The sequence below is a fragment of the Centruroides sculpturatus genome, unplaced genomic scaffold (assembly GCF_000671375.1).
Source record: "Centruroides sculpturatus isolate CEXI.00-Female unplaced genomic scaffold, Cexi_2.0 scaffold1742, whole genome shotgun sequence".
NCBI classification, from domain to species: domain Eukaryota; kingdom Metazoa; phylum Arthropoda; class Arachnida; order Scorpiones; family Buthidae; genus Centruroides; species Centruroides sculpturatus.
In genome coordinates, this window is record NW_019385947.1 from 1 (window position 1) to 72,089 (window position 72,089).

At 30.1% G+C, this 72,089-nt stretch overlaps 2 protein-coding genes across 3 annotated transcripts in view; one reads left to right on the forward strand and one right to left on the reverse strand.

The window, feature by feature from the left end:
* Positions 1–5,881: 5,881 nt before the first annotated feature.
* LOC111612747 (RILP-like protein homolog) lies at positions 5,882–40,825 on the forward strand. Of its 2 annotated transcripts, none has more exons than XM_023353994.1 (9): positions 5,882–6,355; positions 6,437–6,511; positions 14,212–14,644; positions 26,746–26,884; positions 30,723–30,844; positions 31,181–31,384; positions 33,618–33,790; positions 33,857–33,970; positions 40,310–40,825. In XM_023353994.1, exons 3-9 carry the CDS (start codon positions 14,378–14,380, stop codon positions 40,326–40,328), a joined length of 1,038 nt encoding a protein of 345 aa, XP_023209762.1. In that variant the 5' UTR covers positions 5,882–6,355; positions 6,437–6,511; positions 14,212–14,377; the 3' UTR covers positions 40,329–40,825. The 2 variants fall into 2 exon arrangements, with proteins under 2 accessions (XP_023209762.1, XP_023209761.1); XM_023353993.1 differs by having other exon boundaries at positions 5,884–6,355; positions 40,360–40,825.
* Positions 40,826–48,214: 7,389 nt separating this feature from the next.
* The window catches only part of LOC111612748 (protein strawberry notch homolog 1-like), a 65,886-nt gene continuing 42,011 nt past the window's right edge, over positions 48,215–72,089 (reverse strand). The window contains exons 18-31 of the mRNA XM_023353995.1: positions 72,045–72,089; positions 67,569–67,658; positions 67,326–67,486; positions 65,723–65,854; positions 65,294–65,429; positions 63,990–64,102; positions 60,676–60,747; positions 60,398–60,497; positions 55,713–55,787; positions 53,655–53,695; positions 53,150–53,311; positions 52,818–52,894; positions 50,447–50,643; positions 48,215–49,608 (exon numbers count right to left, since the gene is read on the reverse strand). The exon at positions 72,045–72,089 is cut by the window's right edge and continues 177 nt beyond it. Coding sequence (XP_023209763.1) covers positions 49,523–49,608; positions 50,447–50,643; positions 52,818–52,894; positions 53,150–53,311; positions 53,655–53,695; positions 55,713–55,787; positions 60,398–60,497; positions 60,676–60,747; positions 63,990–64,102; positions 65,294–65,429; positions 65,723–65,854; positions 67,326–67,486; positions 67,569–67,658; positions 72,045–72,089 — 1,487 coding nt within the window. The 3' untranslated portion in view covers positions 48,215–49,522. The remainder of the gene's footprint in view (positions 49,609–50,446; positions 50,644–52,817; positions 52,895–53,149; positions 53,312–53,654; positions 53,696–55,712; positions 55,788–60,397; positions 60,498–60,675; positions 60,748–63,989; positions 64,103–65,293; positions 65,430–65,722; positions 65,855–67,325; positions 67,487–67,568; positions 67,659–72,044) is intronic.

Sequence of the window (72,089 nt, forward strand, 5' to 3'; positions counted from 1 at the left end):
ATTAGGAACATTTAGATTACTAGTTACCAGTACTTTTCGCACAAAAAATGTGGGTGTAGATATGATACCTTGTTTGCAATTCACTAAAATGTAATTGGGGTTCCATAATACCACCTTCTCCTCTATCGTTTTATATTTAAATATTTATTAATTTACCATATATCAAAAATACTTGCAAATAAACATATATGCCTACTTGAAAATTATTTTTGAAATTAGTATAGAGTGTTTTAAACTTTTATAATTTAATTAAGAAATTCAGTAAAAATTGTGCTGTCGGTCAATCGGAAACTTGGTCGGAAAATACCGGACGAAGGAGAGGGAGGATTTCTTCTAGTTTTGGGGGTGGCAAAGTAAAGATGACGTTCGATTTTAGAAAATGTCGCTTCTAACCCCTTGTGAAGAATGGAAACCGAAGGCGGAGGGCGGTAGGGAGAGTCTCGATCACAATCCCTCGTCACTCGGGGGATAGAAACGTGAAAAATGCAGATATTTAGCCTTAAAATTAAGGCATCAGCCTCCTATTCTAGAGATCCGGGATCGATCCGGGCGGTGGAAAGGAGTAAAAAAAACTTCTCTCTTCGTCCCGTCACCACCAAGGAAACCTTTTTAGACCCTATTAGGTTGAGCCAGGTCTACGATGGATCGACTGAATAATATGGGACGGGATCTGACATCACTGGGACGGACCACTCCCGAAAAATTTCTAGGGGTTTTTGACCCGTCCGAACTCTATCCCGGATTTCCCAGGGTATTAGGCTAACTCCTTACTGCCTTGTCCATCCAACCGGCTAAGAAGACAGGTTTGAAAAATTTTCATATATGATTGATGTATATGATGTGTCGTGTCGAAGTATACAATAATATACAGAACGGTAAACACCGCGTGTCGCTCGTATACAAGAATGCATGAATTATTATACCCAAAGTCGTCAAGATGTAAATAGTTGGGGTTTTTCCTTTGGTCCGGAGAAAACTAGGGAAGCGTATTGGTTTATACCTCTATAAATTAATGTTATTTTTACTAATAAAAATCTTCAAATTTTTATTAATAAAGAAGCATTCTACGTGTTTTATTATTCAGTTTAATTTAGATATTGTACTATATAAATCAACAGGTTTATAGTATAAAAACTAATTTAACGTATAGTATTAATTTACATACAATAGAATGCATTTTCTTTAATGCAAATTGGTTAGATGCTTGAGATTCGGGTTCGATTTCTATCCCATATTCATAATTATTCTGTAAAGTTCGTTAAGTTTTTAATTCGATCAATTAAAATACGATTAGATATATTTTATTAATCGATAAGATTTGTTTAACGGAAATGCCAATACTTTTGACCAAAGATTTATTTATGTTATGGTTCAAAGTTCTGTTATGATGATAAAAAGTCGTTTGACTATATATTTACAAATATTAGGTATTTAATATAAACAGTACTTTCATCCTTCTTGTTTAAAATATAAATTTCTTAGACCTCTTGGAAACTTTATTAATTAATTAACTAGCAAACAAAAGGTTATTATTGACAGCCATGATAAAATCACATGAAAAATTCAATGAGATACGCCAATATGCCCAACGCCAGTGTGAAAATGATGTTTTGTGATAATTAAATACCGATTTATCTTATTATCACCATTTGATATATAGATTATTGTATTTTATTTTTTCAATGTCGATACTTTTAGTAGCACTTGTTACGAAATTATTACATAATTAATCAAGAGGTGGGCTTATCTATGCTCCATTCGCTAATCTATATATATATAAATGAATGTATGTGTGTGTGTGTGTCTGTCCTTCATGCATTACCACACCGTTTATCCGATTGCCGTGAAACTTTGGGAAGTTGTTTAATATACTCCGGCGAAGGTTTGTGGCATAGTACGATTGAAATGAAACTTTGGAAAGTTTTTTTAATTTTTTAATACACTCCCGCGAAGTACATTTATCCTACGATAGATGGCGCGCGTTTACACGAGCATTCGCGTGTAGTGTGTTCGATCGATTTCAAATTGTTAAGAACATTTTCCCCCTTCAAAAAATATCTCTATATATGCATTTGTGAACTGTTATTTACGATATTTATAATAAGTTCTGTTTAATCACTTTATTTCAACTTTTTTTTGCTAATTATGTATTCGCTCGAGCTTCGTTAAAACCTTAACTGTACCCCGAACAACAACCGAAGTTGTAGGAAGAAATTCGCGTATTTTACCGATCTAGGTATCCCCCTTTTTCCAAATTTTAATATCGACTCAAAATAATTTAAAAAGACAAATTACAATAAAACGGTTTATTATCCAACTATCAGAAATTTCACAACATGCCAAGGAAGAGAGGAAGGAGCAATTAAATAATTAAAATTATAAAGGATTTAAAAATATATATAAAAATGGGGAATATCGCACTTCTGACAATCGCAGCGAGTGTGTGGGCTAAATTTGGAGAATCCGTGCTTCTCGCATGGACAACTGTATGTGGCCGGCTCACGCGTCGAAAAACCTTCCGATTTATTCGTGTACGCACCAGACGGAAAAACAAAAAATATCGTGTATCCACAAACACTCCAATAAATAAATAGAATTGAAACGACACTTTGAAATGTTTTCCCGATGAAAATGAATAATAATAATAAGTTTCAATAAAAATAATAAAATGTAAATTGAATTTTATCATAACGAGTTTGCTTGAATTTCGTTTCTTCTGAGATCGCAGCAATGCGCGACGTGTAAGCTAGTATTAAATAAAATAAAGCTTCATACATGTATTATATAATCAAACATTTAATGTATTATTCTTTCATTTTACACTTGAATTTAAACATTTAATAACTTATGGGTACAAAATTTACTTAAAAGGCCACGTAGTTTCCAGTTATTAATATGATTATATAAGGGACGTCTATTTATTACGTGTAAAGTTTTTGATCACCTTTCTGTTGTTTACAATGGCGTATTTTTTTAAAACTCTCGTTTAATTAATTATATGTACTAGACTCCCGACATTGAAGAAATGACTTAAAAAGTCCTGCAAATATTTTCTGATAGTTTATTTACAGAATAGTAAATAGTAAGAGGGTCGTTTCATTTTACGAATATAATATCGGTGCTATGCGATGGGCCTTAAAGCTATCAATGGTTTCTTGCAATAATCGCGACGATGGATCAATGTATTTTTTAAAACTATTTCCGCCTTGTGTGCACTAAGATGGCCTTATTTAGCAAACCCATTATGAATTACAGTCTCGGCCAGGCCCACAATTGGGCGGCGGGATTGTGAGGGACGGGCTACCCGCGAAAAGTTTCTGGGGATTTTTCCACCCGTTCGGATTCGATCCTGGATCCAGCAGAGCGGTAGGCTGTTACCATAGCCTCTCGGCTATCCGGCTGTCGAATGAATCGATGATTATGTTGGCTATAGTCTAGACTTTACACTCTTTCCGCTGTGCGGGCACTAAGAATGTATATACAGTACATACATTTAAATGTCAAACATGTTCGACCAGATCCCAATGGAGGCAATCGGATGATGAAGGATGGGCCCGACTTATCCGGAACAAAACACCCATTAAAAAGGGCCGGATGGCTTGCTAAAAGAGGCCGTCTTAGTGCACACAAGGCGGAAAGAGTTAAAAGACCAAACTAGCATCTATTGAAATCGCAATATTGTTTCGTCATATTTTTCGACTATTTTATTTATTAGCTTTATATATAAGTTTAATTTATATGTAAAACGTTAATATTATTTGCAAAAACTAATAAATTATAATTATTATATATGTGGATAGAGTCGGGAAGCAAGGCAAAACACGGGTTGCGCCAACGCTACTAGGTGGTGTTAGTCGAGTTATCGAAGGCTAACAGGGACGAAGTTTCTAATAATTATTAATAATAATATGTTATATTTATTACTATATTTAATGCTTTAAGTGTTTTTTTAAGAATACTTCAACAAAGATAATTGCATAAAACGTTTTTGGTATATTTTTTAAAAAATATTCATAAATATCTAAATATTTAGTAATTAAACTTAATCATACCATCATTAGGAAAGAAATATTTCTTATAAAGAGACGTTAAAAGGCACAAAATGGCAAAAGAAAGATGCGATGGTCAGGAATCTTCGCCTTGAGGGGAATTTTGCGCAGAAGCGATATCGTTACTAATGAAGTTGGAACTGAAGTGCGATATACGCTATGCGTGGCTAATCTCATCAATGGTGATGATTAGCGGCATCGTTGATCCCTCAAACTTTAAAAACTCGTAAAATTATATTTCAACCGGCAATTAATTATTGTCGGTTGAAATATAATTTTACGTCCATCAATTTCCTGACCATTGCATCTCTCTTTTCCCATTTTTGAATCCTCCTTCTTTTAACGTCTCTTTATAAGAAATATTTCTTTCCTAATGATGGTGTGATTAAGTTTAATTACTAAATATTTAGATATTTATGAATATTTTTTAAAAAATATACCAAAAAAGTTTTATGCAATTATCTTTATTGAAATATTCTTAGAAAAACATTTAAAGCATTAAATATGTTAATAAATATAATGCTTGTACTGTATAAAAATCATCGAAATATAAATAAGATGTAAATTTAATAAATAAATTAATATATTTTTGTATGATTTTCGTAGAAATCGGCTAAAAATACAACTTTTAAAAGAAAGAGGTCTTAATTCATAACCTGGCTACTTGTTTAGCTTATGTATTAATCCGTCTTCACTCAAACATTATAAAAAATGTCTGTCGAATAAACTTGTTCGCATACCTTAAAGTTTTAAACAAATATAAATGCAATTAACATAATTAGGCTACGTAAGAATAATAAAAAAAATAAGAATAAAAGGTCGTCCTGCAAAAGAAAACAGTTTAAGTTCCTGGTGATTGGACAGGACGGATACGAAGACGTTTTAGTTTCTTTTGTATTTTATACTTTGTGAATAAGAGTATATCGTCTATCTTTTTAATTAAAATTAAAAAATAAGACGTTTAAATTCGATTAAATTACTTTATTTATAAAGATATACCGTAGTAACGATAAAGTACACCCCCCTACAACACTGTTGATTATTCCGTTTTATATGAATTCCATGTTGTACGAGTCACTTAGATTTTACAAATACGTGAGCCGTTCACAACCCGGCACACGTATTTGTAAAATCTAAGTGACTCATACAACATGGAATTCATATAAAACGGAATAATCAACAGTGTTATAGGGGGGGTCAACTGTAAACTATACAAAATCTACTTCTGGCGGTTTCATATTAAAAATTTATACAGAAAATTTTATATTTTAGAAATTCTACCCCTTAGATCCTTAACATAGTAAAATTTTTCTACAGTTAAACGAGTGTTTCCACATTAATTTAAGAAAAGATACCATTTGACATTTTGTTACGTGCAAAAATAATTTTACAAAAGTTAAATCGAAGGAAAAATAGCGAAAATAATATCATAACAAGTTAAAATTTGGTATTTATATGCATCGAATTATCTTTGTCGATCGCGAATGCGATCAACTGTAAGCATTTAAACAGTAGATCTATGTATTCGAACATTTATAGTTACTGTGCATTCTAAGAATTCTATATTTTATCTCGATTCAAAATTTTCCTTTAGATATTAATTTCTAGTATATTAACATCCCCTTTTATTTTATTTTTATTTGTCTTCGAATGATAGATTCAAGAGACGAATTGTAATAAGAAAAAAAAAACCAGATTCTTTTAAAAATTTACATATAAGTCTACGTGTCTCGTCTACATTAATTTTTTATATTTATGTTTTTGTGTTCTTTCGTGAACGTCAAAATTCCCAATTAGCATTCGAGAATTTCGAACATCAAAGGATGATGACCGATCGCTAATCTAGTAAAATGAAAGCTGTCAAGCATTAAACCTCAATTTTAATTGAACTTTTTTTGTATGCCTACTGTATTGTATTGTAGCTCTTTAATTTTATAGAATTGTTTAAATTTCTCGAGATCAATACCGATTTAAAATGACAATTATATAAGTGGAGATCAAAACTGTTAATTATTCAGTGGTTAATTATCTCGAATTTCGGATCAAAGTTTTTCTCGCCGACTAATTTGCATAGCGAAATAAATGCATGAATAAAACGGTTTCTAACCTGCACTCGATATTATTTTTGGCCCAGTTTCGAACAATTCTCGTCCTACTTTTTGTTTTTAATCTAGTAAGTCCTTTATAAAGTAATATTATTCGAAGTTTGGTCGAAATCGGATCATTTCTATCGTTCGTAGCTTCGAGCCATTACTCTATTTTATGCCTCTATTTTGAACGACAAAATGCAATTTATTATCTATCGGGTAAGTTCTTGACCTACATAAAACCTCATATTAAAGGTTTCGTTGACTTCTACATTTTACGAGTCAATTTTCTCACTTCAGCTTACGGTTAGTAAAAGATACAGCATGCTTAACGAATGAAGATAAGAAGATTTCAGTGTAAAGTAGCCTAATCAGGTAATTTTGACGGTTTATATCAATTATTTTAAAATACAAATTGTTTTATTTTATTAATTATTATAAATTATTTATAGAACTAAATACAATTTCTTAAAATACAGTAATAATATCGACCCCCCTATAACACGTATTTGTAAAATCTAAGTGAATCGTACAACATGGAATTCATATAAAACGGAATTATCAACAGTGTTATAGGGGTGGTCTACTTGTAATTTGTAATACAAGGAATTGTGGTTTTCCTGGAATAAAAATACAAAAAAGTATGCTTTTGTACTTTCGTCTTGGAATAAAAGACAAGAAATTTTTATTATTTTATGATTTAAAAAAAAAAGAAAATTAAAGTGTACCAAAAACAATTTAAAAATTTGTATTTGCCAATTTCGTATCATAGTTTAAAACTTAAAATATTTTACTTTTTTTCTGCAATTCTTTTACACGTTCAGATTTGTAAAGTGAAGAGTTATATATATTACATCAGTATATTATATTTATATAACGTGTATAAAGTTATCAGGAAGTTAAAACGTCGAGGAAGTCGATTGTCGATACGATAATTCCTTTATACTTTTGGAAAAAGTCCGCTTTGATAAAATAGTTTTCGATGGAGCATCCGAGTGGAACGGAATTATGTCGGACTAGTTTCGATGCATTGTCCCCTGTGGTACTGCAATTTGTCGCATTCGTTGTTCTAAACAATATTCGCTTTGTTTCAAATTATATTTGGTATTGAAAAATTACTCGAGTAAACAATTTAAATTTTCTTTTTTCTTTTTATTTCCAACTCGCGTATTCCGGGCGTGAAGTTTTAAAATCTCGTTTCCTGTGTGAAATTCTTCACTCTACTCGGATTGCTCCGAATGTTCCCAGCTTTTAAAGTAATATCTCGAATGGTAAAATTAATTTATTTCATTTTTTTGTATTTAGCAATTTAATTTTCAATTTAATTATTTGTTAAACAATTAATTATTCTGTTTTTTAAATTTTAATTAATCAATGTTAAGATGTTTGCGTATAGATTTAATTACATTTAATTGGGAAATAAGAATTAAATTATTTACTTGAGCATTGTATTACAGTATATTGTTTTTAATTATCTTTTTCAAAGAATTCTCGTTTATTATTTTCTTAAATTTTTTAAAATTTAATATTCTCAATTGAAGAATTTAAGCTATTTATTTTATTTATTACTCATAAATTTTGTATACTTTAATAGAATGATTCCATTACTTATCCATTGACTCAGATATGTTTTTAAGATGGGATCGAAGATAACTCAATGAATCTTAAAGACAATTAAAAGTCGAAAAACAAATTTTTCATGTAAATTAATTACAATATCTCCATTATAAAAGTATTTAATTATAAATAGATTCATATTTTAATCATTTATTTGAATTAAAGAAAAGTTTTTTAATTATCATCGAAGACTCTTCGAATCCTAATAAAAGTAGCATTATCGTCTACCAACTTATGTTTTTGCCTAACGTTTTTGAATACACACAAATATTAAGACAAGGTGCCAAAACATTACAGGTTACATGGAAGATTCGTTACTGTACACTTAGACCATTACTGACAGACTCTACCTCAATGGATTCGCTCAACAAATGTAAGGAATATGAACCGATGCTCCGATCCGTACTGCATTTGATAAATTACGAACGAATGATCGGGTTTCACTTGGCAAAAGTAAACTTTGAACGAATTCTATAGATTAAAGGTGCATTTTATGAGTTTCTATGACGATATTTACAACAAATAATTCTAACAATCCGATTCCTTCTATAGGCCTACACACCATTCTCGTTTGTCGTTAATTTAAGTATAAGGTATAAGAAATAGGTTTTTTTTTTTTTTTTTTTTTTTTTTTTCAAAGAAACAACCCTTGGATTATGCACTCAAAACTCATATTAAATTGTTCTGAATCTGACTTTTCATTTCCCTTCTAAGCAATTTGCTATTCGTCTTGTTTAGAGGAAAACATTTATCATCGATATTTTATCGTTATAAAAATAGAATTGAGTGATTACGTTTCCAAAATAAAATTATTTTTAAAAATTTTCTATAAAAGTGTTTGCTTATATATATATATAATTTTGCCTATAGGCATTATGTATTGAAATATATTTCAAGCTAAAAATAATACATACATTTTAATACACGAATGAATTCTTATAGCAGTACTAATCAAAATACAATTAAAGTTATTTCCCTTTAGTGATGGATTATTTTACAAACTTTAAAAAAAATTTAAAACTTTGTCCCTAAATGTTATAAATGGATAGAAAATTAAAAGAAACAGTTCCATAAAAAGAAAAACAAGGAAATATATGTACAACGAAACGAAAATCGGTTATACTAACAATATTTTGATTTAACTTTAGAGACGTTTGATGTATTTATCTCTCTTCGAGCAAGTAAACAAACGGTAGCTTCCTTAATTCTCGGATTACCAGGAAAATATTCGATGAAAAAACTATAAATTTCCTTTATTTTAGAACTTGAGAATACTATAAATTCGTTTCGTGTAACAACTGTTAATATATAACAAAATCTGAATCGGAGTAAGCATACATAATGGTTTAACGTGAAACGATCAAGTTAGTATTATGACTTATATAAACTAAAACTTTGTGTTAAAAATATAACATTTATTCTAGATTTGTTCTATATTATACTATAGTTTTTATTTATTTATTTATTTTTCTATCGAGAAGAGATTATTCTTAATTTATTATTTTTTATTATAATATGGAAGTGTTTTCGCGCGTATCAGATAAAGTTACGCAATTTCCTTTACATTGTTATTTTACCTGTTTTATCCGCCAATTGTTCCAGTAAGAAATTTCAAAATGCTATTTTTCTGCATATTTCTATATTCGCTACTTAAAATAATATTACAAGAAAACTAAATTATTGTAATCACTTGCCATTTCATTATTGTAATATTTTTCTTCCTTTATTGCTAAATTTTCCAGTTATATCTCTATTTTCTTGTCGACAATCGTTCTTGACGTCGTAAGATGATATTATTAGAGAGGTTGCGGCCGAAATTTTTATCTGTAAAACGTGAACGTCGAACGTCGAGCGCCGCTATATTGTAAGCGGCGCTCGACGTTCGACGTTCACGTTTTAAAGATGAAAACTTCGGCCGCAACCTCTCTATTTATATTGTTTCCTTCTATTTTAAAATTAGAAAAGTAGTAATAACGTTTTCGTTTTGTTTAAATTCGAACATTTAGTCGACTCAGTCTTGATTTAAAATAGCCTAAATTAATTATGTAGATCTGTATGTACAATTTTAATTGTATATATTTATAAATTTACAACTTTGTAAAAAGAAGTCATAAATTTTAAGTAGGAGTAGGTTTTTCTGTTTATTATATTTACATATATTATTATGACACTACATTATCAATGACAGATAGCATTTGTTATCTAATTGTAGAGGTTAAAAAGAATGCGACTACATTTAATATCATTTTTCATATAATTTTTAAAGTTTTTACTAGCTTATTTTATACGAATTGTATTGTTTAAATTAAATATTTTGACAATATTTATTTTGCTGTTCCATTTAGAAACGGGATTATAAATTATCAATAGGTCACAATGGTTTAATATCTGGTCACTCGTTCATAAATCTGATTTTAATAATCAAGTTAATTAATTAATTTACATTTATATTATTTAATAATTTGGACCGTTTCCTTGACCTTTCCTTTATTTCACTACAAAATCATTCCAAAAAAGGACATCTGGAAAGTTTCTAAAAGACAAAAGACATTGAAAGTTTTAACGATTAAATAAGAATTCTTGAATAATAAAATGGACTCGTTTCTTCTCGCTATGACATTACTAATAGTTAATTGGTCGGAAGTAATTTTAAATTTGTTGCAAAATATAAAAATGTATAAATAATATATATTCATTTAAACAATATAAATTCCTTGGCTCTTTTTTTTTTTAATTAGTATTGGAATTTCGGAGAGAGGGGAAAAAGAAAGAAATCGGAAATGCCAATCGGAGAAAACAATATGGGAACTAATATGGGTCGTAGTCAATGGTATTGTTTCTTATTTGTGTTAAATTTTAAACAGAAAACTAAACTAGAAAAACAATGAGAATAATTATAATTAGGTTTCAAACGATTAGAGCCAAAGGATCCTAATAATGTCAAAATATTATTAATGTATCGCTCCTATTAATCTTTTGTTGTTTGTTAAATACAACAAACCAGTTGCGAACTTACCTAAATTCCTATGTCACGATTGAAACGGAGATTAAAATTAATTCCAAATCATTAATGAATTTTCTTACTTCATTTGCTCTCCAGTCACGAAGACATTTATTGTATTGTTTGTTAAAGGAATGAATGTTGTATTATTAACGATAACACAAAAAACGTTAGACTTACGCGTCAAAGAAAACAAAGTTTTACTTATAATAAACATTAAACAGACCAGTGATTGAAATTCTTCACAAAAAAAGAGAATTAATAAATCATTTCAAGCTTCAAATATGGTCTACAATAGCTTGTACATCGCAGTATGCCTAGAAGAATTGGATATGTTACTCGGTACAGAATATTTTTCCCAATCGTTTCTGCGATATTTAGCTTTATATATATATATAATTTTGCCTATAGGCATTATGTATTGAAATATATTTCAAGCTAAAAATAATACATACATTTTAATACACGAATGAATTCTTATAGCAGTACTAATCAAAATACAATTAAAGTTATTTCCCTTTAGTGATGGATTATTTTACAAACTTTAAAAAAAATTTAAAACTTTGTCCCTAAATGTTATAAATGGATAGAAAATTAAAAGAAACAGTTCCATAAAAAGAAAAACAAGGAAATATATGTACAACGAAACGAAAATCGGTTATACTAACAATATTTTGATTTAACTTTAGAGACGTTTGATGTATTTATCTCTCTTCGAGCAAGTAAACAAACGGTAGCTTCCTTAATTCTCGGATTACCAGGAAAATATTCGATGAAAAAACTATAAATTTCCTTTATTTTAGAACTTGAGAATACTATAAATTCGTTTCGTGTAACAACTGTTAATATATAACAAAATCTGAATCGGAGTAAGCATACATAATGGTTTAACGTGAAACGATCAAGTTAGTATTATGACTTATATAAACTAAAACTTTGTGTTAAAAATATAACATTTATTCTAGATTTGTTCTATATTATACTATAGTTTTTATTTATTTATTTATTTTTCTATCGAGAAGAGATTATTCTTAATTTATTATTTTTTATTATAATATGGAAGTGTTTTCGCGCGTATCAGATAAAGTTACGCAATTTCCTTTACATTGTTATTTTACCTGTTTTATCCGCCAATTGTTCCAGTAAGAAATTTCAAAATGCTATTTTTCTGCATATTTCTATATTCGCTACTTAAAATAATATTACAAGAAAACTAAATTATTGTAATCACTTGCCATTTCATTATTGTAATATTTTTCTTCCTTTATTGCTAAATTTTCCAGTTATATCTCTGTTTTCTTGTCGACAATCGTTCTTGACGTCGTAAGATGATATTATTAGAGAGGTTGCGGCCGAAATTTTTATCTGTAAAACGTGAACGTCGAACGTCGAGCGCCGCTATATTGTAAGCGGCGCTCGACGTTCGACGTTCACGTTTTAAAGATGAAAACTTCGGCCGCAACCTCTCTATTTATATTGTTTCCTTCTATTTTAAAATTAGAAAAGTAGTAATAACGTTTTCGTTTTGTTTAAATTCGAACATTTAGTCGACTCAGTCTTGATTTAAAATAGCCTAAATTAATTATGTAGATCTGTATGTACAATTTTAATTGTATATATTTATAAATTTACAACTTTGTAAAAAGAAGTCATAAATTTTAAGTAGGAGTAGGTTTTTCTGTTTATTATATTTACATATATTATTATGACACTACATTATCAATGACAGATAGCATTTGTTATCTAATTGTAGAGGTTAAAAAGAATGCGACTACATTTAATATCATTTTTCATATAATTTTTAAAGTTTTTACTAGCTTATTTTATACGAATTGTATTGTTTAAATTAAATATTTTGACAATATTTATTTTGCTGTTCCATTTAGAAACGGGATTATAAATTATCAATAGGTCACAATGGTTTAATATCTGGTCACTCGTTCATAAATCTGATTTTAATAATCAAGTTAATTAATTAATTTACATTTATATTATTTAATAATTTGGACCGTTTCCTTGACCTTTCCTTTATTTCACTACAAAATCATTCCAAAAAAGGACATCTGGAAAGTTTCTAAAAGACAAAAGACATTGAAAGTTTTAACGATTCAATTATCTATTCAAAATGTTTCCTATTGTACATTGTACTTCTTCTATTATATATTATATATTAACTCTTCAACTATGTTATAATAATAACAATATGACGTTACGATTATGGAATAAGCTATATCACTATTAAAAATGACACCGGACGTTATGTGACGTCTTAACTGATTTTAAATATTTCTTAGACATATTCGATAGGTTAATATATTTTAAATTTATTTCTTGTTAATTAATTTATTGGCATTTGAGAAATTTCTATTATTGACAATTGTGGGAGTATCGGTATATCAGATCAAGGTCACCTACATTCTGAATTCTTATCACGTTGTATGTGGGGTGTGTAAGTTTCTTAATAACTATTAAGACATATATATATTAGGCTTTTCGTTTAATAATAAAGAATGGTATTTTAATTTAAAAAAATATTAAAGGAATAATTCTCGGTTGCTCATTATACGATTGTGAATTATTCTTGCATATAACGTTATACTTTATTGATTTAATTATTATTATTTTTTTTTAAAAATACAGTATTAATCAGATAATATGCGGAAATATGGTTTATATTTTAAATTAAAATCATTTTTTAACCATTTTCCTTTTTTTTTTCTTTGTTAAAAAATTGTGTAATTTCGTAATTACTCTTCGGAAGCGTTACGAAACTTCATACAGGTTTTATATTTTAAGTAGCATTTACTTTGATATATTCACCTCTAAAACTTTTTAAAAATATATAGCTTATTTATATATATTTTTTTGTGTATTTAATTTTAATTTTTCAGTAAATTCTTATTCGTTTCTTAAATAAATGCGCTATTTTTCATGTTTATTTCGTTATTAATTTATAAAATTTTTGATATATTATACAATACATTCATTATAAATTCATTTTGCCGTTTCTTTAATTTTTAAAAATTTAAAAATGATTCATTTTCTAAACTGGAATCTGTCCGCCATTTTGAGTCTTCTTCTCCATGATGATCTGCGGGATTTCACGTTTCCTGCCGAGACGTTATAAATTAATTTCCTCTTACGTAAAATTTTGTTTTATTAAAATATTTTGTGACGAATTATATGTTAAAAAATTCAAAATTTAATTGATTTAAATGTTAAATAAATAATGATTTATTAATTTTAAAATAAATAGAAAAATATAGAATTAATTAAATCACAACTTTGACCAATTATCGAATAGTTTATATATACGTCGAACCGTTTTTTTTTTTTTTTGAGTAAATCGATAATTGAATATACATTTTTTTAAAAAAATTTTAAACTATTTTATTATTAAGCTATTTTTTATTTATAAAAATAATCTCACTAACAATAAAATTTTCATTAAATTTAGAAATTATTCGTAGGATTTAACAGCGATGATTCATCGGCCGCTACGAAATAATTGCGTGTACGGGAAGCGATGATTGGACGTCGGTCCGATGACGTCACTAACCCGTAAGCAAACAACATGTCTTCCGGACGAAATTAAGGCAGCGAAGAACGATTCCGATTAAATTATGGAAAAAACTATAGATTTTAACGTCGAAGACGTTTACGACTTGGCAGCGGATATCGGGAAGGAATTCGAAATTATTATCGACGGTTACGGAGTCGATTTAGTTACAAATTTAATGACAAAAGTCATTTATGCGCTGGAACATTTGGAGACGAGTACGTTAGTTAAAGAGAAGTTAGAAAGCGATTTAAATGATTTAAGGACGACAGTTGCACAATTAGAATACGAAAAACTGGAAAAAGCCGAATTCAGGCATAAATTTGATCAGGTAGGTCCATTTAAATACCAAATATTAATCATGACAGTGCCGAAATATGTTATTGGAATTCGTTTAGATATAAAATGACACTCTTCCGGGAAAAATCTATCGTATTTATCGTCTGCAAGTGTTCATTTAATTAACGACACGAAAGTAAATTTATTGCTTTATTCCAGTTTATTTTATTCGCTTCTTAAATTGCATAAATATACAACAATTCTGTACTTTACTTTCTATGAATACACAGTGTACTTTCAAACACTATCCAGATTCGTAGGAAATTGAATATGAGACATTCTGTACTTTAAAATAGTTAGTCTCGGGAGTTTGGACTCGAAAAACAAAATGACATTTTAAATGTTTAAATTGATGGGCGTTAACTTGCATGCATTGAGATATTCTACATAAAATTATAGATTAGAAGTCTCTAATCTATAATTTTATGTTTAACGAAAAGAAAAATATCATTTTCGAACCTTCATTTTTTATCCAAAATACATGAAATAAATTATTCTTTGTAAATACCTTCACTGAAGCGTTAAATTTACCAGGGCTGTGGAGTCGCGTAAAAATGTTCCGACTCCGACTTTTCCTTACCAATCCGACTCCGACTCCGGCTAAAACACCAAAACTCCACGACTCCGACTCCACTGTCCTGCCAGGGATGTGGAGTGGCATAAAAATCTACCGACTCCTCCGACTCCGACTTTTCCTTACCATCCGAATCCGACTCTGGCTAAAACACCAAAACTCCATGACTCCAACTCCAAGCCCTGAAATTTACTAAACACTTTATTCTATATGTCTCTGGATTTTTGCAAAATGCACAAACAAAATTAGAGATTAATTTTTAAAAATTAATTTATAATTAGAAAAACTATGATTTATTCGACTTTAGCATTTGAAATAAAATTTAAATATTGTCAACGTTACTGAATTAAGTTATGTAGTTTTTTGTTTAATTAATTGTACTTCATTACTACTGTCATTAAGGTATTAATAATAAATTTCTAATTATTAAATAGTAGTTTTTATAAAATATTTTTCTTCAATAAATTTTACATTTTCTCAAAAATTAAATGAGCAATTATTTATTGTGACGTCGTCATGATGCCGGGTTGCAATTTTTAATTGTGCTTTTGATTTATTTAACTTAAAATGTATGCTCTCTGCCTCAAATTAATATTGTAGTGTCTTGCATCTATATATTGTACTTTTCTGTTAGCTGATTTGCTAATGGTAGTGCCGGTCGTCTAACTAACTCCTTTTGGGGAAAATTTTCAAATTGAATTAACGTGACTTCCAGTTTACGTTGGAAGTTCGTATATAGTTAGTCGGCAATCTTGCCCCTGAGCTTTCTGTATCTGGTCTACAGTTTCATTTATGTAATGCTGTTCTTGAGATTAAGAAAAGATGGACAGATGACGGTGGAAATTTATAGATCTACAATTTTTTCAAATTGCAGCCCAATTACTAAATTACTAATTATTTGTAAATTTTGAAAAGTAATTTTAACCAAGAATTATTATGATTGATACCTAATTTTTGCACATAAACATATTGTAGAAACGTGCTTTGTATTGAAGTGAATTATAAAGATAATAATTTAATCAAGCTAAAATTGCAACATTTGTTTACAAGTTGCTTATTTATATATATTGTATATTGCTAAGAAAAGTTTAGGAACAAAACTCTTCCTAGATTTCTTGGTGAATTTTAATGATTTGGATGTCAATAGAGTTAGGTCTGCAGATTTGCAACAAACTTTGTTTTCAGATCTGAGGTTCTGTTCTGGAGATAGGTTCCAAAATTTCTGAAAATTTTCCAAATATCATTTTGTATAGGGAGTGGATAAGAAACTTTTACATTGAACTGTTACAAAATCTCAACAATGTGAGATTCACTGAATTGTTTGCAAGTAGGACTAGGGCAGAGAAAGTTTTGTTATATTGGATTTGCCACCTTAAATGTGATAGACAAAGAAGTTTTATAATTGGTTTTTGCAGATGGTGTTGAGAGCATGAATACATTTGACATAGTCCATACTAAAGTAGCTTTTGATAGACATTAAATTTCTGGTTTTAAATGATCATTTTAGGCTAACAAATTTTGGTAAACTGGTTTAAAATTATTAAAAAGTAATGAGCAATTACTTATTGTGATATTATCACAATGCTGGGCTGCAATTTTTAAATTAAATCATGTGACTTCTACTCCAGACCAGAAGTTTGTATATAGTTAATTGGGAACTATTCAACATCTAGATCTTGATTTTTATTTATCTAATTCCATTTTCAAGATTAACCATTTACAGACAAATGACAGTGGAAAGCTATAGGTCTGCAATTTGAAAATAGCAGCCCAATTACATACTGCTTGCAAATACATAATTATTTATTTTACTAATATTTTTTATTTATCTTCAAGTACAGAAGATCATAATTTCAATATAGTCTGTGTGTAGTTTTAGGCTAAATGTATCATGGAAAAAACACTCCTACAACAAAACAGTTTTCTTTTAAATATTACTATTCAAAAATTTTAGATTCATTGGATTATTATAGATCTGTGGGAAAATTATAAATAATAAATAACTACATTTGTATGAAATTAAAGTTTTAATTATTTTATAATTTGTATATACATTTATGTCATCAAATAGTATGTAGATAACACTACAATAGGGCTATCAGATATTTGAGTAGAAATTGTTCATTTTTTTCAAATAGACAATTTTATTTTTATTTTTGTATATATGATTCTGAAAGATGGTATTAACTTTCTTTTGGCAGAATTTTACACTTTAATCATGTCACCTCTGTTTATTGTAATTGTTTTCAAACAATGTATCATATGAAAACAAATTTTGTTTTCTAAAATTTTTGACTTTGATGGTCAATTTTCAGGAATCTTATAAAAAGTAATCTGTACAGATGTAAGGTCATAGTTTAAACTTTAATGACAAATTTAAAGATGTTGGATTTCTTGATGCTAAATAGATACACCCAAAATGAAGAAAATGCTGTATTTTACATCTATAATGATGTAAAATATAGATGATGCGAGAACTTAAAATGATTTAGATTTGTGTATAGATTAATTCACTCTGTGAATAAAAATATTAAAGGCAATTACACTTTTAGTGATTTTCCTTTGGTATATTTGTAGATATTAGAGTTTAAATTTGTGAATGAATTTTTACATCACAAGATATTTGAATATTTAAATGTATTAATGAAATCAGTTTAACTACTTGTATATTTGCTTCATACGTTATCAATAATATGAATAAAAATATAAAATTAACTGTACATATCGTTAGGGAATAATTTATTTTACATTTATTGCACTTATATTCTAAAAATATTTATAAATTACTTTTATCTATACTAATATTATAAAGAGGTAATGTTTGTATGTATGTATGTAAGTTTCTTTGCAGCAGGTAATCTCCGAAACTACTCATCCGATTTCAAAAATTCTTTCACCAATATTTAAAATGGAATCTCAGGGTGGACATAGGCTGTATANAAAAATTTTGATTGGTTAGCTGCTGAATAACAAAAATAATTCAGCTTCAATGAGCAGTCATTTATTGTGACATTGTCATGATGCTGGGCTGCAATTTTTAATTTATTTCATTTAAAATATATGCTTTCCATCTCAAATTAGTAGTGTCTCGCCCATGTATATCATACTTTTTCCATTATCAATGGAGTGGTGCCAGTCATCTATTAACTGCTTTCAGGGGAAAGTTTTGAATTGAAATAATGTGACTTCTGGTTTGCATTAGAAGTTTGTACATAGTTAACTGGGGGCTTCCTGCCTCTAAGGTTTTCGTATCTGGTCTTGTCTTTTGTCTATCTAACTCTGTTTGTGAGATTAAGAAAAGACAGACGGGCGACAGTGGGAATTTATAGGTGTACATTTTATTCAAATTGCAATCTTTGATGATCCAATGTCAAAGACACAGTATTAAAAATTTTTCTGAAACATCACTCAGGTAATTACAGTAGAGCATTGATTATCCAAATCAATTGGGGACTGGGGTTGGTCAGATAACTGAAAAAACGGATAACCGAAAAATATGAAAAAATACATTACTAGTATAGTATATTAGTATATTCCATGTAATTAGTATATTAGTATATCGCTATTAACCAACTTCGCGTTGAATTTTCATCGATGTTAAGCCTAACAAAAATTTTTTAAAATAATAATTGTCGCTATTGTATCGTTAAAAATTAGAAAATTAAACCTCGTTTAAATACTGGCTCCCTTTAATGGTCGAGCCAGTGTTGCCAGCTAAAACACGTAAAATTAATATTAAAGTAGCCAAAACATAGCCAAATATTATTGCGCCACATCACTAGCGGACATATGAATTTGCCGACTAGAACGCGGTCGGTTAACCGATGTGATGGTTGATCGGGGGTCGGATAATCAATGCTCTCTGTAATTATCTGTTGTATTTATACACATCTGTAGACTCCTGGTAGAAATTCAGGAATTCTTTGCAAATTACATATTTACATGATCCAAAATTAAACTGACCCAAAATTATTTGTATGGTCATTATTATTTGAAAGTAAATTAATCCTTGAGACTAAAATTCATGTTAATAAATTTTATTACAGTTTACAATAATTGCAACTTACATTTAACAATAAGTTTCTTGTACAGTATATCAAAATAAGGTATTTGACAAAGAACTGATTTTTGTGTATTTTTAAATATTAAGATTTGAATAATTAAAATGTATAATTAATATACAGTAAAACCTCACTTATTTGGCCATCTTTGGGATATACAATTTCTGGCCACATAATAAAGTTTTTACTATAGGTTAATTTTTAAATCAACCAATCTTTTCTACCAAAGATCTATTGTTTAATTTTTTGAAAATATTCAATTAAAATAAACATTTTTTTCAATCTTACAATGTTATCCAAAGATAACAATTTATGTTTTAAAACACAGCACTTTACAAAACCTAGAATTGAAATACATGAGAAAGGATAGTCCAAATGTAGGAAAAATGTTTGTTTACATATGAATGAATATTTCTTGGAAGTTAAAATCCAAATTTGTTATATGGCTTGATCCAGCTAAGAGGAATGTGAAGAAAACATGGATTATAATCATATAAATACTAGAGATAATTTTATATAATTCTGGCTTTGAATATTTTTTTATATCAAAATGATAAAGATACTCAATACTTTTTAAAATTTTCATTTGTACCTAATATAAGTAGACTGTTTTAGTATATTTTAAATAGGATAATATAAGTTTTTTATAAAGATATTCTATTGAAGAATCAATTATAGATATTTTGATTTTTAGAATGTATAAAATAATTCATTTTAAAAATATTGCTAATTTATTATACGGTACAATAATTTCATCAGTATTTTTATTTGTAGATAACACTACAATAGGGCTATCAGATATTTGAGTAGAAATTGTTCATTTTTTTCAAATAGACAATTTTATTTTTATTTTTGTATATATGATTCTGAAAGATGGTATTAACTTTCTTTTGGCAGAATTTTACACTTTAATCATGTCACCTCTGTTTATTGTAATTGTTTTCAAACAATGTATCATATGAAAACAAATTTTGTTTTCTAAAATTTTTGACTTTGATGGTCAATTTTCAGGAATCTTATAAAAAGTAATCTGTACAGATGTAAGGTCATAGTTTAAACTTTAATGACAAATTTAAAGATGTTGGATTTNCTTACATTTAACAATAAGTTTCTTGTACAGTATATCAAAATAAGGTATTTGACAAAGAACTGATTTTTGTGTATTTTTAAATATTAAGATTTGAATAATTAAAATGTATAATTAATATACAGTAAAACCTCACTTATTTGGCCATCTTTGGGATATACAATTTCTGGCCACATAATAAAGTTTTTACTATAGGTTAATTTTTAAATCAACCAATCTTTTCTACCAAAGATCTATTGTTTAATTTTTTGAAAATATTCAATTAAAATAAACATTTTTTTCAATCTTACAATGTTATCCAAAGATAACAATTTATGTTTTAAAACACAGCACTTTACAAAACCTAGAATTGAAATACATGAGAAAGGATAGTCCAAATGTAGGAAAAATGTTTGTTTACATATGAATGAATATTTCTTGGAAGTTAAAATCCAAATTTGTTATATGGCTTGATCCAGCTAAGAGGAATGTGAAGAAAACATGGATTATAATCATATAAATACTAGAGATAATTTTATATAATTCTGGCTTTGAATATTTTTTTATATCAAAATGATAAAGATACTCAATGCTTTTTAAAATTTTCATTTGTACCTAATATAAGTAGACTGTTTTAGTATATTTTAAATAGGATAATATAAGTTTTTTATAAAGATATTCTATTGAAGAATCAATTATAGATATTTTGATTTTTAGAATGTATAAAATAATTCATTTAAAAAATATTGCTAATTTATTATACGGTACAATAATTTCATCAGTATTTTTATTAGATTAAATACTGACCGTCAGAACAGAAAAATTTGTTTAAATATGTGTAATATAAAAGAAAGAAATGTATGAAATTTTGAAATTTAAATATTAGATATATAAATAATAATTTAAACTAAAATAAAATTAAATGAATTAACAATGTATAATAATGAACATATATATTGTAATCATGTTTTTATCATCATTTATTGTTGGTTCTGCTTTATGAACAACTTATACTATTTCTTATAATAAATTAATATCATTTTTCTACATTTTATTCTATAAGGATCTTATTGTATAAGAAGAATAGGTTTGTTTTAATTGTTTATATATTATTATTAGTTGTTTAAAACAAATAAACAAAGAAATTATATGTATATCAATTTTATAGTGATATATATTCAAAACAAACTCAGTACAATAGCTGTAGACATTTATCATGTTTATAAACAAGTTATATATTACATTAGCTTTGTTGAATACAAGCATTAATTTAAACTATGATTAATATCATGCTGACAATGCTATACTATGACAATATTAGTATACATGTCAAATTTTCAAGTAGCTCCTGTAACAAAGTTTTGTGCTTATAAAGTTAAGAACAGCATTCATGGAATATTTATACCCATCTATAGATAATGATACTTTATATGAAATAATCTACAATGATTGTTTTTTAAATTCATTATTCTAGGAATATTGAATATAATGCTTGTGATAATGACGTAGCCTGTTTTTTTTCCATTTAAATTATTTATTTTTTAATAAATACATGTCTAGCCCATCCTAACAGTTATTTGTGATCATTTGTACATATGTATTCATGTATTTTCAGGAAAAATGAAACTGTTGCATGAATATTTGACTGATAAGTGTGACAATATGTTCCTAATATTATCAAACTATCAGAAGTTTGAAGCTCAAAAATGATAATTTCAATGTCTGTTTACTAAATTGATGAAGCAAACCTATTGATTACTTTCTCAATGACCTTGACCTAATTCTTTTTAAGTTGAGAAATGGCTAAATTTTAATTGTCAAAGTTAAAGGAAAGGTTACACAATCAAAGTTGTAAATTAAGGCCAGTTATGCAAAAAATCAACTTTTGTTTGAAATTTACAAACAAAAACTTATTCCTAGAAAATAGTTTATCCACTTTGTTGATTTTGTGTTGGATATATACTGAATAAGTAATTGAAATTTTATTTATTTTTTTTGGTATTGTCAAATATAACCTATGAATTAAATGAACTTCTATAAATCCATTGTCACCATATAAATTGATCCATCAGATAATAAATTATTAGAATAGTTGTGTTCAAATTATACTAAGCTTTTTCTTAATTGTTCAAGTTTCTGGTGATTGTTATTTATTATAGAGTGGAATATAACTGAATATGCTGAAAGTAACAATAAAAGACAAAAAAAAGCATTGTTTAAATTAATTCTTATTTAAACTTTATTTTTATTTGTATTGTCAAGCATTGCTATTGCTGTAGAAAATAAAAATAGATGATAAACACAATGCCAGACTAATTGATGTGTTGCTGTGATATTTACATTCTCTTTCAGTTTAACTCTCATTTAGAATAACAAATGCAATCCTGTCTCTTTTGTGCCTTTTGACAATGACAGGGATGCAAAACACCATTTCAAGCATAAATAATTGTTATCTGTTTTGTTACTTTTTAGCACTGTTGAAGAATTTATGACATGTAAAATATCATAATTTGGAAACCAGATATAAAACACTGTAATAATTTTATATTATTTAAATCTTTTGATATTTTTATTTAAATTTATTATTATTTATTAATTTAACTGTGATAAATTTTAAATATAGCTATCACCAAAAAGTTAAATATTTATTTTTCACATTTCATATTAAATTTACTAACTGATTAGATTTATTGATATTAATCAATTAATTAATTAACGTTAAATGACAATATATATAAAAAGGTTTAATTGAAAAGAAAGTGTGTTTTCTTTTTTTATTTAAAGTACTAAGAAGAAATTCTGATTAAAATGTTGTTTTTGGTTTTATGTTTGTACATTTATTTATCTGAATATGTATAATACACACACACAAACAATATAATATACAGTGTGTGTAATTACAGTACATGCTGCTTGCTTCAACCACTTTGGGATTAGCTGTACTGATAACAATAATCTAGTGAGATAATATTATCCACTGAAAGTAATTAGACCACAATCAGTGGAAATTCTAGTTTTATTGAATCAGATAATTTAAAAACATGTTAAAACAATTAAAATTTTTTAAAAAAGTTAATAATTAAATTTATTTTTTAAGTTTATTAATTATAATGTTGAATGACCTATTCAAGTAATTATTAGTGTTTGCTGGCTAATTTTTGCAATATTTCAGTAATAAAATGTTCATATTAATGTTTTTGAAACTTGACACACGTATGCTGTACTGTATATCATGATGAAGTATTTGCAGAGGTTTTTGCACTTACACATTTGTTGAATTTATTGTGTTGTTCTTCAATATTATCAGTTCACAATATCAGTCTCTGTGATCCTCTTCAGTAACAATTTGGCATATTTCTGATTATAGATATAACTTCATTTTAAAATGTTTCCCTGCTTATTTTTAAAATAACATTGTTAAAGATTTATTTCATCAAGTAGGAAAATTCTTTTAGGAAAGAAGTTATATTTTGTCTAAGTCTAAAATCCTTACATACATTTCTCTTCTGAAATTGTTGCATATCTGTTATATTTGGAGGAAGGAATATTATTTTAGTGTTTTTTTAATGACACATTGTTAACATATGAAGATGCTGTATAATTCAGTGGTGTGCGGTGACATTTGATAATAGGGAGGGAAGCTGTGCTGGCCCTGGATAGAATCATTGGAAGTGTTATATGATACTTTGGTGTGTAGCATCCACCAGCTAAACTGCGTGAGGTTGGTGATCTGTAAAGTGCATGTGTATTGTGGCTGCTTTATATAATTCAAATATTTTCGTCGTGGAGGCTGTCCCATATTCAACAATACAGCGCTTCCATTGGGAATATGCATATACGAATTTATATTCGAATATACAAGAGCAATCTTATCATTGTTTTTCACATGTAGTATAGAAATTTGTAATAAGATACACAATACAATTATAATACTTATAATAAAATATAAATTTTAATTAATTCAAACTATGCTAAAATATGGATATAATCACACAATATATATTTATATTTTAGAAAATACAAGGGAAGTGGTGCTTCCACAGCTTCCATGGACGGCACACCACTGATATAATTGCATACTGATAAAATGATCTTTCATGTTCAAGTCTTTGTTTTTTGGCCTTACACATTAGCACAGCAAAGAACTGTATTATGTTCCTTTAGTGATTTAAATCCTTTAGTTCTTTTATGTTTAAACATAAGTATGCTTGGGAATTGCACAAAATAAAGTGCTGGTTTTTTGCATTGTAGCTATCCCTCTGAATATTCAGTATAAAGAACTTTTGGCTATTCTCTCTCTGGTCACAATTCAGCTGATGCAGAATCAGAACTTTTTTCCTCATCTGTACACAATGTTCTCTCATTTTCTCTGATGGTTGAACCATCTATCGGTTACAATAAATTTTCTTTCCCAGTTTTTATATAATTCTGTTTTTTGACATTAGTGAACATGTGCATAAAACTTCAATGCTAATTCAACTTCACTATCTTTTCTAATTTGATTTTTTTTTTCTTATGAATCTTATTATTTTTTCAGCTAACATTTCATTATTTACACTGTTTTTAAAATTCTGCACAAAATTAGTTGTGAAATTTTTAACTGGTCTGCAGAATAGCATTAAATAAATTGCAAAAAATGTGCAATTTATACTTCAAATTTATCTTTGAGGGACAAATCTTTTCATTTCTTATTTTTCTTCCATTATGCTAATATAGTATAGTACAGGTAACCCCCGTATAACACGGCACTTTTATAGCACGGATTTGCTCTTACATGGTTCGAGAATTGGGAACATCCCCCGTATAACATGGTGCTTTTATAGCATGGGTTCACTCTAATAAGGTTCGGGAATTGGATAAAACCCTCATACAACATGAAATGTAATAAAGGGTGCGTTCTTTTATACCTCCGTGTAACTCCACGCAAGCATTCTAATTGTTTTCGTGGCTACTTTGAATGCTCTTTCAACAAATAATTCATTTAATGGTTAAATTTTACAATTGGGACCCTTCTTTTGCCTCTAAAAGTTCATCTTAGAATTATAGATTCCTCCATCACGATACTATCGATAGTGCGGGCGCCGCCATCTTTCTTTCACCGTCGTTCCTAAATGCCTACAAACAGCAGTGCACTCCCGTTGCAGAGCAACTGCTATTAACGAACGCACCCACAAACTGTTACCAGTTGATGATGCTCATGCTGAGATCATCATATAAAATTAATAATACTCTGGTAAAATATTTACTTAAATAATAAATCAGTATTTTACCTATGAAAAAAATGAATAATAAATCTGATTTAAATAAGGATTTAACAACATGTTTTTTTAATTTTTGGAACCTAACCCCCCTTTTCGCACTAGTTCTTTGTTTCGTATAACACGGCAGTTTTTTGGAACGTAACTCCCATGTTATACGGGGGTTACCTGTATTATACTTTAATTAATTAAACAGTTATTCTTATTTTTATCTGTTTCTTATCTGAAATCCTTTGAAAATTGCCATTTTAGAATTTCCATTTTTTTATTTACAATTTCTGCACAAATTAAACATGATAATCACAATGATGACCATCAACATTCTTCAACAACAACAAATGTAGTCTATAAATGTAGTAAAATATATTGTACCAGAAATAATGTGATTACCTTTTGAAACTCTGTAAACCCGAGACTGTTTTAGTTACATTATATACGAGTACTGTCAAAAGTACTTATGAATTAAGCATATTTCTCTCTAATGCTGATAGACAGTTGTGTTACTTAATGTTTATTCTTAATAAAAGATATCTTATATGATAGAATCATTTTAAATTAAATCATTCAGACTGTTGTGCTAGAATTTTTATTGGAATAACATAGTTTACAATCATTTTTTGTTTTGTCAGTTAGCTGTTATTACCCATATCAGCAAATTTAAGCTTATTATTAGTAACATTGTGATAATTATAAATAAATTTTTGAGTACAATAAGCAAAAATTTTGTAATTATGTTTTGGGGCATGCTGATTCTGATAATTTTGGCTGACCAATGATTATGAATAAGTTGTTTTTAAGTTACTGTATCTGTAGCATTAGTAGTGGGTTGAAAGGATGATAAATTAATATAATTTTTTGTATCATTTTTTGCATTTAGTAATTCTGATCACTTCTTTTGATTTTTTTTTCTTTTTTTGTTTGTTTTTAAGAAATCGGTTAAATTTATTTATGAAATTTTCATCATTAAAAAAATTATAGTGTGTTCAGTTTTATAGTTTTTCTTTTGTTTTGTGAAAAATTAAAATTTGTATTTTTGTTATCAAATTAATGAAAACAAAATTGAGAAACTGATATTGGCAAATTAGTCATTTAAATTTTAAATGTATCATCCATAATTTATTTTTCTATTTATAGGAATTAGAATTAATTGAAGACAATTGGAGGAAAGAAACAAATCAATTAAGTGAATTAGTTTCGAGACTACAAGAAGAAAATTGCAGACTTAGTAATTCCCTTGAAGAGAAAGAGAGCTTTTTCCCAGAAAAATGCCATAGTAAGTCACCATATTTCTATTTTTGAACAGTATAAATATTCATAAATTGCAACTATTTAGTTATCATTGTTATTTAAAAGTTTTTTTTTTATCAATTGTAAATTTTCATAATTGATAAAGAACTTAGTTTTTTTTATGTCATTTTTTTAAATTAATGTATTTATTTAAGAATTTTATGTATTAAAAATTATTCACTTTGTTTTCAACTTAATTTTTTTTAAAATCATAGTAAATATGTTTGATTGAGGTCTCTTGTTATAAAGGAAGGCTCAGGATTGGTCCTTCAATTCAATTAATTCTTTTACTTAAATCTGCATTTATTTTTAGTGTGTAAAATATAACAATGATAATTACTATTAGATGTAAACAATAAAAATAAAATTGTGACATATTTGTATAAATTACTACTTTACCTTAATTTTTATTACTACTTTATTCTAACTCAGCATACACTAAAGTGATATGGAATTCCAAATGCTTGCAGAAGTTTCTGATAATGATGAGGAAGTTCCTGAGTATGAAAATCGTACAAGTGAAGCTTCGTAAATGAAAATTCTGATGATTTATGCCATGGGACCCAATCAGAATGTCTAAAATATTTTGTCAAAAAGAACATAAAATAAAATGGAAATGAGAGCTGGCCCAGCAGCAATATCATCTGAAATACTCATGGAGTTACAAACTATGCCGACAGCAGAATCAGAGACATGAAATCTTTGTTTAAAGCCGTATTTTTTCAGTCTTTTGAAAATAGAAATGATCAATATTGAAGAACAATGTACTTTAGTCAAAGTGGAAAAATCTAGATAGTATTGTTTTTCCAGCATATGTTGGTCTTCTGCTTCTAGAGAAAGTTTATTGCTTACACAATAAATCTATGAAAAGCTTATGGAATGAAGGAATTGGTCAAAATATATTTAGAGAAACAATGTCACTTGAAAGTTTCTATACAGTTCTGGATATTATTCCCTTTCAAGATAAAGCTGCAGGAATGGAAAGGTGATGAACTGATAAACTTGCTTCTGTTTGAGCTATTTGGGAAAAATGGGTAGAAATTTGCCTGAAGTTGTATAATCTTACACCAAATGCTACTATTTGGTGTAAGATTGATGAACAGTTAGTTGTTTTAGTGGCTGTTATCCTTTCATGCAATATATTCCCAGTAAATCAGCAAAATGTGATATAAAAGTATGGACACTGTGTAATAGAAAAACTTCAAATGTTTTGAAAACACAAGTTTACACAGATAAAGTGCTTGGAGCAGCAGGTAAGCAAAATCAAGGTATGCATATGATATATAGCCTTAGCAGTGACTAAGACATAACATACAGTGCAATAATATTTTTACATCTTATAATTTGAACTGATTGCCACTTTTATATTTTAAAAACAATGTTAGGAACTATATGATAAAACAAACCAAAACTTCCATAACAAATGACAAAGAAATGCATAATTCAGTATTTTTTTTTTAATATTTGTTGTAAATTATATTCCATAAAAAGTAAAAATATTCTCTTGAGTACAATGCACCATAAGAAATATGTAAGTGAATGAAAGAAATGGTAAAAGAACCATAAATCTTTTTAAAGTACAATGTAAATAAAGGGACTACAGACAAGATCAAGCTGTAAGTACAGTAAATACAGCTATACAAGAAAAAACTGTTGGCTAGTAATACTTTTCTGTAATATGCTTGATATTTCTGTTTACAATGCTCTTATTTTGTGGACCAACAACGTAGAACCAAATTGGCATACCAACAAAATAACCAAAAGATTATTTGGTAAATTACTCATGAAAGATCATATATTATCAAGAACACTGATGCCAAGGACTGAAGAGTCACATTACATTGTAAAAAGAATTCAGCAAGGAGATTCAAATACAGCTTCTTCCACACCAGTAGGTGTAATGGATGAAATCACCAGAAAATGTGGAACATAAATTTTTCAGATGAGATGCAGATATAAAGGCAAATATGCTGTGTAAAAATTGTAAAATCGTATGTAACACTCGTTACTTATATCCCAATTGTAAATCTTAGTTTTCTAAACCATTTTGAAAATATTTATTGTATGTTAGGTTTTAAAATATGATACTATCTTTTTAATAAGCAATGTATAAATGTATTTAGTTGATTTTTATACAGGATGATTCACTGGTTGCATTCAGTAGTTTTTCTTAAACTGTTGGTTATTAGTCCCATCTTCCTATAGTTTATAGAGCAGATGGATACAATTTTTGGTGACCTTGGATGACCTTTAAAATAAGCAGTTTTTTGAGGTACAGAACAAAATAGGTTTTTTTTTTCTTAAATTAATACCTTATTACTTCAGATTTAAGCTTCACTTTTTACATCTTAAAAATTGAAATAAAATTAGGGTGTGACTTAAATTTAAAGTGAATATTTTAACTTCTTATTTTTGCCAATCTTCCACCCTAACAATTGGGTCTTTGCTTTATGCTCTACACATGCACATAATATTATGATCATTGATAGAAGTTTATTTGGTGGTTTGTCATTTGCATTTTTCTGATTTAACCCAGTTGCTGTTTGATAACAGCTGTGTAGAATAGAATTTTAAATTTTTTTTATTATCCGTACTCACTAATAATGGAAAAACGGTTTACATATGATGCTGAATTCAGAAGAAAAGTTATATTGTGTACTGAAGAAATTGGAATTTGGCCGTTTCCTTGTTAGCAATAGGAATCATTTTTGAATAATTCTGAATAACACATTTGATCACAATGTTTAAACAGTATTTCACATAATCTGTCATGTCAAAATTTTTGTTTTAGTCTATTGAAAAGATCAAACTGAAAAAAATCACTCCAAAAAATTTCCCAAATTTTCTGTCAATTGATAAAAAAAAAAAAATCCCCCAGTCTGGAAATGCTGGATGGCATTGCATGAAAACTGTCTTCAGTTCTCAACATCACTTCCTACTTTTCTGTTTAAACTTGCTGCGTGACATCATGAAATTGCTATATGTATGGTGCATGGTCTGCCAATCACATGAGACCTAGACATTCTGCTGTTTTTCTTGAAGTGTGCTTTGTAATTCAGTTTCGTGTTGAATGTCAAAATAAGAGGACTAGGATTAGGATTTTTATTACCACTTTAATAAAAATATCACCAAGTGGCGATTTGCATGGTGTTAAATATTAAATGAAAGCTAATATCTAGTGGATAACCAATAATATGTAATTTAATACATAAACAATTTTTTTGAAATAGATAAAATTTGTATATATTATAAAAGTATTTATTATATGTGTAAACATGATAGGTGATTATATAACTTTTTGATGTATTTAAGCTATTGTGCATAATGCATAAATAGTATGACAGATTATTTATAAAGATAATTAGCATTAGCATTTATATTTTTCAAATTTGATAATATGTTTTATTTGTATTTTTTTTTTTTTTTGTCAAAATCAGTTCTAAAGTAATTTAGAATCAAATTTTTAATTGTAAAGAATTAATTTAATATGCTTATAATAGAATTTAAGCTATTTTAATAAGCATGAATTTTATTTATTATTCATAAGTTTTAAAAATTGGGTTACTTCCTGGTTTATTACCTTTTTTAAAATGCTAACTGATTGAACTAAAAATGTATTAGTAAACATCATACGTTGTCATACAACTAGTTATATTGAATCATATGACATTTTTAATTATAGTCAGGTGTATGTTACATAAGTTACATACACATTTTATTTATTCTGCTTTTATATTGATAATACTTTTGACTTTTTTTTATCAATGTTTTAAAAAACTATTTATTTTATTTTCAAAATATATTTTAAATACCAATTATTTCAGATTGCCTTACAGAAACAGATATTAAAGTGCTTCAGAGATTAAGAGAAGTTATAAACAAACAAAGAGAACAACTTCAGTCTCAAGAAAAAGAATTATGCAAACAAACCAGTGAAATTGAGAATGTAAGTTTTATGATATGATTTCTAATTTGAAAATTTTTTATAGAAATATATATGAATTTTTCCTTTTCTGTTTTTTCTTTTTTTTTTTTTTTTAATTTTTAATATGTTGTGTAAGTTAAAAAAAATGCCTAAAATAAATCTCAGAATTCAAATTACTTACAAATTAATATTTGTGAGTAATGCAAGTAAATATATTTTTTTAATCTAATTACTCTTATTTACTTTTATAGTTTATAATAAATTTATCAGAACAGAATTTATCACATTCTTTTTTAAATTATTTTATTATCATTATGTTTGTTTTTATTTTTAATATTTCTATAAATATTTATGTAGATGGAAAAACAGATGGAAAAATCTTCTCATTTAAATAAAGAATTGAGGAGGCGAATGAAATATTTACAGTCTCAGATGCATACGCTAATTGAAGAAAAATCTGACCTTCAAGCTCAGGTTCAAGATCAACAGAGAGAAATGCAAACTCTAGAGAAAAGGCTTAGTGAAGCTGTAAAGGAAAACATAGATTTAACTTCTGCTGAAGTAAGATTTGAAAGAAAATAATTATTTCTTTGGTTTGATATTTGTAATAATTAAAAAATGTATGTTTAATATAAGAATAATTAATAGTAATAATTATATAATTTGATCTTATTATTTCAAAAATTTATGAAAAGCTAGATAATGATTGTGTTTACAGGGTTTCTACTGGTGAGGTGAATCAGGAAAGCAGGCAAAAGTCAAACTTTTTGCAAATGCCTGTGAATGTCAGGCCTTTTTCAACTAATTAAGTCAGATAAAACAACTTCTTACTGTATTACTGGAAAGCATAATGTACCTCAATAATCTTTATAGACCAGTAACAACAGTTTGTTGTTACTGGTCTATAAAGGTAAGTAAGGCAAAATTTCCATTATTTCAAAAGTTTGTGTGCAATGTAATAAATTGTAAGGTATGTAATCACAGAACAGATGCAGAATTTTAATCACACAATGCATTCTGTGACAAGTTTATAAGGCAGCTAGTGGAATGTCTAAAATTTGAGTGTTGCATCACTAGTAGCAAGGAGACTTGTGTGTGATACTCTTATCAACCATGGAGGTATTAAGCCTATCCCATTACAAAATCTTTGATTCTTTCTGTACATAATGCAAGTCAGTTGAAGAAAGAAGCATTAGAAAACAAAAGAATTGAAACAAGTGAAGAAAGGAAAAGAAAGCATAGGCTGGTGTCTAAACTGAAACTGTAGAAATTGCAAGCTTAGAAGCAAAATCTGCTATCATATGGTAAAAGTTCTGTAGCAGGGAGTGATAAAGTGCAGCAACTAAGAAATTTATAATATTAAATAGTGCTTCTAGCCCATGAACTTTAATTTAGATTGAATTAGATAGCCTAATAACTAGGATTGTAATAAATTGGAGGGTTTATCACATCAGGTGTTGACTGGAATTACTAGATTATACTAAAATAACCTTTAATTAACCACAATCAAATTTTTAGTAGGAATGCATTTTGGGTGCAAAGACCCCTCATCAGCCTACATACTGTACATTCATATAGTATAGTTCTAATATCCATCAAGACCATCATACCATAAGTAGTAAACCAAGACTAAACATTTTCCATATATATATATACAGAGTCCTATTTACATAAAACTAATACATTACAATATACTAAAACAAAAAATACCAAGCATATAAATTTAACGATGAGTTATATTTTATCCTGGACTGGTAAATTTCTTTTTCCAAATTCTGAGAGGTAATTCCACTATTAAATTATTGTCAATTATATTACAAACTGAAAAGAAATTGAATCAATAAATTGACATTATTATAAATTAGTTTTCCTTTAAATATTGTCCAATGTAATAAAAATTTAAAGGAAAAGATATTAATTCAATCTTTTCACACCTTTCTGTTGTTAAAATAATAAAATAAGACCTTCCAACCAATTCATAAGAATAATAAAAAACCACTTCCTCTAACAGCTTTATTACAGTTTCCTTTACAAAACGATTTGACTTTCACACCAACATCTGTTTTGCCTCATTTTCAAGTTCTGTAATATGATGTTACTCCACCCCTCATGTAGCCTCAGTCCCACATTGTTATTTATTCTATCATCTTCATGCACTTTCAAAATTTTTATATGTTGTTGTAATTTTCTTTTTATTTGGTTTATTTTTTGTCAGTATAAATTTAAGAGAAAAAACATGAGAAAAGTACTCAATGAAATAATTTTTGATATTTTAATTATGAAATCTGTAAGATTGGAGGAGAGTTTTATAAAACTTTTCTTTTATGTTAGAATATTTCTAATGAAAGTTCACCTAGTAAAAAATAAGTCAACTAATTCTTTTAATTTTATACAAAAATTTTGTTGTTATAAATTTTTCGGTTAAATATTTTTTAATAAGTGAAATTATTAATAATCAAAGGATAAAGCTGGAGTCCTTATTGAGCTATAACTTGGCTAATTAAATATAGATATTATCTAATTTGAACTAAAGATAGGAGATTAACTTGCCATCTTGTATTAAATTTAGTAATTAAAATTAAATTAATTAATTTGGAATATTCTGGAAGAAAAGATTGATTCAAAGTGGGAATTGAACATATTGCTTCTGCTTACCATATAGATATGTTGCTAATTTCAATATTTATATCTTTACTTCCAGACCAATTAATTTAGAAGATATTACTATATAGGTCAAAATTTATTACTTATTGTATAATTTTATTTTGCTTATTGCTAAATTAAATTTTTATAGATGAAATTAGTTCCTGATTTAAGAGGAAAAATAATAATAAATGCTGATGATCCCAATAGACCACGTTTTACATTAGATGAATTAAGGCACATATTATTTGAACGAAATGATTTGAAAGCAAAGCTAAGTGATCTAGAAGATGAACTAAGTATATACAAACCAAAAGTTCCAAAGTAAGCAAATTACATTTAAACGTTTTATAATTTTAAGTATTTTAATAACCCGTTTAATATGTTTAGACCAGAGAAAGCTCTCTCAGCTGATGAGGATCTTCCAGTTCAAGGCCCCATCAACAGAGAGCCAGATGAAAAATTATATCCTTCAAGAAGTAAACATGCAGGAATTAGAAAATTGTAAGTGTACCTTCTTGAAAATTTTAAATTTATATAAGATGCTTAAAATGAACTAAAAATTATATTTTTGTCAATTCAAACAAAATTTTTTAATAAATTTCAAAGTTTAGAGTAGTAGTAAAAACCTAAATATTTTAAGACTAAATATAATATACAGTGGTGCCTCGTACTTTGAATTTAATTCATTTCAAGAGACCATTTGAACTCTAAATCATTCAAAGTTTGAATCAATTTTTTCCATTAGAAACAATGGAAAGAGAATTAATTCATTCTCAGACCCTAAACCAGGGGTTGGAAACCTTTCAGCAGTGTTGTGCTGAACCTAAGTCATATTGTAATTCTGGCGCTGACATGATTCTACCAATTTTGTTACATATAGTATCAAAATTGGTCTGGTTATAATGATTTCAAAATTATATATAAAATAATTTAAAAACTTTTTATAACTGGATCTTATATTATTGGTCATTCAATCTTTTACAATACATAGGATGGATATCATATGTGAAAAGAATGTTTTGTCAAATTTTGTCGTCATATTTATTAAAAACTGTATTACAAATTTTATAACATGCTTTTTTTTCAATAAAAAATACTTAGTTTGATTAAGAAGAAAATATCAAGAATTCTAATACAATTATTATTTATTATTAATCAGAGCTTCTGATCAATTAATGCAAATCTTGTCCTTGTACTTTTTCACTCAATTGCTCAATATCAGGTGTGTAATTGGTCACTTTTAGCTTTATGCAGACTTCTGAATGTTCAGATGTTAGACAACTTCTTTGTGTATTCAAAATATTTTTCATATGTGAGGAAATTTGTTTACATAGATAAATTGAACAAAATGTCGAAAGCAGAGCACATGCAATTTTCTTCAAGCAATTAAATCTTTCAGATAAAGATTTCCAACAATTGAGGATGACAGCCAACATTTCCATGCAGTTTCCTTCAAATGTTTTCCATAATTCTTATGATATTAATTTGATTGAATTTCATCTCAAAACTATCAATGTTCATCCACTCAAAAAGATATAAGTCAAGTGGATCATCTTTAGTTTAATTAAGTTGGGGTTGATGAGGAAATGAAATATGGTTGCATGAGTTTGGAAGTCTTCACATCAATTAGAAAATTCTTCTTTGAGAGCTTCATCATACTTTTGAAGTTTGTATTTGTTAACAATAAATTTATTTGTATGGAGATTTTTACATTTGGAAAGTATTTGTAGGTGCTAGTAGTAATATCACGACACAATATATCTAATTTTGAATTTTTAATCCTTTTCAATATTAAGATTCTAATACTGTTTGTTCCTTTCCTTGCAAATGCAAGATTGTCATTCAGATATTGAGTTATATCAGTCAGAAACATTAATTCTGTTTTCAGCATTTAATTCTCAGGAATGTTGTTCTTTTTCATTAAGATATGTCTTAATTTCTAAGAGATTTCTTAGACATGATACAAATCTCTTAAAGATATTACCTTGACTAAGCCAACGAACATTGCTGTATTGTGCGAGGTCTTTATATTCACTTTTCATTTCTTCCAAAAGGGATTTAAATTGCTTGTGTGTCAATGAAAAACAAGAAACTATGAAATTAATTATCTTAACGACAGTGTCCATTACAGAATTCAAATGCTGGGATGAGATTTTCGCAACTAAACTTTTCTGGTGCAGTGGAAAATGAATATTCAATATCCAATATTATTTTCAAGGAGTTTAACAAAACCCCTTTCCTTTCCAACCATTTCATGGGCTGCATTAGTAGTAACACAAAATATTTTGTTTATGCTAATTTTATTATTTTCAAAGTAATTCAAAAAATGCAATGGTAATATCTTCTCCATTGGTTCTGCCAGAAAGAGGAAGTAAACAACATAATTCTTTATAAAAATATTATGTCTGTTCTCTCATCAACAGCAACACTAAATGCAGCAGATTGCTGTATTTTGCTTTATTTGTTTTATTAAGTTATGGCAACACAACACTTGGGTGATCTTTCCAGGGGGGATGCTTTCCATGAGGTCTTTATAAGAGTAACTGGCCCATATTCAGGCATTTCAAACATGGAAAAACCTGGAAAACTCAACGTGGCCAGCCTGTCCTGGCGAGGCATGAACCCATGACAGAACTCCCAGTGTTCAGGGAACAGAACCGCTTGGCTACTGGTGGGCCGCAGATTGCTGTAATCCAGTTTTCTGTTTTGTTGTTATATTTTTAGCCATATCTGTTATTTGTCTCTCAATTGATCTCACAAAAGCTGGTATTTCTTGAATTTGAGATGATATTATTAGTTTATTTGGTAAATTACTGAATAAAATGTCAGCACTTTTCAAAAATGTTTCTTTGATGACTTCTTCATCTGTGAAAGGTTTTCCTTTTGAAGCAACACAATGAGCAATTGTATAACTACATTTAGTGGTTTCAATTATTTGAGTAAAAGAATTATTTGTTTCTTAAAGCCAGAAACAGTTCTCCTTATAGCTTCATTTTTCTCATCAGAGTTTTTAAATGTGTAATTAATAATTAAAATATAGTTTTTATTACATTTCTATTCAGTCAGAGTACTGCTGAAAATCATCCTGTGTGCCACATTTGTCATGCTTGCCACAGGTTGCTGATCTCTGCTCAAAAACAATAGCCATTTTGATAAACTTAAACAGCAAATACACATAATTTAGGTTAAAAATAATGCAATAAATGCCCTAAATAATAAATTAAAACATGAAAACAATAAATAAAATACATAAATACTATATAATAAAATGAAAATTGCATTTACTAAACTTTAGTGAGGAGTGATGATTTTGTTTCTGAAGTTCACTGTGCAGCTGCTTGGCTTTCTCACAAATAATTCTATTGGAAATGATATCACCAGCCAATTTCTTCTCATTTATCCATACATAGAGGAATTTTTCCATCTTAGTAACATGTGATCTGGTGTTCAATGTTGTCACACCTTCAGGTACATTTTCTGTTTTTATTACTTCCTTGTTCTTAATCTGTTCAAGGCCATGCTTAAGTATATTTGTGGTAAGCCTAGTGGCATCATTTGGCCAAACCCAAGGGTACTCGTTTTCAATGTAGTACATTTTTAAACTGATAGATGGCATCAATTTTGCTAGAATTTTACAAGAGCTGATGATTTGACTGAATAGTTCTTGCCTTTATCATGAGTTAAAAATTTTTATTCTGCATATGCTCAGTTATCATAAACCACTTTAAACTGGAGCTTATAATAATGTAAAATTGGCAATTCAAGACGAAAATGTTAAGCAGCAATAAAAAAATAAATTTTTATATTTATACATATCAGGTATTAATCACATGAGTGAGTTTTTTTTTATTTAATGAAAGAATTAATAAAGATTTTCATGTAACAGACAAAATTATGGTGCCTTCCTCTAGAAAATGAATTAAATGTTACTGACATTCACCACGTCACAATGTAAAATAAGTTTTTCTAGATATAAAATACACTAATTCTTTTAATGTATATTATTTTTAATTGTAAAGTAACTAAAAAGCTTTTTCTAAATGACCAGCAAAATTTTAGGCTGAACTTAAACATAAAAGCCTGTGGCTGCCAGCAGGTGTCATAAAACTCTGCCTTGAATGGGTTAATTAATAGATAAGGATTATACATATATATTCACATAAAAACTAAAAATAAAACGAAGTTCTGAAAGTGCACAAGCATAATGTAAAAGATACTTTCACAACAAGAGATAAATTGGGCAAACAACAGATGGTGTTTTTGCAGTAAGTATTTTTTTCATTGCATGCACATTTTAAATGTAGAAGCATTGTTCAAACTCCAGGCTGATTTTCTCTTGAATTTAGCATCTAAACTCTGGAACATTTGAAGTTGTTTGAAGTACCAGGTACCACTGTGCATTTTTAATAATAGTTGATTACTAATAATCATCATTTTAAACGTTTCATTCAAACATTTTCCTCTTTTTTATTTGTTCTTTATCTTTTTGGGATAAATTCATGATACTAACTTACTAACTTTTTTCTTGAATTTCAAAACCCAAAAACATATTCTAATACTTTACGGTTATTGCTTCTCATTTATCCCAATATAATTAAATCGCATTATTTGCTATCAGTTTCTTCATATATTAACATCATCTTATTTTTGTTTCAAATTGTAATTGTAAACAAACATTTCTGAATGCTTCCAGAAATGTTTGTTTACAATTTTCCTAATTACCCTATTTTATGGCATATGAGGTGCATAGGCATATAAGATCCACCACCATATCAGCACCAAATATTTAGGAAAAAGTATTTAGTGTAACACACTATAATATGGTTGCTGTCTATTGGTTCTTGTATATGAAACGTATCTTTAATCCAAAACTTGTTTGGTAGACTGCCTCACAGGGTTTCACAATGCTGTGAGGCAGTCTAGTGAACAAGTTTTGGATTAAAGATACGTTTCATATACAGGAATATTTAGTGTAAACCATCCTGTACCTTTGACACTCAACACCAAAATTTTTTACTTCATTCTGGTTAAAAAAGTAAAATTAGAATGCACGCTTTTATATATCAGTGAAAAAGAATATTTTAAAAGTTTATTTATCCATTTACCATGTTAAATTTACAAAATTTACCATATTAAAATTGTATGAATATACAGTCTTGAAATATCAAGACCTCACACAGCACATACATCATATTACAGAAGTTTGCCATACTAAACAAGTTAAGTAGTCAGGAAATTCTTAAACACAGATACATACTACTGTAATCAAGAAATCTAGCAGCCATTTGTGTAACTTTCCTGGCTGTTGAGATTTTATTTAAAAATAACTTTTATATTATTAATGTTAAATAACAGATGGTACCACACAATTTTATTTGAGATTTTATTATAACAACTTCCTGTATTTTTAAATAAAATGACAAAATGCTTAATTTTGAGGATATAGATGAGTTTTATAAAAAAAAACTATAAATGCTAATGAGTAAAATCTCAAGCCAGACCCACTTGAGATATATGTGACCACCCTCTTATCAGGGGTCGCTGTGGAAAATTTAAAAATATTGCCAACTACTCGCCAGTTTTAAATTTTTTTGCCACCTCAAATTGCCACCAGTTTTAACTTACTAATTAATACAGATGCTGTAGCCTTATTGATTTGGCATTTGGAAAGCAAAAGTAACGCTTTAAGCCATCACTTACCAGGAGAGGATTGGACGTTCGGGTCTCCGATTGCAACGAAAACTGCCAAGCGCATAGTCTTAAACGCAAACAATTCCTTGTCCAAATAATAGAACCCACTTCTCGAGCATTTCCCAAAAATGGGCCTCTGAAAATTCCGTATCTCTGAGCGGGGATAGCCGAGTGGATAACTCTTTTACATTGTTAAGTAAAATTTTTATTTCTTCATATTTATTTGAAGACATGGTGGTATTGTGATATTTGAAGTTTAACAAACATAAGTGCCCGAAGAAATTGTCCATAATATTAACAATTAAAAAAANTTAAGCCATCACTTACCAGGAGAGGATTGGACGTTCGGGTCTTTGATTGCAACGAAAACTGCCAAGTGCATAGTCTTAAACGCAAACAATTCCTTGTCCAAATAATAGAACCCACTTCTCGAGCGTTTCCCAAAAATGGGCCTCTGAAAATTCCATGTCTCTGAGCGGGGATAGCCGAGTGGATAACTCTTTTACATTGTTAAGTAAAATTTTTATTTCTTCATATTTATTTGAAGACATGGTGGTATTGTGATATTTGAAGTTTAACAAACATAAGTGCCCGAAGAAATTGTCCATAATATTAACAATTAAAAAAATAAAATGGTGAGACTACTCTACCCTTTTTCATACCACTTCCATGTGCAGTAAAGTCCCAAGCTTATTTGATTGTGAGGACATGGTATGTAAAATACAGTACGTGCAAATAAACGTGAAGAAATAAAAGTCGTATTTAAATCTACAGGGGCTTGTTTTCACTAGATAGAAAATGACATCACAATTTTCAATTCTTGTTTTATAAGCTTTAAGATCTATTGTCTTTATTATGCAGAGATTAACATTTAAATACAAAACCCATGCATCGAGTTAGGATAAATTAAGAAACATAGTTTTAATTTCTAACGAGGAGACGATAGCAAATATCACTGATTAAATAATAATAAATTTAAAACTAGCTTTTTAGCGATTTTATAACAAACTACTAATTAATAAACTATGGAAGTGTGTGAAATCGCGGAATTGGAATTAGCTTATATGTAATTTTTTTTTGTAAATTAAAAAAGGAACGAGTGCATGCCTCGTTACGGTCCTTCTGTATTCCTTTATTCCTTTTCTCTAGTTTCAAGTTATTTAGATAAGAGCAAAAATGAGACTTGCTGCCACTTTCAGTTTCCCCTCCATCAACTGGCCTCGATTGAAGTACCAATAACACGACTCTGCTCGGCGACACCGGAAGGGGACGAGACGGGTGCGCCGGGCGACAGCCGAGACCACGATCCCGTTTTACGTAGCCTGGACGTCGCCCTGCTGTGGCTCCTGCTGTAAAGCCTTCGCGGGAACCGACGTTCTTTTTCGGCTAATTCCTAATTATATTTTGGTGCATTAATAACGTATTTAACGATTGTAAATATTGAAAGACGATAGACGTCACGCTGGAAAATTTTTTTTTATAAAGGAATAAGCAGCTTTAAATCAAAAAAACAGAAGATATTTTGCTAAAGGAGGACGAAAAATAGTGCCATTCGGAGTCAAAACTGTACAGAGATTTGTTGAAAATGTCGAATTGTTTTAAAGTTTTTGTATTTCTAAAAGTTAATAAAAGTTGTTTATTGATAGTTCGGAGCTCTTCGAAAAACTGCGTATTCCTGTAAATTGGCAACCACTAAAAGAGGGTTTATAGAGGGAATAAACAAAATTTGTCATGCCCTCTAATCAAAAGTCAAGAACTACCCAGAAGAATTTTAATTTAATCTTTTATTTTTAAAGGACATAACAAATTTTGTTCGTCTACAAACTCCTTTCTAATGGTTACCAAAATAACCGATTATATCCGGAAAATATTGCTGATTATGTGTAATTATGCTAGTTACAACGTAATTAAAACACCCTGCATTTTTTACTATTAATATAAATATATTTTAGATCCGTTGATTATCGGAACGAATCTCTTGTAAATGGATGTAAATGACCAATATTTTCTAATTGAAGAGGGCGATAAGAAACGGCCGAATTGCATTTTAGGATTAAAAAAAAATTGGTCAAAAATATGTTTTATTTGTTGTAATTAGCATAATAATAAATGATTTTATAAGTCTCGATGATAAGCTGCATAAATTAATGATAAATAGTAATCATTACAAGAATGTAATGATTGGGCATACTGTGTAAAAATTGCCACCAAGCGGTTAATTTTCACCCCGGAGCCCCAATGGAATTTTTGGACGTTATAGAATTTCATTAATTGGAAATCCAATAATTTCCAATTAATTGATGGAGTCCATAAAGAGACAACGAAAATCTTTTTCTTGTACTTTTGTGGACGTTAAGAGGACCTTTTCCCGTTGTGGATTCGGCCACTGGTCAAGGACGGGGTCCGACGTACTTCACAAATAATTTTATTTAAAAATTACTTCGAGCTTTCTCTTAAGGCTGAAGAACACGGGTGTAACTTTACGGAAACCGCCATTTTGTCTACGAAATGTACAGTACGGGCGTCAGTCTCGACGCTTAGACTTTTAAGCCGAATGTACGGTACGTACGATGGTGACGTCAGAATGACTGGCGACGATTTTACAGGCGGTGGTGAGTCATTTTTAGAGGGGTCGAGCAGGACCGTGCGACGCGTTCTTTCACAGAGACAACTTTTAGATAGATTACAGGTGTGCTAAAAGAACAATTAAGCCTATACGTCACAATACCAGAATAAGCACTCGTCGCAGAATTCCCAACTCTGGAACAACGGCCAAAAAAATTAGAAAACTTCAAATGTGTTTTGAACAAACGAATACGGTAAGAAACGGAATTTCTTACCGTATTCGTTTGTTCAAAACACACGGATTTCGAGCGGCGCTGCTTTGGCCAGTCTATTCCATTGCAACCAATCAAAGCCTCGGACACGTGCGCCAATCACTTACGTCGTTTGTTTCGACTTTTTGGGAAGCGAGTTGTTGGTAAGTCTTAATGCTTATTATTGTTAAAATAATCATAGATATTATATAAATTTATCTTCGCGTACGCATTAAAAACTACGCGGTTTAAAGTATGCTATTGTTTTGAATTGATAAATTAAGAATTTAAAGTGATTTCAAAATTTGCTTAAATAGACCGCACGGACTTTTTCCAGCCGTGCCAATTTTCGGTTAAGAGTGCGTTTAAACTTAAAAATACGCACGTATTTATGCTCCATTACGAGCAGCGAATCACGTAATATATCCTTATATCAAAAATTAGAATTTGGAACAAAAGTGACGACACGGTGCCGGAATCGCCGCCATATTGAAAGATTAAGATCTACGATTCTCGTCCTTCAATAAGTTAAAAAATCTTAACTTTTTATTAAGAAATAAATAAATTTAGGAACGAAAACGAGCTCGACTTAGGACATTATTACTAGCTTCGTATCCCAGTTTCCGTCGCGCATTAACTACACGACTTCGAAAACACGTAACTTAATGCAGACGACGTATACACCAGCCGCAACACGTTTACGCCAAGTGGAAGAACACAATGGTGACATTCCTATTGTCAGAAACTTCCGAAATTAATATCCCGTCGCTCCGTAACCGCAACGTGCTACACCATGAAACTTAGTGCCTAAAATAGTTCCTTGTGTGGATCTAGCTGCCGCGCGTGTCGAAATGTATCAGGCCGCAAAACACATCTTTGCGGTATTGGACGAGTATGTGCATACTGTGTATTACGTAATGATTTTTAAATTTATTTCGTACGACGAAACGAATTACGACCAAATTTAATTTTATGTATTATATTGAAAGTATCGAATTGTAATGTAAGCAACAGAATAAGTTTATTGAAGAAACAAAGTGAAGAACACTTCGAGAAAAAGTTTCTCGAAGTGTTCGATAATTATAAGGTCAGTTACGAATAATTGACAGAAAACGATGTTTCCCAGGTTATTTATGAAAGCTAACAACTAGAATGTCCTCCTTTGTTTTGTTTACGATTACTTTGAAAACTCTCCATTGTCGACTCCTTCGATCTTCGAAGAAAATCCCGGAAATTTTCAATTGGTTCCAGGTACAAACGTCTTTTTCCGAAGGAAATTACACGCATTTCTAGCTTTTTTTTTAACTCTCCTCCCTACGGGCACTGGAGGGCCTCTTTTTAACAGGCCCATTATGGGTTCGGCCGGGCCCACAGTAGGGCGACCGGGTGGTGAGGGACGGAGCCCCACATATCCGAACGGACCACTCCCCGAAAAATTCCTGGGGATTTTTCTACCCGTTCGGATTCGAACCCGGGTCCCCCAGAGCGGTAGTCTGCCATCTTGACCGCTCGGCTTCCCAATACCATCGGCCGTCGTGCCAACGGTATTGGGAACCATCGGGTCCACGTATATTGCAGTTTTTCTCGTCTGATTACACTACATTCCTCTAGTGCCTGCTTTGTTCCGACTCTCTTTTGGAGTATTTCGGACGATTGGCAGCGCGTTTACTCTGTATTTGGGTTTTTCAGCGGTATTTCTGAGAGTCGTTCTCTTCGTAATTTCTCTTAAATTTGCGTTTCTTACCAGAAGCAAGTTTCTGCAGCCTCCGGGACTCTTCTTCACTCCATATTTTTCGCCTTTTTGCGCAAATCCATCTTATTTTTTAGCCATAAACTTATTGACTTCCGGCTTGGCTTAATTAATTAAAACACTTACTTTTGACTTTTGAAATAAAATATCCTGCTCTTTTCCAATTAGTTAGATGACTTGGTTTCATAGATAAGCAGTTAAACGTATTTAAAAATTACGTTAAATATATATATGAATTAAATTTTTGAGTCGTCTTATCATTTTCTTGTGAATAATTCTGCTAATTTATTTATATAAAACTACTAATTAATAAACTATGGAAGTGTGTGAAATCGCGGAATTGGAATTAGCTTTATATGTAATTTTTTTTTGTAAATTAAAAAAGGAACGAGTGCATGCCTCGTTACGGTCCTTCTGTATTCCTTTATTCCTTTTCTCTAGTTTCAAGTTATTTAGATAAGAGCAAAAATGAGACTTGCTGCCACTTTCAGTTTCCCCTCCATCAACTGGCCNACGTATTTAAAAATTACGTTAAATATATATATGAATTAAATTTTTGAGTCGTCTTATCATTTTCTTGTGAATAATTCTGCTAATTTATTTATATATAGTCTTAACTTTTTGTATACAAATGCGAATTTTAATGTAAATTTTACTTAATATGTTAAATATGAAAAAGTAATAATTATTCGGAATTAATAGAGAAAACACATAATAAGCGTGAGAAAATTTTGCACACAGCCAATCGGAATCAAATTTTTGTCTACTGTTGGTGAGTTATATTTTGCCAATCATACGAGTCCAACAAAACAGAAGTGCCGTCATTATTTCTACCTGGCTTCCAAGTACTTACGGCACATATTAATTTCAAAATTCATCATAATATCTATATATTTTGAGTAGTTACGTATCTAATAAATACTTTCCTGTCTACAGTTGTTTGAAAATGATTCCCACGGCAAACGATAATAACGGCGGCGCGTCCAGTACAGTTACAATGCGATTGTATTTATCCTTTATTCACCTAGTTTTACGTAAAACTGAACGGAAGTGCGCCAGTTATGACGTAAATAGAAACCTTTCGTACTACCTGTTTTGAGTGGGTATCTATTATAGTTGAATGTGACGGCATTAGTCTTTTTTTTGTTTTTAAACAGTTCGCGACATATTTTAGAAAACGTCACTTTATTTAAAGGACATTTTTGCCACATCATTGCGCCTACTGTACGTAGACGCAATAGTGTGACAAAAATGGTAATATTAATAGCAGCGAGCGAGATGTTTGTAGCGAAATGGCTGTGGCCAAGCGGTCGAGAAATGGAATCTCTGACTTGCGGGACAAAAATCTCGTTTTGGCAGATATCTGTCACCGATTTTTATCGCGGTTTGACGTTCCCGCTTTATACTACATTTTTAGATTAGCTCCTTGCTTCGTTTTTCGCGCGTGATCGATTCAAACGTGTCGTCTTCAGCGTATACGGGTGAGAAGACAACCATCCAAGTTTCCTGGCAGAGAAATTTTTATAACAAAATCTCAGATGGCGCCTCGAAATTTTATTTATTTATGATTAATAATATAAAAGTTATTATTTAAATTAAGTTTCTTAACAGTCGGGGGAAACTTACAAAAACAAAGGTAGCAACGAATTGCGTATTATAAGATTCTTGAATTCAGTTTTTGTTTGTTAAATTATGGCAACGCTAACACTTGGGCGATGCCTTCCGGAAGGTGTTTTTAAGGGAAACTGGCCCCTATTTAGGTGTTACAGACGTAGAGAAAACCCGGAAAACTCCATGTGGCCAGCACGTTCGAGCGAGGCGCGAACCCACGACCGAAATCCCAGTGTTCGGGGTACGAAGACCGCTTGGCCACTGGTGGGCGCTTCTTAAATTCAGTTTTACATCGTACGTTCTTAATAGATTCGGAATGGTCTTAATTTATGTATAGAAATCAGTTTTATATACTTATTGTATATACTTGGCTGGCTTCCCGTTGGAACAAGATCTATATAAATAGGTCTGGACACGATCCCGTGATTCTTTGCGGCTGCGGCCATTTTGGGGCTTATCTAGAGTATATCCTACACGAGGTTCCCGTGCCAATCGGTCATATTTAAGTGCTCAAAAAAGTGAAAGAATGAGTTATTGTGTGGCATCAAATTGTTAAATAATCTAACGTCCGAAGATTTATTTCCTGTAGATAAGCAAAGAAAAGCAAGATGGGATAAATGACGTCAAACCGAACATTCTAAACAGGGTTCAATTGTAGACGTAGACGTGAACGATGCTGTTGGGACCTCGACATAACCCAGAGCATGCCCACGGGAGCAAAAAAGTCAAAGGAACCATCCCCATACATACATACATACAATTCTAATTTTATTTCGTTTAATCACAAATAAAATATTATCAAATGCACGCATTAATGGTTGTTTGCCTTTTTTTTTTTTTTTTAACTCTCCGCCCTGTGGGCACTAAGAGGGACTCTTTTAGCAAGCCCATTATGGGTTCGGCCAGGCCTACTGAGTGGCGAGAGACGAGGCCCGACATATCCGGACGGTCCACTCCCGAAAAATTCCTGGGGATTATCGACCCGTTCGGATTCGAACCCAGGTCACCCAGGCGGCAGGCTGCCATCTTGACCGCCATACAAAACAAAACCAAAAACACTATAATACGTATGACCGGAAAAAATTTATTTTTAGTGATTCAGAATGTGCTAAATTGTTATTTTTAATGAATATTAACTAATATAAAACAACTACATTTATAATCATTACTAAGTGACCTGTATTTCATTAATTAATGATTTTATAGCTAACTAGGAACTATTTTCTGCGGACGAATGACCTAGATTTTTTGAAGCAATGAAAAATGCGTTTATAGGCGAGTAAATACGATAATTTTAAGGGGTGTAGGGCTCGCCTCACGAGCAGTACATGCGAAGCATCGGACAAGGCTCGCTATCGCTTTCCCGAACGAGGCGGAGCATGAATAGGCAGCAGTACTGGTTCGAGGTAAATACTGTTTTTATTCAGTAGAAGTTAATGCATTTATTTGTTACAGACATCGATGGCCATGCCCATAACTCGCCTGCAAGATGGCGACAGGAACTGCCGCCGTTAGGTTGCACGTTTGGGCGCGATGTCTGGCAAGGTTCGCCTGTCGAACTTTTCTTTATTCTTTGCTAAATATCGTTAGCTTGTCCGATCACCGTGCTGTGTGTTAATTAAACACGTGACAGACTTAACGGGGAGATACGCAGCGCTTTCAAGTAGGCTGTAGGTTTCGAGGAGCTATATCTCGCAGTGTCACATAGATGTATGGTTCCTTTGACTTTTTTTTGATATTGCAGTACTTTAGGAAATGCTTACGTAGATGATAAATCTAATGAAAGTACTAATTTTATTAGTTTCGATCGAAACAGCAAATGATAAGGATGCTTTGTTTTAAACCATTTTGATCGAGTTACATAAGATTACATTTGCGTAATCATCCGAAATTATTAGACTAGAATCTCACTGGTTTTAAGTAATTTCAGTTTAATGTCGTATAAAACTAATTGCTGGTAAAAGTTTGTTTAAAACCTTCACTATTCAAAAAGCCCCCAAATGACGTATCAGTAAGGTAACGTTCGTGGCCATACCAATTTATATAGACCTTGCCGCCGCGCTCCTAGTCAGCAAAATACACAGAAAATTCTGCTCTGCGCCAATCTTGTTATATTTTCTAAAATGACTATGAAAGTTATCTAAAGAATAGATATATCAATAATATAATTATCTCTATTCATATTTTCGGAAAGAGAGATGCTCAATTCTTTTTATCTATTTACTTAAATATCGTAGTTCTCTAACTAAAAGCACCACTTTCGGCTGTAACTGGATTTAAAGAATAGATAATGGCATTCGTGTTTAGCTCGAGCAAAAATCCTTTCTAAACTATAATGCAGCGACCTGTAACCACGTCATGTCATTTTCGCTACATGAAGAACGCGGCAATACGCTTAAAGTAGGAATCATGGCGGTACATAAGTCACGTGCTTTTGACGTCATTGCTCCCGTTTTCCGTATAGTAGTATTACGTAATTAAATATAGAGGCGACGTGAAAAAGCCGTACTAATCATATGACGATTAACATTAACGATGCACTGATCTATGAAATTAGCGTATTATATTTGAGATCACGACACAAACAAGCCAGTTTTTGCCCGATAAACAGTACATACGACCAATGCAACGAAACCACGTAGCATCTGCAGCCACAGTGACGATTCATTTCTACCTGTAAGCAGTCTATTTTGGAAGTCTTTTTCGCCCGTTTCCAACCAAATTAACGGAGTTCACTCCGCAGAAAGCGCCGAATGGGGGTAATTTTAATTCGAAGAATTACGTTATGGACACTAGGTGGGACGATGCGATTCTACTCGTAAGGGGTGGAGGGGGCCGGTGCGTGTGATTTGAAATTTAATGATAAACTTAGAAAAGTAAATAAATAAAATCCAGGTATTTATTGATTGCACCCAGTACAGTTCACAATTGTCGTCATCACATGACGACACACACAAGACGGGATAAAGTCGTCCAAAATAACAAAAAAATGTCACGGAATGCCGTTGGTAATTTTGTAGGGCGGAAGGACGAGAGGAGCTCGCGTCGCGGCCAGGGAATTTCGAACGGCATCGATTATACAAAATCACTAGTTTTACGAAAATTGAGGCATTCCTACGGTTTAAAAAGAATTTCTTGTAAGGGAAAACCGCATCGTCTCGACACAGTTTTGATCTGGCTCATTTTTTGTATAAATTCGAGGACCTAAAACAATGGCTACTTTTGTGCACTCGAACAGAAGGTTGTGGGTCTGTGTCCAAATGTAAGAGAGAAGCCGTTTTAAAATGCAACTATTTATTTACTGAATTTTTACGCTTAATAAATATAATAAATTTAGTTTTTCCGAGGTTTTTTTTTTCAAAAACAGATGCGGTACGTAAAACTAAAGGACCGAATAAATGTCTTTAATAAAAGTTTTTAAAGGTGGATCTTTCTGCGGGTAGAAAGATTTTATACAAAAATAACGGACGACGCAAGAGAAGAGGTTACACAGAGACTTAAAGCTGTTTATAAAAGAGATTAAATAAGAGGAGGGGAAATTTGAAAGAAAATACTTTTTTCTCTTCAATATAATTTGACACGTTTCTACATATCGAACGACAACGTAACGTAACAAATACACATTGACTATGTACAAAATTAAGCTAAGTGATCTGACATCCAATCGATATTATTAATGAATCTTTTTACATTTAGAATATAAAACAATTACAACAATGGTATTTAGTAGGATGATAATATCCGTATGAATCGAAAGAAATATGCACGGTACGACACCGAAACGTTGGTCCTTTAACTATAGAGTCGAATTCTATGGTACAATGGTGATAGGGACATCACAGACTTGACTTTTTCTTATTTGAAATTTGGAACTATGAATAATCGACAACGAAAGACAATGGTATATCGCAAGTGGCAGGTAGTCTAGAAACATCTCGATATTCAGCCATTATTTCTTAATTATGTACATTCGAAAACGTGAAAGTAGTCGACAAATGCCAATGAATAATGAATGAATAGAATCGAAAACGACGTTTTCGCCCGCCCGCTCCGGAGTGCGGCGTTCAAGTATTTTGGTAAATAAATAGATGTCACAATCGAATTTCAAAACAATTCTTGATTGTTACTAAGAAAGCTAGAAGAACGATTGACCCTGTATTTACACGGATTCGCCTTCCCTCCGCATCAGAAGTCTTCCGAGTACGTTTTTGTCGCGTCTTGGGACAGCACGTTGATCAGAGGCGGAACGCAGTTCCCGGGAATCAAACTTCCTGCCAAGAAAAAAAAGACCACTTTTAATAACCACGCCATCCAAAATAAATCCAAATAAACTCCCAGTTGAATTTTGTGTAGCAAACGCCCGCCCTCCTCCTGTCCATTTCGGATTTCGCTTCCGAGGAGAAAAAGATTTCTTTTCGATCGCGCTTCCTATTTAAACAATTAGGTTTGATATTTATTCGTTGCAGGGTAACCAAAATAAGGTTTACCTAATCCCCGATAATTTTGTCAGTTTTTGTCGGTTTATTGTTATCGATCCTGGAAATACTATTATGTAGATTGTTTTTTACGAGTTTGGGACATGCTAATTCCGATAATATCCGCGGAAATCGATTTAACGTTTGACTACAAAAAATGATAAATTTAAATACATTTCTGTAATAATACTAAGGTATTTCTGGTGTGTTAATAGTTTATTGTAATGCAAGACTTGCAAAACACGGCGTCCTTATTATCTATTTTTATGTCTGTCTTCTATTTTTTCCAACCACTTTTCTAGTTATACTATGTAACAAATACAAATTGCCTTTTCTGGTAGGAAACACACAGAAAAACTTTTTTGTCAGTTCCGTTTTTCCAGCATTTTTAAATAAACGGGCTTAGGCTTGCGTATAGTTTAGGAAAACGGCTCACTCAAGAAAATAATCTATTGTCATTAATTTTTTCGTTCCGTTTCATATATTTCTGTTTTCTCGCGACTCTATAATTATAAAAAGTGAAAAAGTATTTTATATTTTTATTACGATTTTCTGGGCTGCTGGTTGTCGTTGTTGCATCGATGAGCCGCGATAATGTATCTTAAAGCGAATAAAAAGAAATTTTTCTACTTGCCTACTATTCTCAAACCGTCCTGGGTTCGCAGTCGTACCACCTGCAATTTGGCATTGTGCGCGCTCGGAACCGATGCTAACACGCTTTCGACTTTGGTCCAGACCGACAAGACGGAGCCGCTGAGAACGTAGTACGTTCTTTGTCGTAGTCCGACTTCACAGGTTAGTCCCATCGACAGTCTCCGACACTGATTGTACCTAAAGGTTTAAAAACTTCGTATAAATGGAACAAATCTTATGTAATATTTCTATACTTTCCGAAGTAATTGTTCATTATTCCGTGTTAACAATATTATCACTATTCCATTTAATTTTTATTCAAAAACTACACGGAATAAATCCCTGAAAATTTTAAGATTTTTTAAAATTTTACACTTCGAAAAACGTTTCTTGGAGACATTTATACCGGTACTGAGTATACCAGGTGTGGCCAAACTTTTATCCCTTAGGGGATACTTTTTTGGTAAAATATAGTCTGCGGGCGACTATGAATATGGACAATTTTAGGATTTTTATATGGCGCATGCGTTAACATTCATTTGCATTGTTCATCGGGATTAATACAAACAGTATGGGTACGTTGCACAGACAGTCTATTATTGTAAGAATAAATTATCGAATTACGATTTTTAAACATTAATTTAAGTGAAAGCAAATTGTTCAACTTTAGCTTCACGGGCTACTTTCAAAACCTTTGCGGTCGATCGGGGTCTACGTGTTGGCCATCCCTGGTGTATACAATTTCAATATTATGCATTTTATTTTCTTAACAGATCCATAAATAAAATGTAATCTGCCTATATTTACAAAAATGGAAAAATTACTTGGCGATTCACTTTCAGATATAAATTGATATTTTTCAATATTGTGTCTAACGTAACGTTATTTTTTAAACATAGATCAATATTACTAAAGTGAAATCGTTTCTGAAAAACCAATTACCCAAAATCAATGTGACAGAGAAATTCCAGAAGTTATGAACTTTATATGTAATAACGACTATTAATGATTTCCTATAGGCCCATTATTGAGCTAACTTGTTACTAATTTTACTATTACATATTTTTTTTATTTTGAATGCAATCTACAATACAAAACTTTGAAATCAAAGACCAGTGCTTGTTTTTATAAATTAGACAATTTTTCATTATTTTTAATCATTTGTATGCCTTGTTAAATTTCTATATCTTAACTTACTTTTTTCTTTTATAAATACTATTGTACTAGAATTAAATTCCTTAAAGTAAAAATAATTTTATCTTTTTATTCTTTTCCTACCAAGTGTGATTGGTTATCTGAAAGCATTCTGTCCCAATTATTTTGGCTAATTGATACTACAGTAGTGCCTCGAAAACGCGGCACTCCGGATAACTTGGCCACACCCTGGCAGGGCAAAAAAATCCTTAGTTAATTAATTTTCATTATAGACAGCTTTATGCCTCAAAGTATTTTTCTGAGGTCTGTCTTATCAGGTAAATTACTGTACACAGTGTATTCATTAATTTTCATTTTCATGTAGTAAAGGCTCTATGCCACGGGTTCCCAACCTATGGGTCGTAATGGGTTTTCTGTGGGGTCGCCAACTTATGCAGTAAACTAAAGAAAATTTTCACTATAATGCAATATTTATTTTTAATGGTGCCTTGAAGTTTGAATAATTTCATATATTTTTTAAAACTTAAAATAAGTGTAATCTGGGTAGCTATTCTGTTGCAGTTGGTTGAAACATGTGTTGAGAATTTTGAGAGGAATAAATTAAATGTTGAGAATGATATGAGGTTGGCGTTAACAAAATCTCACCCACGAATTTTAAGGCTGGTTAATAACATGCAATTTCAACCATCGCATTAAATTAATTATTAAACATAATTTAAAATATAATTATACTGAAAAACTAATTTCGTTGTTTTTTTGATTACCTTATTAAAAATGCTTTTTTCAATTGTATCGGGTTGTGGGTCACTTGGCTTTTACAAAAAGGGGTCGCCACCCGAAAAAGATTGGGAACCGTTGCTCTATGCCTTCATAAAGGACATACTTTTCCTTTGTTTAAGGGTATTTGGGCAGTTAATTCTCTGTTGTATTCTCAAGCAAACAATACATACGCATACTTATCCTTTTTTAACTCCATTCCCGATAACCCGGCATTTTCACAAACTCGGCCACCCTTCAGTCCACATTAGGCCGAGTTTTTGAGGCTCTACTGTACCATAATATCATTAAAAATATATGCTTACTAGAAAAGTTCTGTGCAACATAAATATCTTTTGACTGTATAGTTAATAAATTTTAATTAAGAATAATCCTTTATACTTTACAATAAATTATATAAGCCATAAAGTAATATAATCACAATTTAAATTATTACATACCAAAATACATGACTACAAACTGTTGATGAAGCATCATATTGGTCATTCCAGTATTTTTGAGCTGTGTCTGGAGTTGCCTAAAATACAAATTTGTTCAAGTTATTTGCAGCTCTTTAAACTTAATAATACACATATTCTTATGCTATATGCAATGTTATATTAAAAGTATAACTGGCAATTGGAATTAGAAAGCAGGTTTTGCTGAACATTTATTATGACCAAAAATTATTAATAACTTAAAAGATCATGTTTTATAATTTTAATTTTTTAAATAAATAATTTATCAAGGTATGATACTAAAATCTAAAGTATTTGGTGATTAAAACACTTACTTTTCGATACTTTGATTTTAAGTCTGCGAGTGTTTCTTGTTTTGCTTGTAAACCAGTGTTAGGCCTGTATATTCTATATAACTTGTCTCTCTCACGTTTGTCTTTGACTCGTCTGGCAGAATCTTCAACTGCTAAAACTGCCGTCTTCTTGTTATTACGAGTCTAGAAAAATTATACATATTAAAATATTTAATAAGCAAAAAGAAGCATTTTTGTTTCAATTCTCAGTTCTTTATCAACAAGCAGATTTATATTTAATTTTTATTAAATGCTTTTTTCTTTGATTACATTCATTACAAATAACAAATTAAGTGAGTAAAACGGAATTAATGCACAAAATAAATCATACAGAAAACATTATTATTTTTACATACATATAATATTTAATGTATATATAAATAAGTATACTAAACTTCAAAACATTTTACTTTAATTTTATCATGAGGAAAATGCCAATAACGAATTTTTAAAACTCAATTTAACATATATAAACTTAATTTCTCACAGAAATATCAATTTCATTTTCTGAATCTACTTTATTAGATTCTAGGTTCATTTGTTTAAAAAAAGTTATAAAAATTTCACATAATTATATCAGCTTGAGAATTTTCATAAATTGACAAGAATATAACTTTTTAATAAAAAGTAAAATACATCTGGATTTTCTACAAAGAATATAACTACTAAAGACCACAAAGATAGTGGTTACAACATCCTGTCAAAAGTAAATTAGATATAACACACTAAACAAAATTCTCGCACAAAAATTGCACCAACAACACAGTAATGAGGCAGTGNCAATTATTAACAATTTACATTTTGGGGGATGAAAAACAATTTTCTGGGTGATATAGTAAAATATTATATTAAGAATAATTAGATATTTTATTTGTTATAGTGTACAATAATTAAACAAATAACATTATACTTGTGACTAGTCTATTTAATGCAATACAGATTTGGCATTAGTCTCGGTCCTCAGCATTGGAATTTTGAAGCTTGCAGCGGGGATTCACAGCAAATAATAGTTAATTTTAATTTTGTTAATTATATCAAAATCTAATATGTATTCTGAGTAAATAAATGTTTATTTGATAATTACTGGTAGCCCTCGGTTTATGCTGCAGTTCTGTTCCTACAAAAATCAGTGCAAATCAAATTGGCATAAAATGAACCCATATTTACAGTGAGGTATAGGGTTAGGTTCTACATAAGTGAAAAATAAGCAAATAATTTTGTTAATTAATACAAAATACACATATTATAAATTTAATTTTTTTAAATGTATTTTATGATAAAATAAAATGTTTTTATTAAAAAATCTTAAGAAAAACAAATTATAGTTCAAAGTTTCAAATCTCTTACATTTTTTGGTAAAGTATGCAATTGTAATTGTTTAGATTTTTGTTTTCTTTCATTAATAATTTTGGAATATGGTCGAATGGATGTGCTAATGCTCCTTTTTACATTTGCACTTCTCTCCCAATCATTGTCTAACTCACAAAGTTCATCTGTCAAACTTTCCATAACTGAAAGGATACACTAACCCGAAATAGAGCTACAGACAAACGGAGACGGTGATTGGTCGACCACTGGCCGCTGTAGAGCATATATATAAGGTCAGTTTGGGCAGAAAAATTGAAGTTGGTTTAGTCTCACTAAAGAGAGTTAAATATTGTCTGACTGACAAGAAGTAGATATCATCTGGCCAATGAGAAGTAGATTTCGTCTCACTAACAATAATTTGTGATTGCCAGAAGTGCTACTGCGTTGTAAGGTGTTTTCCTGAACGAACTGATATGGGATACGAACTATTCGCATTCATTAGCGCCCTGGATTCGGATGACATTTATTATACTATTAAGTTTAATAACTTTACTCATGGGAACCTAAACGTTTAGTATTTTAATATTAATTTAATGCAAAATGTATACATACCCAATAATATTAAACAGAAAAAATAAATATAGTCAATAATAATCTTTGTTTTAAAGAATGTACAATGTCATGGCTCAGTAAATACGTCAACACTGAAATGAAAATCAGTCTGGCATACGGAAAATTGGGGAATTACACCGGAAAACGGCAAATTGTGCAGCAGTGTTATTGTGAATTGGCGTAAACCAAGGGCTGCCTGTATATACATTGTAAAAATTAAACTAATAAACCCAACAACATTGTTTTCAAAGTGAAGGGGCAATACCACGTAATGGTTTTATTGAAGGGGGGCGACGATTCGTTGAGAAACACTGTTCTAGACACTGGAGCTACATGATATGGATTTGATCCTTTGTGACTTTACCATATCATTACCACTATCATTCCTCACATTTAAAGCTTATATAATGAGATTAAAATTGTGATATCTGTCTAGCGAAAAAGAAGTTTCTGTAGATTTAACTCTTGTATGTTGTTAATAAATAAAATTTTTATTTCTTTATATTTTTCAGATAATTATAAATTAAACATATAATATAATTTCAGATAAAAATTATAAACAAAGTGTACATTACAGTAAAAATTAAAAAAAAAAAAAAAACAAAGTAAAAAAAAGGTAACAAACCTTTATCTAATCCTTGAAAGCCCGTTCTTTCATCTTCAGTTATCAATCCTACTCCAACTAAACAATTACGGATATCTGAAAATAAAGATATTTTAATGAAAATAACATAATATTTTAAAACCATTTCACCAATATATTTATAATGATAAATTTTTCTATTTTAGATAATTAAAATTTCCTGAAAATTGAAGCCAATGTTAATAATTTTGATAAAAATTATGGTTTATCTTAACTTGACACTTATTGTAAACAAACACCTTGTAATTATTGATTGATCCCTGAGAATGGATAAGTTAAAATCATTCCATTAATCACATGTCAAACAATTTCAGATATATAGGTATCCCTTGTATAACATGGTAGATACATTCTGGAAAAGTCCATATTATACAAAACGAAGGACTAATGCTAAACGTAGGGTTACATTCCAGAAGTTAGTAACAAAAAAGAATAGTATACTTTTGCTAAGAGAAATATGTTATTAAATCAATCAATAATTAATTAACAATCACAATTAAAAGTACAGGTAACTCCCATATAACACGACACTTCTATAGCACGAATTCACTCTAACACGGTTCGAGAATTGGTACCATCCCCGTATAACACGATACTGTTATAGCATGGATTCACTCTGATACGATTTGAGAAATGGGTAAAACCTCGTACAACATGAAATGTAATAAATTTTTACATACTTAAGTACTAATAGTTCACGAAAATAATAACTTTCGTAAACTATTAGTACTTCAGTGTGTAAATTTTCTTTTCTCGTTTCTATACACATGGTCCTTCGCGAAACTTGTTTCAATTTTGCCAGATCTCGATGCTTCTGCTTCTGGTGTTGCCAGATGTTTTTCTCTTATTCCATAAGTGCTTAGCACCATATAAGGAAATTTATAAAGATCTTTTAACTAGAAGCAAGCAGTCTAAAATTACACACTTTTTGCAAAAGGTAAAGAATGAATCTGAAGATAATGCAGAAAAATGCTCAGAGGATAACGATAACTTGCCAAAAAGAAAACGCTCTCGATTAATAGTGCTTTTAGTGATGGCGAAGAAAACATTGTTTAATTTATATTAATATGTATCACTTAAGAAAATTTTAATAAAGATATTTATCTTAATTATGAAAATATAATAGCATGTTTTTTAATTTTTGGAACCTAACCCTCTTTTTTTGTACTAGTTTTTGTTTTGCATAACACAGATTCGCATAACACGGCAATTTTTTGAAACGTAACTACAGTGTTATACGGGGTTTACTTGTACTGTATTATGTGTTAATATTAATTTTAGTTAAATGAGGGTGTTTTCTTTTTACAAAAGTATTGTCATCATCTCAGCTTTTTTGTTGATCTTAATCAGAAATATCAGAAACATTTTTTTATGGGTGACAAAATAAAAGTATGTTATTAATTGAAAATTTGTTCTAGCCAATCATATTTGTTCAGTCGAGTACTGAGATACTACTGTATTTCATTTGTCATTTTTATATAATGAAGTAATCATTTGTAAGTAAGTAATATCTATGAATAAAAAAGAGTTTAATAACACTTACCTAATAATGTTTAAATAAACTTTACTAAATATTCAGATTAATCTATAAAAAGAAAACACACTGGCAGTCTTAACGACTAAAGTCTGAAAGCAATGACAACAACGCCTGATTGATAAGACAGGACAAGAAAGGAAGAAATAGCTCTCAGTTTTCATTAAAGTAAACCAGATGAAAGGCACAAAATAATTTGATAATTTCAATATTCTAAAATCTATGGGCAAATTTGACACAACATGCATGCTTACTTGAATAAAAAAAAAAAAGAAAAACTGAATAACAAAGTTTACACTTAAAAATTGTGAAATTTTGTATGGAGAAATTCCAAAACAGTGTTAGCACAAAACCAGAAGTTGTGTTGTGCAGGGGATATCCCCTAATTTTCAAACACTGTTGTAGAAGGAATACCTGTATTTTATTTTCTAATAAAATTTTAGTTGTTGTTATTATTATTATTGAACTTCATATTTACATAAAAATCATTATGAACTTATTGTTATAATCTATTAGGAATAAACTAATAAAAAATCGCATATTTATTTAAAAATAAATAAAACAGACAAATATTTTCAATACTGCTTATGATGCCAGTAGATATAAACTGTAGTATGTTATCTATCATTCATTGAAAAATATGTCCTTTATATCTTCAAATATTACTGTATTTTAAGCATATAAGACACATCTCCATTTCAGCAGTGAATATTTAGGAAAAAATATTTAGTGTATTTAAGTCATTCTGCATAATAAAATAATTGTGGCAAGATATGATATAAATAGATACAGCAGAACACCATTAAGAAATTTTTGAAGGAATAAAAAAAAAATTCTTAAGGTGGAAAACTTATTATGTAGAAATTATAAAAAAAATAATTTTTTATCTGTATAATCAATTTAATTTCAATATCGAGGTAATATAACACAGCATAGTGTAACATATGTAACATAGTAGAACAGTATCAATATGACAAGTCAATAATTAATGGACAGCACTGGATAGGGAGTATGGTCAAAACAATAAGATCTCAGCTAATTTAGTAATCACCTCAGGTGTGCAAGTGTTTGATATACAATATGGTAAACATTTGGTGTTACTTTATGACTTATAATAATAGTAAAGTTTTAGTAAAGTTATGGTGAGGAAAAAGATTACAATTTGTCTCCAACATAAATTTAATTGAGTAAAATAGCATTGATTGGACTGATATTTCAGAATTTCTTACATGGGAACTTCTTAAATGTGTTCTACTATAGTAACATGTATAAATGTTAAGGTTACTGCTTAAGTTTGAAGAACTGGATGTATATTGTTGTTGTAGTAATCTGGTAGGTAATATACTATATCAAACACTGACTAAAAATATAACCTACTAACATCTTTTCTTCTATATAATAAATTCTCTTAACCTTCTGTTCTAGAAAAACAAAAAAATGTATTACAGAATTGACTATTTATACTTTTCCTCTTCCCATACAAAGTGCGATTTAATTACACACACATATATGAGGCGTGTTCAAATGAAAGTAATTCAAAGCATTGCATGCAAACAGTTTTCAATGCATTTTCGTGAAACAAACATGATAGTGAAGGTTTATGTACCACGCATGCGCGTGCACGACCAGATTTGTGATAACTTCATTCGTAAGGACCGTGGCATTCATTTCAAAATGGCTGGTGTGGATGCAACTGTGTCCAAAACAGATCAGTGAGCTTAATTAACTTTAACACCCTTCCAGTGTTAAAGTGTAAGCCGGTGGATATTCATTGCAGAATGTTGGCTGTGTACGGTGACACGTGTGTGCTGAAGCCCACGGTGACGAGGTGGGTGAGAATGTTTAGCGACGGTCGACACGAGACAAGGGATTTGCCGCGGCCCAGTCAGGCGCACAAAGTTGCGACAGAGAAGCTGATTATGGACATTGACACTGCAATCAAGGGAAATCGATGTCAAAACATTCGTGATGTCGCAAATGAGTTAAATGTTTCCATCGATACTGTTCACAATATTGTTACCAACATTCTGAAGTATCGAAAAGTTTGTTGCCAATGGGTACCCTGCATGTTGTCTGAACACCAAAGAAATAGCAAATGGGCCTAAGTTTACAGCATTTGTTGTGCTACAGGGATGATGGTGACGACTTTCTGCAGCACATAGTGGCAGGAGATGAAACCTGGTGTCACTACTTCCAACCGGAAGGGAAGTCCATCAGCATGCAATGGAAACATCCCGGCTCACCTAAGCCCAAAAAATTCAAAACTCAGCAGTCAGCCGGAAAGGTGATGTTGACAGCATTTTTTGATATGCAGGGACCCCTATTACTGGAGTTTAAGGAGCTGAACGTCTCCATCAATGCCCAATGGTACACCCAAACACTTGATAAGCTGCATAAGGCTATCAAAAAACAAACGTCCTTGTATGCTGTCATCAGGTGTCATCATTCTGCACGATAATGCAAGGCCACATGTCGCCAAGGTGTGTGTCGAGGCACTGGCCTGTAAAAAGTAGGAAGTCCTGGAACATCCAGCTTACAGTCCATATCTGTCACCTTGCGACTATCACATCTTTGGACTGCTGAAGAAAAGTCTAATGGGTCAATGATTTCACTCCAACGATGACGTAAAGGCTGCAGTTCTGAACTGGTTCCATGATCAACAGACATCATTCTTTGTGGACGGAATTTGTAACCTTCCTAAGCAATGGGAGGCCTGCCTAAATGCCATGGGTGATTTCTTTTAACAAACTTTGTATGCATTTCATTCATTAAATATTGTTTTTTCTATCTATGTATCTGTCTCATTTCTGTCCCTACGCATCTCGTGAATACACATCTCGAATCACTTTCATTTGAACATCCCTTATATATAAACCAGATATCTGAAATTGTCTTGCTGCAATTATTTTGGATAATCAACACTACTGTAATAATAATTATGATTTTAAAAAGTTATTTTTTTTAAAGAATTTTTGAAAACTGGCTTTAGGGAGAATGATTCCTTGGATGCTCAAAGTCTAAAGACAATGGATTTGTAATCCAGATTTATCTTCCATTCAAATATTTGCATCTGTTTAATGTCTAAAATTATTATAGATTTAATTAAATTACTAAAAATAATTAAGTTACAAACCTGCAAAGAAATCTCCTTCATAATCTGTTGGAGGTGGAACTAATGGGACTTCAGAATCCATTACAGATCTCAGAACAGTTTCAAGAGCAGTTCTTCCATACTATTAAAAATATTTTTTTTTCAGAATATTACAATAAACCATAAAGATATATAAATATAATCTTTATTTGTCTTGTAACTTAGAAGAATAAGGATCTGTAACATTGGTCCTTATTCTTCCAAGATACAGATATATCAAGAAATACTTATTTCATTATTCTAGATTTTTCTTTACTTACCTTATTATCAATATTAAATCGACTTAAATCTCTACTTTCTGTTGCTCTTCTATCACCATGAGTTAATGCACCCTAAATAAGACACAATTATTATAATATAATTGAATTATATCTTTCACTTAAAAATGACTTGGAAATTTTTTTGTTCTATTTATATTATATCACAATAATCAAATATAAAAATTATTAACATTTAGTAAACTGTGGTATTACCACACAATTAGTATTATGAAGATGTATCTATATATTTCTGATATAGAACTGATAATACAGTAAGACCCCACTTAACGCTGATTCAATATAATGCGGTCTGCTCGTAGCCTAAAAAGAGCTCAAAATTTATGCCGATTCAAATTATCGTGGCATTTCATTAATTTGTATATAATACGATTATTTACGGACACGAACCAATCAGCAAAAGTTGGAAATTCGTTGTTGTGCTGTACTTCTGTTAAATCTACATTTGTTTTGTGCAATTTTGGAAAAAATATAACATCATGGATGCTATAGGAAATATCAACTTCACTTGGTAAGAATTAACTGATAAATGCATGAACAGAGTGTAGAAGAAGGTATGGCCAGAGGTATCCAGGAATTCTCAACCAGAACAGTCTCTAGTCGACCAAATTGTCAACAAAATCAATACGGCAGGACAAGGAGATATAGACGAGTGGGATATTGAAGAGTTACTGCAGGTTTCTGGCGACAGTCTTACCAATGATGACCTTCAAGAATTGACAGAACAAGGAATTCATATAGAACTGAAAAATAGTGACACTGAAAACGAAGAACCCAAAGAATTTCTCTACAGATTTCCTTAGTAAATGTTTGGTAACGATAACCAAAATCGGTCAAATTGTAGCAAATGATCCAGAGTTTTGAAAAGAGGCAAAAGCAAGACAAGGCGTTTTGGATGTGATCTTCTGCTACTGACATTTGCTTAAGGAAAGAAAGAAAGCGACAAATGAAACTACATGACTTTATTGCAAAAAACAAGAATTTCAGAAAAGTTAGGACCTTCATCACAAAAAATGAACACCAACCATATTTGCTAGATCAAGCACACTTAGATTATTACTTGTTCTGGTCTATACAAATTTTTTTAACTGTAAAACATTTACTTGAAATGACAATGTCAAAAATCACTTGGATCAGTGTTTTGTAAGCAATGATCAAAACTTTTATGAATGTGAAATCATGCTACTACCAGAAACGATGACAACAGGTATTTGACCAAAATGGTCAATATATAATTCAATAAAATACGTCTCCATCAATGCCCAATGGTACACCCAAACACTTGATAAGCTGCATAAGGCTATCAAAAACAAACGTNGTCATTTTTATATAATGAAGTAATCATTTGTAAGTAAGTAATATCTATGAATAAAAAAGAGTTTAATAACACTTACCTAATAATGTTTAAATAAACTTTACTAAATATTCAGATTAATCTATAAAAAGAAAACACACTGGCAGTCTTAACGACTAAAGTCTGAAAGCAATGACAACAACGCCTGATTGATAAGACAGGACAAGAAAGGAAGAAATAGCTCTCAGTTTTCATTAAAGTAAACCAGATGAAAGGCACAAAATAATTTGATAATTTCAATATTCTAAAATCTATGGGCAAATTTGACACAACATGCATGCTTACTTGAATAAAAAAAAAAAAGAAAAACTGAATAACAAAGTTTACACTTAAAAATTGTGAAATTTTGTATGGAGAAATTCCAAAACAGTGTTAGCACAAAACCAGAAGTTGTGTTGTGCAGGGGATATCCCCTAATTTTCAAACACTGTTGTAGAAGGAATACCTGTATTTTATTTTCTAATAAAATTTTAGTTGTTGTTATTATTATTATTGAACTTCATATTTACATAAAAATCATTATGAACTTATTGTTATAATCTATTAGGAATAAACTAATAAAAAATCGCATATTTATTTAAAAATAAATAAAACAGACAAATATTTTCAATACTGCTTATGATGCCAGTAGATATAAACTGTAGTATGTTATCTATCATTCATTGAAAAATATGTCCTTTATATCTTCAAATATTACTGTATTTTAAGCATATAAGACACATCTCCATTTCAGCAGTGAATATTTAGGAAAAAATATTTAGTGTATTTAAAGCCAACTTGCCCATTTGGCACTCAGTAGCGATTTCCCTTTACCATCTTCTACTTAAAAGAATAAATGTAAATTTCAGTTACTAAGATCATTGTTTTTATTAACCTCTCCAAATCCAACCTTACCAATCCTCCATTCCCTCAAAGACCAAGCCATGCCATACATAAACAGCTAGTTACCTTCTTTGCATTTCCTAAACTACAAGTTCATTCCCATTAACTTGTCAATAGTGTTTAACAGACCTAATATTATACCTCTGCCACACTTGAACCATTGCACTTTTCTGAAATCTCTCTTCAGCAGCATGCATCATATACAGGGTAAGAGCTTTAATTGATACCCAAATAATTTACTCAAATTAAGTTGAACAAACTGAAACCCTCTTTCAATTAATATATAACTACAATTTTCTTTGAAAACTATTTGCAGCAAATTTCATTTTTCCTGCAACCATGAGAGGATGATCTCAAAGTGAATTAAATGATACATTTTTGTGTTTAACTCATCTTTTTAAATTTGGATTACTGAATGAGTAAAATTATCATAGAAAATTTGCATGAAAACTAAATATTTTTAAGTTTATATTTTGAAAATTCACATAGCAATATAAACACAGTTTTTAAAAATCCATAAAAGAGAAATTAAAAACTATAAATCAAAAACTGTTTCTTTCAAGTTATTTATACAAACTAACTAAAAATATAATTAATAAAACCTTTAATCAAATACAGTCAACCCCCTCTAACACCATTGATTATTCCATTTTATATGAATTCCATGTTGTACGAGTCATTTAGATTTTACAAATACGTGAGCCGTTCAAAGCCCGGCACACGTATTTGTAAAATCTAAGTGACTCGTACAACATGGAATTCATATAAAACGGAATAATCAACAGTGTTATAGGGGGATCGACTGTATTTATTTNTTCCATGTTGTACGAGTCATTTAGATTTTACAAATACGTGAGCCGTTCAAAGCCCGGCACACGTATTTGTAAAATCTAAGTGACTCGTACAACATGGAATTCATATAAAACGGAATAATCAACAGTGTTATAGGGGGATCGACTGTACTAATTTCTGTAAACAATACTTCTGCATAAAACAATTTGTTCAAGAAAGATATGAAGACAAATTATTTAATTCATTATGTATTAAGTAAGTTACTTACCAAACTTTCAAGTCTTTTGGCAACAATTGATGCAAACCTCCTTTCACCCGCAAGATCAGAAATAAGGAATATATATTCTGGTGCATTTACTTGATTAGATCGATGAGTTCGTCCTAAACAAAATTTTTTAGACATGAATTATTTGAAAATGTATTTTATTTGCAATATAAATAAATTTAGCAACATATTTCGATAAATGAAACTATATAGTAAAAGCATTATAATTATATATTGGAATTAATTAAACAATCTAGTCAATTCAAAAATCATTAACATTTGTTAAGCATAATAAAAATTTAACAATTCCAGTGTCAAATTATTGATGCTTTTCTGAAAAATATCAATTAGTGATGTATCAAACAACATGAAAAAAACATATATTCTGGAGAATTCAAATATTTTATGAACTGAGAATCCAACAAATTAACACAAGAGATGCTAGAGATCATTGATTAAAATGTGAGATCCCATGCTTTAGCTTTTAGAATTTAATATATGGAAGATGGATAAGATACTTATTGTGCCTGTTGTCCTCTCTTTTACTGGTATTATGCCATGTACACTACAGAAATCTTAATAAAAGCATATAGATGGCACTACAGAAAGCTGCAATACTGAACACATCACATTGTTAGGAAGTTTCTAGATGTTCACATGGATGCTTAATGTTATATTTGTTTGGGTAGCTAAGCCTTGACTTTAGACAAGCATAGCACTTGGCTCTTGCAACATAAATAACAATAAACAAAAGCAAATGCTAAAAGAAACTTGAAAAAATTAAGTTGACATTCATTGAAAGTGGTTTGAAAATTGATTGTTTAGCTTCTAAACTGGACTATGACTGTTCCTCATGTACAAAAAGGACATAGGATGAAGGAAAATGAAAAAGTCTTGTGTTTTCTTCTGTTAACCTATCATGAAAATTTTTTTTAAAGAAGTTTGTTGTAAAATTTTAAATGTAATTATTGTCCTGGTTATTTACTAGATTTATTTATGTTAACAAAAATAAAGTTGCTTGAGAAACTGTAATAAAAACCACATTTTTTTATATTATCTGTGTCTTTCCATTTCAGATTGGTACAAAAGGGCTAGTAATCAAAAAAATAATCCAGAAAATAACTTTCTATTTTCATGAATGGGTTAGCAATTACCATAGAAAAGCCAGGGTGACCTCTGAAATCAGTGTCTAGAAGTGTTGAGAACCAACACTTGTAGAATTTTGATTTTTTTCTTCCAAGAGAGAAAGTAGTTATTAAATCTGTTTTTTTGATAATCACGTTAAACAATAAATAATCACTTCTTACCAAATTGCTGAACAGCTCTATCTGCACTCCAAGGTAATTCTAAAGTGATATGAACCCTCCTTGCTTGATTTTTTGCTCTCCTATCAGATTGAAGTGAAATTCCCGAACTTGCTGCCTCCGAAATTATAGCAATATGCTATATAAAATGAAAGAATTTACTATTAATAATTCTATGTTAAAGTTTTCTGTGATATTTACTATATTTTTTAAAATTCTGTTCTAATTAATATTCATATTATTTTTTATAATTCGATTTGCATTTTTTATATAATTGTTGAAGCATTTTGGTTTAAATCTTATTGTATATTTAAATATACATAAAACAAAGATTATTATTACTATTGTTTTTTCTTTACATAAATCTTAAATAATCACAATTCTTATATTAATAATAGCTGAAATGTAAGGTAAAATTTTAAAAGTATTTACCTTTTCACCATCCATAAATCTTTGCTTTTCTGTAAGATTGAGTACTTCAAGTGGAACATCAGTTTCTGATCTGGATTCATACTGAATATTACCATCATCTGTACTAACTACTCTTCCTTTACGACCAGTCATCTGTAAATAGTAACTACTTTTAATAATGTGTATAAAATACTTGCCTTGTTGATCTCATGAACATAAGCAAGATTTATATTAAAAATTTGTATCTATATATATATATATATAAATGGACATGTATGTCCCTATATTTCACTTTTTCGCAAAAACTACACATTGCACGTGAATGGTGTTTGTATGTGGTAGTAGCCCCAAGTCTCTATTCGTGCATAGGGGTGGTTGCATCTCGATAGTTATAAGGGTGCGGGAGATATGGGCTTGAAAGTGGCTTTCTATTTCGAATGTTTTGTTCGAATTTGTTTGAATTAAATTCAAACATAAAATTCGAATATTGGTTCGATTATAAAACGATCGTAAACATTCCAGAAACGTTGAAAATAGTTTGTTTGACTTGACGTAAACAGGAAGCGTTCAGAAATAGAATCGGGACCAGGTTTCTAATTAGCCTGGAAACGGGGGACCTAATTCTTGCATTCTGTGAAAACGGGTAAGATTGGCTATAATGTAATTATCTTAATCTTTACTATCGTTCCTTTTTAAAAACCCAGCGAAGCGGGTCCTTGCAGCTAGTTAATAATAAAATAAATATTTTTAACTTTGAGAGTATTTCAATTGTGAAAGAGCAAATTCAAATTGCATAATAAATTACTGTGTAAAAGGTTATCATCATTCACATAGTATTCTGACAAAAAAATTTTTTTACTTTTTTTAAAAATTCCTAATAGGAGAAAATTACACCATTAGAGTTTCCTTTATTATTATTATTATTTATTCTTCTGAAATAGAATACAGATACAATGATGCAATAACTATTTTATTTACAGCTATTACAATCTATCTTCTATGTTGCAACTAGACACCCTTCTTAACAAATTGTATAGTTTTTAAATTCCTAATTGGGAAAAGCTGCATTATTAGAATTTCCTTTATGTATTCTTCTGAAATAAATTCATTGCATAAGTTCTTTCTTCTATTTCAGAAGAAGTTTTATCTTCTAACCAATGTAACTGTGTCTTCTGTGGTTTGTGTAAAAGGATTTAATGATAGACTCGAAAATATTAATATATTTTTGTAAATAGTCTAACTTCAAGAATTAAAAAAAAAAAAAACTTTTATTGCTTTTTATCATCAGAAAGTAACAATATAATAATACACAAAAGTATTTAACAGAAAGTGTTATAATAAAGAGCTGTTGTACCTTATTAACATTTTTCCAATCTAATAGAGTATATATATATAAAAAAAAAAGCTAAAATGAAAGGGTGCTAAATATCTGAATTAAAAATGTTAAAATATCTTATGTAATTGTTAAAATTTTGTCTTTTAAATCTCATTTTTTATTTAATTTTTATTCATTTTAACTTATTTTTTCATAATTTATTGAAAAATGTAACTTGTTAACTTAATTATATTAGAGTGATAAAATTTAATATTCTTAACTACAACTAATTTAAAATTTAAATTTTACCTCAGCAACATTTTCTGGACCACCAAGCTCATCAATGAGTTGATCTAATGTATTTGGAGGTAAAGTTTCTCCTAAACGTTCTAATTTTTGAAGAAGTTCATCTTTCATAGCTGAGGCTCTTTCAACTGCATCAGCAGATGTAGGCAACTTTGGAGTTTCTTCTAAATTATAAATGTTTTATTTTAATGTCAATAATAATAAATAAATTATTATTATTATTATTATTAAAATTTAAGCAAATACCTTTTGCTGGTCTCTTATGAGAAACAGATTTCTTCTTCCTTTTCTTTCCTCTACTACTACTACCTTTTGATTTTCGATTTAACCATGGATCTGTAAAAATTATAACATTATTAAATGTGTAACTATAGGATTTTTCTTATATAATACATTGAACAGTAAATAAAAAAATTTATATGTAAGATACTTATAAATCTAATTATAATATTTGTATTATATGATCACCTCTTCAAAATTTAAAGTGGAATCATTCAATATTTATATCTTACAAAAAATTTATTACCCATGTTTACATATATTACAACAGCAGGAGAATAAAGACAAATGAAGTTTTTAGAGAAAAACATCCAAATGTTAACTTATAATGAATTAATTAATGTTTCTAGTCCTTTATACAGTGGTACCTCAATATACGTCTGCTTTAGAATATGTCCAATTCGGAATACGTCCTATTTGGACGAAACAAATTTTGTTCGGTATACGACTTAATTCAATTATATGTGCCATCTATGAACAAGTAGCACTATAGGTGTACTAGACCAGACTAGACATTCGTGGTGCCACAGTTTATAACTTTATTAAATTTCTTCTGATTTTAATTTGTAAGTAAAATTTTATTATTTTTATTAATCATGAATTGCAAAAAGGCAAATGAAAAGCAACAGAAAACTAAAAAAAATGACTAGGATCACAATGGAATTGATAAAAGAAATTATTGAGAAATATGAAGGTGGCATGCATGTTCAAGATTTTAACTGTTGCATACCATATTCCGAGAACGATGATATTGACAATTGTGAAAAATAAAGACATTATTAAATCTGCTAATGTTGCGAAAGGGGTTAAATCAATTTCTAAACAGAGATTGAAGACATTAGATCATGTTGAGAAATTGCTTTTGCTTGGATAACTGAAAAACAGTGTGCTGGCAACATCCTATCAGAAGCAATTATTTGCAAGAAAGCTAAAAATATACATGCTGATCTCATGAAAAATCAAGCAGGAACTAGTCAGGAAAGCGAGGTGTTTAAAGCCAGCCTTTTTTTTTTTTTTACATGAGAACGGATTAATCATTTTTACATTACTTCTTATGGGAAAGGTTGGTTTGGTATACATCCTATTCAGTATAGGTCCAAACATCAGGAACGGATTAAGGTCATATACCGAGGTTCCACTGTATATTATTTTATTAGTATTAGTCTATTGTGACTATAATCTATTAATCGGACTTATTATACTATGTAAACTTACTTATATTATATCATTGGGGGCACTAAATTAAAGCAACTTGCCATTCTTTACCTTAGTTCTAAAACTTCCTTAACTTATATAGTAAATGACTGACATGGTGGGGACATTGTTACATATGCCACTGATAAATATAGAAATATTTTGAATTATATTAACAGAAAAACCACAAAAATAATTAATAGAACTCAATTAAATTTTTCTCTTAGGCTTACAATGGAAATCCAAACTACAATATACTGTTGTTATTAATTGTTTTTCTGATAAAAATTTTTTAATGTAAGATATTATTAGTTAAGGTATATATGGTAAATTTTGAGAAAAATAAGAAAAAGCTTGGTTTCAAGAAATCTGAAAAGAGCTTCTGAGGTAGATGGGCACTATATTTTGACTGTCGAGTAGTGGGTACTTGTATGTTTATGTTTTACAATGCAAAATTTCCCCACGACTTAACATGGGGATGATCTTTGAGCACAGATATCTCCTTGAGGTCAATTTTAAAATTTGGCCTCCATCACAATAAATCATTTTATTGTGCAAAATTTTGTTAAAACTTATCATCCATCACTTCACAAAACATGTTTCAGCAATTTGTCACTATAAACCGCTGTCAAGGAAGCTTGCTCATTTTACTTCAATTAAAGACACATAAAATTTGTTTTTGTTATTTTCTGTTCATGTTTTCTGAAATTTACTCAATACATATTTTTCAATAACACATTTTCATTTTTATTGTAATTATAAGTATATAATTATAGACTTTTTAAATTTAAATCTATTATTACACATGTATGGTGACTTGAACATTACAGCAATCTTTTGGTTCTGATTGATAACGTTGGGTTTAAGATGTTTATATCTAAGATTTCATTCTCTCCCAACACTGATTTATGTTAATTTCAACTTTTCCAACTTGAATTTTAATATTTATTCTATCAGAAGTGATCCTAATTATTGAATTTCCATGAAATTTTCAGACAGTAGTTGTATCTACTCTCCAACACCCATTTGCAGACAATGTCCCAGTCCAAAGCGAGAGGACCCTTACTTTATCTCAACAAGATGTACCTGAAAAACTGTTTGATTCCATTAGCTACATTGAACATTTTGCTGAAAGGCATTACTTGGGGCTGTTTAAAACAAAAAAACTATATCAAACTATATTCTTCATATAATACAAAAGAGGTAAAATACAAATCTATTCAGAATTGGTATTTTTCATGAACTATTATTCTTGAACTCAAATTGACTGTAACTCAAAGTTTTTTCCTGCCCCTCGAAGTTTTACTGTGCTTAAACAAGAGAGAAACAAATTATCACACAGGTGTTAATTATGTATAAATATCGCTATATTTGCAAGTGCTTTCGAAGTGCTATAAAAATGTTGTCCTCAGGCAGACAATCTCAAATAAATTTTTTGAACAAAGATTTCAAATTAAAACTAATGGTATAAGTTCTTTAGAACAAAGCTAAACTTAGAACAACTAAACAAAGAATTTAAATTGACATGCACATGGTGACAATGTGCATGCACCATAATGTGTTGAATAGGTGCCGAGAAGCCCTTGAACTCAATTAATTTACTGTGCTTTCAAGTTCTGTATATAAATATTAGATATACAATGTGCTACCAATACACAGAGGTGTGTTTTGCAATATTTTAACAAAAATATAATGGAATAATTTATAAAATCAACTAAACTATTTTAATATCAAATTAATACAAGATGAAGATAAACAAATGCAAAACACTTCACATACAAAAAGGAGTCCTGAAGAAAGGCAATTTTGCACTTGGAAATGGAGATGAATCCATGGAAGAGACCAAGTTCTACAAGTATTTAGGATTCCAAAAGGCCAAACTAAGATTAATTAAGGAATACCAAAGTAGGTTAAATGCTATAAAGCAATAAACACATATGTCATCCCAGTACTCACATATTCTTTTGGAATTATACATTGGATTCACAGATCTTGAGCAACTCCAAAGGAAAACAAGAACAACACTTACTAAGCATAAACAACATCATCCTAAATCTGCCATAGAAAGATTAACCCTTCCATGTAAAGATGGCGGACGTGGCCTGATCGACATAGTAAACCTTCACTACAAACAAATACAGTCACTGCGAGAGTTTTTCTACAAGAAACGAGAAACACCACAGCTACATAAAGCAGTAACTCTAGCAGACTCAAATAACACACCATTAAACTTACACTCACAACATACAGACATGACACAACATACAGACATGACACAACATATAAAAAGCATAGACAACATTAAGCAATCATGGGCTCAAAAGGCTCTCCATGGCAGGCATCCTTACGACCTGGCCCAGGATTTTGTTGACAAAACTGCGTCAAATAGCTGGTTAGATTGGGGATGCCTCTTTGGGGCGATGAAAGGATTCATGATTGCCATACAGGATCAGATCATAAATACTAAAAACTACAGAAAACACATACTCAAAGATACAACACTCACAAATGACACATGCAGAAAATGTCACATCATGCCAGAAACTATACAACACATCACTTCTGGTTGCAAGCTCTTGGCACAGACAGATTACTTACATAGACACAATCAAGTAGCAAATATAATACACCAAGAGCTTGCAAAGAAACACAAATTGGCAGACATCCACGAACCATACTACAAGTATATTCCACAGACAGTATTGGAAAATAACACGCACAAAATGTATTACGACAGAGCCATAATCACAGATAAAACAATTTACCACAACAGACCAGACATCACACTCATTGACAAACACAATAAAATCACATACATTATAGACATAGCCATTCCAAACACTCACAATGTACAAAACACATGCACTGAAAAAATTAGCAAGTACACAGAACTCGCCCAGGAAATAAGGCATCTGTGGAGGATGGAAAGGGTGCTTATTGTACCTGTCGTTCTTTCCTGTACAGGTGTAATACCACACACACTACACAAAAGCCTGGGAACATTAGAACTGAATAGAAATACATACATCACACTACAGAAGGCCACTATATTGAAAACATGTCATATTGTTAGGAAATTCCTGAATACAGACACTGACACACTTATTTAATTTTAGTTTTGTTTTGGTTGCTATGCCTTGACTCAGGTCTGGCATAGTACACAGCCACCAGCGAGTACTGAGTATAACCCACTAAACCCAACATAATAATAATAATAATAATCCATAGTAAATAATTTAAAATTCTAACCATCACTATCTGAATCTTCTCCAAATGGATTGAAATCACTCTCAA

Bases quoted from the DNA above. Each gene is read 5' to 3' on its own strand.
- LOC111612747 (XM_023353993.1), top strand. From the start codon at position 14,378: ATGGAAAAAACTATAGATTTTAACGTCGAAGACGTTTACGACTTGGCA. The intron at 30,845-31,180 runs GTAAGTTTTATG...ATATTTATGTAG, and splicing joins AAACCAGTGAAATTGAGAAT to ATGGAAAAACAGATGGAAAA. The intron at 33,791-33,856 runs GTAAGCAAATTA...TAATATGTTTAG, and splicing joins TACAAACCAAAAGTTCCAAA to ACCAGAGAAAGCTCTCTCAG.